Source organism: Protopterus annectens, chromosome 2.part2 (assembly GCF_019279795.1).
Source record: "Protopterus annectens isolate FY-2018-M chromosome 2.part2, PAN1.0, whole genome shotgun sequence".
Lineage (NCBI taxonomy): Eukaryota > Metazoa > Chordata > Ceratodontiformes > Protopteridae > Protopterus > Protopterus annectens.
The window spans coordinates 906118129-906190217 of record NC_056730.1 but is presented as its reverse complement, the minus strand read 5'-3'; positions in this window follow the sequence as shown (position 1 = coordinate 906190217).

The following is a 72089-nucleotide window of genomic DNA, read 5'->3' as shown; positions in this document are numbered from 1 at the left end:
TACATTTTATACCCATTTCATTAGTCATACAGCCAAATCTACTGTATATATACTTGTCCTAATACTTTATCTAGCTAATTTAAATAAATCCCCTTTTCTAACTCTTTAACTATTTTACTTCCCTTGTTTTTTCACTACCATATTTTTTCTTTACACTTTTCTTCTACATATTGTACTGCACTATTCACAATCTTTTCTTGAGTTCTTTCTATTTTTCCTTTCACATGTTTTATTTCTCTCATTACACTACCATCTTCCTTTACTAATATGCTTAGGTAACTCTATACTTCTTCTCATTTTCCATGTAAAAATATTGTTGCTTATATAACAATTCTTGTGTTTTTTCTTGATTTCTTTCATATAATTATTTTTCTTTGTCAAAGTACTTTCTGCCATTATGAGCTAAATCTTCCTATGCATCATTATATGTTCTTGCATATTTTTCTTTCTTTCTCTACTTTTTTTTCACAATATATTGCCACTATAAAACTTTTTTTTGTATTTTTCTTTAATATCATCCAGTTTTCAGACTAATTTTTATAAAATGTTTTCATAGTAATGATCTTTCCATAACTGTGCTATTAATCTTTTTCGTTCTTCATTCCATGCTTTCTCATTTATCCTTTTTATTCCTTTAACTGATTTTATATATTCTTTATTTTCTTTTATCTCTCTTTATCTCTAACCATATTGCAAGATGAACAAAAAAATCCTGTTTCAACCACCTCTACTTCTCCTATAGCTAAACCTTCTGATACTATAAAATAATATATTTCAATTTTATACATATCTCTTTTGCAAGTCCAAAAAATTTTGTTCCAACATTCTGACTTACTACATCTTAATAACTTCTAACATTCTTCTTATAGCATTTCCTTTTTTTATGATTGCCTCTTAAATCACAATTAATTTCTCTTATTATAATATTCATATTTATCACTACATAGTCTAAAATCTGATGAAATAAGTTTTCCTTTTCTTTACAATTAGTATAAAAATATAATGTTACAATTACATATACTTATTCTTTACATTTTAAATCTACAATGGTCACTCTTCTCATTGTTGTTAAAGTTACATCTTTACTGTATTTCTACAGAATATGGCTATTCCAGAATATCTCATTTCCCAAATTCCAGATTATCTTTTTTCCCCATAGTTTCTCTGTTTGTAATCTTTCTTCATTCGTTAAAAATCTTGTGTTTTCTAATATCATTACATCTATAACACATGTATTATACCAACTCCAAAATTCCTATTAGTCTTACTATATTCTTAATACTATTAACATGTACAGAAAGCATTCTAAATGTTTTATTTTCCCTGATATTCATGGTTTCATAAGTTCAGAACTAATTCATAGAATAGCTTTCTTAACAGTCATTCTAAGTCTGGCCACTTTCCTTCCTAAAGATGAGAATCAAACACTGTACCTTGCGTTGGTGAGTCAAACACCTTAACCGTTATACCAACACCCAATAATATACTTTCTCTTTCATTCATTCCCTTTCTTTTTTCTTTTGTACTTATCCCTTTAAATTTTCTTTTTCTTTCTTTTACCCTTTTACCAGCAGAATTATTCTCAATTCCTGACTTCTTCATCACTTATTTCAGAACCTTCTTCTATAGTCTTTATTAATTTTTCTCATCTATTCTTCTATTCCTACTACTTCTAAAATTTATTCTTTTTGTTTATTTTCTTCTCTTTCTCTTTCTTTTTCCTTACTCTTATTTTCATTTTTTGCAATGAAACCATAAATGTCTAATTTGTTACATTTATAACATTTCAAATTCACATTTTTTTGCATCATCTCCCCTTTCCCCACAAACATAGCATTTTCTTTGGTCACAGTTACTTATCAAATGTCCTTCTTTTCCGCAAAAAAAAAAATCATTAATCCCAGTTTACATCAGAAAGCTGAAACCCAGTATTTTGTAGATCCATATCAAAGCCACCTATGTCAAAAAGAATAGGTAGTCATGACATTTTGTTGTGCTGAATTCACTTTTGCAGTTGATCTTTCAGTGTTTTACCATTTTAGTTCCTGTAGAAGGGCCATAGAAAATAGAAATTTAAAATATATAGAAAAAATGTTTAAAAAAACGACTAAAGCAGTCTGCCTTCCTTTTATTTGTTGGAGGTGGCCTTCTACCCTTTAGAGTGCTCAATACTTTCAATGGAAGCTTACCATACCATTAATTCTAAGTGGCTCATGAACATGATTGCTATCATTTTAGGTACATGTCAATAAAAGGCATTTTACAGTTGTGTTGAAAATTGCCTCCAAAGTACACAAATATTTTTATTGTACTTCTTCAGGGCATGGGACACTATAAAGTACCAGTTAACAAAATGCGACAAGAACACTGCAGCAAAATTTGTGAAATTTCATAGAATGTCACAACTTAAGCTCATAACTTCTACATTTTTCAGCATCTGACCTGTTGCTTACAAAATGCTATTTCCTTTAGACAAATTCAGCAATCTGTTAGCAGTTATAGTCAGTGGCTGTCCAGACAGATCTGGGATTGTCACCATTATATCTACATACATAGCTCTTAACCTGTCTGTGCCAGATTAGGGGCAAAACCTAAAATTTTCAAGGACAAAGAAGAAAAATCAGGGGCACTGTTTTAAATATTAGTACCATAGATTTGGATAGCTGACAAAATAAGAACTTACAAACATTACAAATTTTCTGAAGTAAAAGAAATCTATAATGAATGCTATTATTTGTTGATTGTAACCCACCACCTTTTTCTTCATAGTATCACTGATCTTTTTTTTTCAAACATCTTTATATAATTATCACTTGTGACACAGACACATTTGCATTCACATATCTTAGGAGGTCAGAGCAATATTATGAGCCTAAACCAGGGATGTCCTTTTAACTCAAGGACAGTTGATTGGTATTTATATGTAGGGTGAGATCCACATAGCTGAACTTTTTGTCATTAGTTATTAGGGGATATATTTTCCAATACTTATGATTTTTCTTACTCTAAAGAGACAACAATTAGGCTGGTTTTGTGGCATAGAAAAATGTACCTCTAACTACAACTCAGAACTGCTTCGGTTAGTAGTTCAGACCGTGAAGGAGCAAAGAGAGAGCGAGAGAGAGAGAGAGAGAGATAACACTGAAGAGGCATTGCCTGGTTGCCTTTTTCAGGGGAGAGGTATAGGACTGTGTTATGGGGACATATCACTCACTTTTATATCTCTGGTGGAGACTAAACACTATCAGGAGTCATCCTTTCAAATGGTGGTGGTGTTACCTGGGGGCTACATCACTTCTGGAAATGAGTGACAGCTCAACAGTACACCCATTGCACTCCCAGTTCTGGAATGGTTAAGCAGTATGCAAGAGTAGTGTGTGTGTGTGTGTGTGTGTGTGTGTGTGTGTGGTTAAGGCATGTAGGACAATTTCCCCTGATGACTGCCCTGTCTGAGTGCCACAGCACAATCAATTGGGAATGAATGGGCAGAGTTGCAGTAGTCTGACAGATGTCAAGTAGGCATGGGAGACTCAGAAGAAAGGTGATTAAATCTAAGTATCCTATGAGATGAACTACTATTGTGTAGAAATTCCATATTTGTGACTTGTGGCTCACAACAGCCAGCACTAGCAGTTGTTGGACTTTGTGTACTTGTGTGCATCCATTTTTGTAACAGTGAACTTTTTCCTTTAATACAAAAACGTGTGATTGTCTTCTACTTTCCCAACCAAAGGTGCATCTTTTTAACTGTATTCCTAAACTCACATTGCATATATAGTGCACATATTTATGCTATTTAAATTATACCTTGTAAATGTAAAAATGCACTACCTGAAATTATTCAAGCATACCTCTCAAACTCTTAGCACAAGGCATCTGGAAAAAAAACAAAAATAAATATAAATTTGCTAGAATAACAGATTTTGTTAGCATGCATTTTCTGAAGGGTATGAAGCATAAATCTCAAATATCTGCCATTATTTAGTGACTTCAGTTTCCAGTGATTTGCCAGTAAACCACAAATTTTATGAGAAACAGACCAAAAATAACAGGCAAAAATCTGGACATTCTGTGAAAAGCTGGACAGTTGAGAGGCATGCTGTTCCACATAATTCATGTAGCTTTCCTTCATTATAGATACATATTCATCTTACAGATGATTAACTATACATTCTGCAATCAGACTTTTGAAATAGACATATGCATTATTTTCTTCCATCCATTCGTTTTCCTAACCAAGTGTCTTGGTGCGGGTCAAAATGCTCGCAAACTAAGCAGTGTAGACCAGACTACCCTACCAGCAATCTCCAGCTCTGTGATCTTCTCATACTGTGGAGAGCTTTACTCTATCATGAAAAATGAACTAGGTTACCAAACAAAGCAATCATATTTCTGCTAGTTTGTATCTACTCTGCCACTAACAAAAGTTCATAACTACAGATGTTAATGGTGACATAGATTGACTGGTAAACTGCAAGCATTTCTTGTATGACTGTGCTGCTAATTCATCATCACATCACATTACAGTGCAGTTCTTGGAATATCAACACCACTGCACCCATCCATGGTTAATTTCCCTATCCCCACTACCTTTACTCACAAACAAGACCCCAAGATACTTAAACTCCTCCAAATGAGTTAGATGATATCCCCTTAATTGCAGAGGGTAATCCACTCTTTACAGAGAAAGTATCATAAACTGTGATTTGGCAGTACAGATTTTCATTCCAGGCACTTCACCTTCTGCAGCCATGCCGGATATGGTCCTGCCCTTTATGGACGGTCTGCCAATGAGGCTTAAGAAGGTTGCAGGACACAGAAAGAAAAAATATTTCTCTGAACAACTCACAGTTGTGAATCACCAAGTTTATAGCATACCAGAATCTACAGACTGACAGACAAACAAGGGCTGGTACTATCTAGACATGATTAGTTATAGTATGACAGTGCTATCAAATGCACCAGCACAAAATAAAGGCTCTGAGTGACAATGGATGATCTGTACAGGAGGAGGCAGAAGCCATCACACATTTGCACACTTAAGAAACATCCACATTTAAGAGACTGGAAGATTGTACCACTGGAAAATGCTGTGCATTAGCATCCTTACAATGCTATTGGGTGAGATTACATAGTTAGCACAAAATACACCAACTTCAAATTGTAATTACAAGAAAAGACCAACAAAGCAGCTGTGTTTCATCTTATAACTCAAATAACACTCATTATGGGTATAAAAAGCAGGCACTACCTGGTCTAAATGTAAGTAGAGTTTCTACTGCATGCATTGCCAGATGATATGTGATACAGAAGAGTGCATGATAACTGTACGCATGACACAGCTGTAAAGCAGGCATGACGCCTCCATTTTGCAAGTCAGCAGGCTTGACTGTATATTCAGGCAAGAAGATGTCCCACAGTCAGATGACTGGTAAATGAAATGTTTGCCCAGGATGTGACAGTGACATGTCCACATAAACACTGTTACAGAGGCACTGAATTAAACACTTTGGCTGGGGAGATGCACATAAGTAGTGGCATCACTTTATCACTAAATCACTGACATCTGGCATGTGACAGCTGTGCATAAATACATGCCTACCAATGTGGCATAGAGGACAATGAGTAAAATGCACACGACAGTTATGTGTCACATAGATGTGAAGGATCTGTTACAGCCAGAACCAGTCTTGTAGGTGCAGCATAAGAGAAATGTATAAACCATGTCTGTCTGGGGCTAGCATGCAGAAAGAACCACAGGTAGAACTGAAAATGCAGAATAAACAAGTGGCAACTTAGGCATGTGTGAAGGACTCCAAGATGGATCACAATGTTAACCAGATGACGATGTGCAGGACAAGGGACAGGTAGGTCTGTTTAGTGCAAACAAAACTGGGTTGAAATAGCAGAGGAAGACATTTACTATACAAAGAGACGAGTTTAGCATTGTTTGTATTCTGATACGATTGTAATGTTGGTATACATACTCTATTCATGGTTTGTAGTATCTATAAAGCATCAGAATACAGAAACCAAATAATTTTATGTAGCCGAATGTGTATTTAGTAGACGTTGCCAGTTTGATTCTCAGTTAGAGCGTCTTCTGTGTGGCGACATGCGTGAATGGGCATTCCTTCGTTGAAGGTTGTGTGTTAGGCCCGGCAAGCCAGCACATAAAAATCTACTGCCAATCATTAGCAGACCGGAGTTCCGCTGTGGCGACCCCTAACCGGGAAAAGCCGAAAGACACAACAATAACAACAAGATCATTATCTTACTTAGATGCATCTGGCTATACATTGCAATATAGGATTTGAAAGACATGAGAGAAAGTGGAATATTTTGGCCTTTTCTGTTCCACATCAAACCCAGAACACATTGAATATTTGCAGATATCAGGGGAAATGACAAAGTTGAGGTGATGGATCAAGGTAATGAAGGAAACACACAATACTAGAAACAAGAAGTAGAAATTTTTTAGCAAATATATGGGTGGGAATGTTACTGCCTACTGGAGGTAGATGGGCATAGGACATAGAAGGCGACCCATGTGATAAAACCAGCCCAGAAGTCTGCTGGCAAGGACACATCAGTTCTGCAATGGGATCTTTATTGCCACCTTTGGATATGAGCATGTGCAAATTTTAATGACATATTACTGCATAACTCAGAAAAAATAACACAATGGATGAGTAGACAAATGGTCAATATAACAACAACGAAAAGTAAAGAAAGTGAGAAGGGGAGATAGGGAGAGTGCATGCATGCTCACACACACACACACACACACACACACACACACACACACACACACACACACACACACACACACACACACACACACACATGCACAGACACACACACACACACACAGACACACACACACACACATGCACACACACACTCAGACACACACACACACACACACACACACACACACACACACACACACACACACACACACACACACACACACACACACACACACACACACACTTTCATGACAGCAGTTGTACTCAGCATGCTACTGTCACATAGAGAAAGGGAAAATCTATTGCAACAGAACAGACCCACAGTAATTCATAAGTGTATCCATAGAAAGTGGCACACACATGCATGTCAGGGCATGTTACAGGCAGGTCTAAGCTGATTGATCGAAATTACAAAACTTCAAACTCATATGGTCGAGACCATATGATCAAAGTTTTGTAATCTCAAACATTTCAAAAAGAAAAAAAAAACAAATTAAAATGCATATATGCAGGGGGCAATCTCCCCTGCACCCCCACACCCCCACTATTAAAATATACCAACTCTGAGATTGCACTACAGCGAGGAAAGGGGAATATTCCCATTCCGCACTGTACGGAGATCTACGTTTAAATGTTTGAAGTTTTAGTACTTTGATCATATGGTTTCAGTCATATGAAATTCGAAGTTCTGAACTTCGATCATTTAACTAGGACCCATTACAGGCCTATCTAAGCTATTGATCACCACAGCATGCTGTGTGCCATAATACTCTGGCACTGACTTTACTGGCAAAATTCTGGCTTTCCATTCCAAAACTGAAGTCAGCAGGCTTATGTGCAATGCGTAAAGCAGCTGTATTCCAAAGAGTAGTGCATATACACAATCCTTTTGCAGTGATCCAGTCTACATTAACAGCATGACACCCTATGGAACTATGTGATATTCCCATACTATACGATGGAGTTCAATGGATGTTTATGTTGTACCCTAAATGCACTACCAGATTATCCTACCAATTCTTAGCCTGCACATGATGTACTGTTGTGAACTGCAATGCTGCTAGGATCACCAGCCCTCAGCTGTATATATATATATATATATATATATATATATATATATATATATATATATATATATATATATATTTTCATGCTGAAGTGACAGTGCTTTCTTTCGAGTTGTTAACCTTTATTGCACACACTATTTTAGTAGGTCTAAAATGTAGATCAAATGCCTGTTATTAGGCTTTTGACAACTTAGTTGCCTACCAAATAGCATGGTTTAATGTCACGGTATCTTGTCACTTGGTGTGTTCTGCAGAAAAAGAAGGCTATGTTCAAAGTGCATCATTTGCAAATTAAGACCACTTATGAATGGATAATGGTCAGCTCTATCATGCAGGAGCCTGCTGTAGACTTTCTCTTCTACAATGGATACATCCAAGACTAGAGCTAGATGTCTTTATGCTCTGGTTGTTGCGTATGTCTCATTATTGACATACTTCTGGATTCTGCCCTCCACTTCCTCTAGCCTGCTAGGTAATAGTAATAGGCTTCAACTGGTGTGCTACCCTGTAAATTTAGGATATCCAGGTGTTAAGTGTAATATCAACTGCCACATCAGCATCTGAAACCTTACTGTGGTATGTAGTAAGACCACAATATCCAATGCCTAGCTTGAGATATGGTAATTAAGGTCATGATATGCACATGCAACCCCTCTTCATTGTTGAAACCTATCTGCATGGTAGAAAACGCACTGTCGCTTGCACACACACACACACACACACACACACACACACACACACACACACACACACACACACACACACACACACACACACACACACACACACACACACACACACACACACACACACACACACACACACACACACACACACACACACACACACACACACACACACACACACACACACACACACACACACACACACAAGGCCGGCCTTTGGTCAGCTGTTGCCCTAGGCAAAAGGGTACCACAGCACCCCCCCACACATCACCTGGTGTCCCCATCCTGGTCTACCTACACCATCGAGATTACTTTTTTCTTCCTTTTTTTCACAGTTTGTCTTACTCTTCAGTTTGTTTCCTGTGTTCATTCAACATATTTTAAAGAAACCATTTATTTATTACAAAAAACAAAAAACAAATAAATACTGCAAAAGTGCCCCTGCTAGAGCAGTGCCCTAGGTATGCGCCTAGTTGGCCTATGCCTAAGGCTGGCTATGTACACACCCATGCCCTGACACAGTACTAGTGGTTATGGTTTAAGTATCTGAGCAGGTTTAATTGTAACAGTACCATTGTCCATTAAACAGAGCACTTCATGACACAGACTATGCTGCATAATACAGAACCATGATAATTTCTTCACATCTCTAAAATAACCGTATTCCAGAAACAGGGGTGGAAAAAAAAGAGAGAAAAAAACATCATTGTCATACTATTATGAATGAAAAAATACACTAATGGCACTGTGTGTTGCATGTAGCTCTGATGCATGTATGGGTGTTTTATATGTGCTACAATTTTTTTTGTATTTCAGCAACAAACAGCTTTTCACAGCCACTCTGGCATCATACTTTTAGTCAGCAACTGACCATAACAGAAACTTAACTACACAAAAGCCTATTAAACAGAGCTGCATTGTCTAAAATATACTTGCTTCATTTTTTCACTGGGTAAGCTCATTAAACATAAGTGCTTCTTTTACAGGGTGATCTAGTCTAATTCTTGTTTTGGTAGTTAAGGTAAATTCTCATGTATAGGATGGAGAGCCTGTCAGTAGAATGAATGCAGTTTCCACTGAAAGCACTTTTGCCAATAGTGGAAAATTCTCTTTTTTTCACTGTTGGGTCACCTCAGAGGTGTTCCTCCACAATGAGGCTGCAGGATATTTTCCCCCTGCAAAAAAAGATTTACTTCGATTTTAATGAAAGTGCTTTTGGTGAGACATTTTCAGAGTTTTTGACTTCATATCTGAAGGTGTTGATATATTGACATGCTCCCCATAGGATGCAACCCTCATAATGCCTGTACCACATCTGCAGATGAAGTAGTATTATACCCATATTTACATGGCTGAAGCCCAGTGATGGCAATGCTATGCAAAGCTCAGAGCTAAGATGCCTAGCTCTGTGGCATGAGGTGATAACATTCTGCGTATGTCCAACACAACCTGAGCTTGATTAGCAGCTTGCACACTGGTGGTGTCAGACAGGGGATGCTGGGATGAGTGGCTGAAATCGTCTCACCCAACCTGGAGGGGGAGGGAGGTAGTCCAGCCTGCTGCAGTACTGACACACAGTGGGGAGAGATGTCCATTATATGTAGCACATGAACTGGGAACATACATTTCACATTATCAAGCTGCATTCATTCAATTGCCTTCATGGAACACATGCAAGAATATGCTTGCCAAGACTGGAAGGCATTGCAGACCTTTAATTAAGTAAACATGCATATCAACCAATGGGAAAGTAGTTAGGGCCATAAAATGGAAAAATGCTGACAGCTGCTAAGATGACAGCCTCTGCAATCATCACTTACCCCACTTAGGAACAAATGGACAGACTGAATATAGAGGGATGACAGTTGGCAGACAACAGGAAACAAAAACACCTAGGGAAAAAATCACAAAGCTAAATGGAACACTCTATTTGGCTGACTGACACTTTGTAGGTGTTGTGTCTAGAACTAATAATATGTTGACAAGCTATGATTTCTCTGATCTTTTATGCCTTGCTCCGTGTATTGGTTAACTACATGTGACACATCTTCCATCTAATCATGCCCATTTATATTCATGTCAGCCATGACCTACATCTGTATCCCAGCATGTGCCACTGTGTTCCCATAATGGCTGAACAACAGGGCATCATTAGTATGTGGTGCCTTTAAGATTGTACAAAAAATAATTGATTACTTGGTATATCAGCTGGCATTCTACAGTGCCTGCTGCATTGGGTAACTCTAGGATTTCCTTTTTTAAGGACCTTCTCACAGCACGCATTCTTATATTTTGTAGCTTTCACTCTCAGGGGTGCATGTGCCTCTCATTGGCAAATGCCATAAAATAATGTACCAGATCAAGGAGGGCATGCCCAGCTCCTCTCTTCCCCAGTACTGGTCCCACTAAAACTAAGCAAGCACACTTGTTAACAGGCAAATAAACAAAGATATAGGTAGGTTCATAGGTAAGAGATTATAAACTTGTCAAACGTACTGAATATTCATTTGCAAGGTAGGTGGAAGGGCTGTCCATGTATCGGGGGCAATAATAGAGGAGTAAGCCCCCCACAGACACATTCTTAGTGATCCACTTATATGATGAGTACTCATTCATCTGTCCCATCTTACTTTTAGAGGTCCTCTACAATTAAAATCAGCCAGAAAGAATGTAAAACAGTGTCAAATCATCTTCCAGGGAACTAGGAGATGAATTGCCAAAAAAAAAAAAAAAAAAAGAGAAGAAGAAATGCTCAGAAAGCCAAATCTTGAAAAACTGAAGACCTGGAAGGACCAGAGGATCAAAAGAAGCATCTAGCTTTGAAGGCAGAGATGGGTTTCACCCCAGCTAAGGGTAACTCCAGTTGCTTGTACTGGGTTGCAATCTTCCTGGATCAGGGACTTAAAAGACCAAAATCACAACTTTCTCAGCCATCACAGTGTGAGGAAGAGGTATTTTGATTTTTCTTCCCTGAATTAGGCTATCAGGTGTGGAATCAGGCAAAGCAGTCTAAAGGCATACAAGTGCATCCTGTGTTAGAGAAGAGAAGATGTCCACAGCCAACTTTTCTTTGGCCTAATATATTGAGCAGAATTGGGAGAGAAACACATAATAATCTTTGGAAAATAGGCATGTTTCTGTGGTGCCCACTCTTGGAAGATCTTCACTAAGCAGGCCTCCTTTAAACACACAATGTCTTCCTCTGGAATGTGAATCATTGGGATGGGGATTCCCCACTTGATGGTACATTGTCAGACCTGCACTATATGGTAATATCTCTTTATGAAAAGAGTGCCAATAATAATGGGATTTGTATCATATGGTTTCTCCTTCTTCATTTGGTAGTCACAGTGAAGTCCTCTGAGAGTCTGATAATGCATCCATGGTGTTTGTCTCATTTATATATGATTTGTAAGGGAGATCTATGCCTTGTCTTCTGATCCATTGATCCTGGATCTTTTGTATCTCCACAACTCAAATAGTCCCACAAATACTAGAACCATAGATCTAAATCTTCACCGGCAGATACATAAACAAACAGAGAGGCAGGTTAATTACACATCACTTTCACTACCTCTAAAATAGACTCCCACTGCAATTTAAACAGCAAGATACATTATCTTCCTTCAAATGGGAACTGGATGATTAGATGGCTATTCATAATTTCACCCCTGGCTTGACTGGCCTGGCTTTCCTTGAGAGAGGAGGTGCAGACTGAAGTCAGGTACTGGCAAGTTGCAAGTGGTCATAAGACCCAGCTGCCTTGTGTTTCATATGATCCTATGATCTTATAACAGCAGCCAGCAGGAATTATCTTACCTTGAGACAGTTTATCAGAAACTATTGTGGATCCTGGTGTTCAATTTGTTCCTCAATGAAAACAAAATAGCCAAGATGTCTGAATCTAAAAACTTACTAATTTTATATAGAAAAGTTTAATGGCCTTATAAATCAAAAGAAAGAACAACTACATAGGTTCATAGGTTCATAGATGTGTACTAGGCTAATGGCCCTGGAGCCTTTACAAGCCTAGCCCATAGAAGTGCCCTGGCATTGTGCCACCCAACGTCAGTTCCCATTGACTCTATCAAGTAGAGCCACTGGAGTGGTCCCTGGGTTGAACTTTCTATTTTCCATCCACTTATCAAACTTCCTCTTGAAGAGGGCCAGTGAGGTGCTCTGTTTGACATGTATGGGAAATCTATTCCAGAGCATGGGCAGTCTCTGGGTTATGAGCCTGTCCCTCCAGCATGTTCTGTTGATTGTGGTAATGAGGATGAGGTCTCTGCAGCGTGTGGTGTGGAGGGATTGGGATTTCTTTAGATGTAGCATTTCTAACAGAGCTGAGTCAGACATGGCTTTGTAAGTCAAGCAGAGATTGCCACTTAGTAGACAATATGAGACAGAGAATAGCTGGAGCTTTTTGTGTCTGTCCATGTAGGACATGTGTTTAAGGCCTAGGATCCTCTTTGTGAGATACTTCTATGGCCTCTCCAGCTGTTGCAGGTGTCTAGTGAGGTACATGCTAAATGGGGCATTATACTCTATGACTGGTCTAATGAGGGAAGAGAAGAGAGAAATGATGACCTCTTTCTTCCTGGATGTAAAACCCTTGGTAATAAGATACGCCACATCGAAGGACTTTCTGACCACAGTGGCAATGTGGTGATTGAAGAAGAGGTTGCTGTCAACCTGTGTCCCCAGATCTCTTATAACTCCTTCAGTGTTCAGTGGGCTCCCATCTATGTGGTAATTAGTGGGGACTGAGTTTTTTCCAAAGGGGATGATGATGCATTTTTTGGCATTAAGCTTAAGGCCATGGTTTCGACACCAGTCATTGGTCTCAGTGAGGCCTTTCTGTAGGATGTCTGCATCACTTGGGGAGTTAATAATGGCTTCCAGTTTGCAGTTGTCTGTGAATCTGGCCAGCCAGAGTCCCTCCATGTTGGCCTGGACTTCTGAGAAGTATATGCCAAACAGGAGAGAACCCAGGACCGATCTCTGTGGGACTCCACTCATGACTGGTTGGCAGTCTGACTTGGAGTCTGCTACTTTCACACTGTGGGTTCTATCTGTGAGCCAATTTGCAACCCACCTAACGATATAGGGGTTGATGCCTAGTTTGGTGAGTTTATCAATAATTCCTGAGTGAGGAATGGTATCAATGGTCTTGGCCAGATCGAGGTAGGCTGTATGAACTGCCTTACTCTCCTCCACAGCTCTGGTGACTGAATCAAAGAAGTCAACCAGGTTGAGCAGCTATGATCTACCTTTCACAAAACCAAACTGTGTGGGATCGACCATTCAGAAGGGACAAAGCCTGAGGTGAGGCTGTGTGAACAGGGCACACAGATGTGGTGATTCTGCCTTCATGGCTGGCTTTGGATGTTTTGATGAGGGATCTCAACTTTTGTTGTTTCCTCTATTGTGGATAAGAATGAGCTGTTCAGGCATTGGAACTGATGAATTTCCAGAAGCATTGGGCCAGTACATTGGTGCATAAAGTAGTTTTCCCAGTTGATGGAGATATTGATGAGTCTTGGGACATGGTTTGGGAACTATAGCAGTCCTACGCGGGTCGCCATCTTACCCAATGTTAGTTGTACCTGGGTTTTTCTCAGAGCATTATGCTGGTACTAGCTAGTCTGTGGTGTGCATATCCTTTATGAATATAGAGATACCACTGCCTTTGGTTTGGAGTGTGTTCTGATGCTGTGAGGTGTGGAGGTGGAATAAGGGATAGAGTGGGTGCTGGGGGTGCTTCTGCTGCTTTAAACCAGGTCTTAGTTACCAACATGTTGTGTTGTTGTTCTCCATGGAATTGACCCTCAGATTGCATTTATTTATAGCTGTTATGGTGATAATTTGGTCTTTGGAACACCACCTAAAAAAAGGCAACAAAGCATCAATGTCTGTCAATCATGTCATCTCAAGCAGATGGATACTGGATCCCCTTAGAATGACACCAGAAACTTAGCCAATTGTTGAAGTCAATCATCTTCTGTTTGTACTCTTGGTGTATCATTCGGCGATGTTAGGATGCTGGAGTCATACTGGGTGGGATACATCATCAGAGTCTCTCCATGTCTCTTTCATGTAGTAGTCCAGGGTGCATCAATTCTCTGGCACCTGATAGACAGCTGACTGTTACCTTCTCCTTATTCGACCTAGTGAGTGGGACATCAGTGTGCCTCACTATTGAGTCACCTATTATTGTATTGGGCAAGCTGTTTTGCCTTAGGGGCTTAAATTGAGGGATGCACTGTGTATGTGAGCTGTATGTCTTGTGGTTTGGTTTGCACTGTGTTGTGGTGGTTGAATGCATTTTTGCCTTGGAGGTCTCTCTCTTTCTTGTGTGTTTTTTCTTTGAGACCCTCTGCGAAAGGGTGGGTTTGTGTTTTGTTTTTTATTTTGTGGAGTGAGTGAGGTGTGGGTGTTCTGGAGGTGTATGTGTGTGTTGTGGTGTGATGGTGTTGACCTTCTCCTCTTGACCAGATATTCATTGGCTCCCTGCAAATACAGGCTAACAAGTTATTTCCTGAGTCAGAGACATCTCTTAAATTCCTGCAGAATTAAATTACAGGCTTTAAACCTATTTTATTTATATAACATAGAAGAAAAATATAATTATCCTGTCTAAGAAGACATTTTTACAGATGCATCACAGTGACTGTTGCAGTAGCATTGTGCAAAATGTTCAATCTGAAAGGTCCCTTCTTAGTGTCTGTTGCAGTAGCATTATGTAAATATTTCTGTCCAAAAAGTCCCTTCTCACTTACACACTGCTGCAGTAGTGTAGAAACCTAAATAGCTGTTCCAGAATTATTCCTGAAGGCTCAGTCAGCAATCTGTCAGTGGGGAGGGACTTTAAAGACTCAAGATGTTGCACAATTTTATGACAAAGGTCTGTCAGGGAAGTACTTTTCAGACATATACAATAAAAAATACTACACTACTACATCTTTGTCAGCTTCAGTGAAGCTTTGGACAAATGGTTTGGGGCAACAGTATATATAGTATATGTTTTTTTGTCATTTTTTGTTGAGCTTATGAGATACAATACACACAATACATCATGAGTGGCCATTTTGTTTGTAAAGACTCTTATCCTAATCTGTAACAGCCCATTAAATACCATAAAGGATTTATGAGAATTATATGCTACTTGGTTATCTTGTTCCTTTTTTTTTAGCAGGAGCAAAATTAATGGAACTATTTACTATTCACTTGACAATAGCTTGGAAAAAGTAGTATTTGCTGCACATATTACATTGTTTGTTTGACAGAAGAAAGGCACAATCAGATAATTTAATCTAGTCCTTATTTATTTAAGACAATGTCATTTACTGTACATCAAGCATACTACACAAAACAGGTTACATTATGTGCCAGTTAAAGATTGGTGAGAGTAAAAAAATATATAGTAAGATTCACTTTCACTAGATCAGAGGGCAGTTTGGGCAGTTAATAGCAGTGTGGGTAGGTTATGGGATACAAGGACATAACCAGCTACTAAGAAGATGCGATTTGAGGGAGTTTTTGAATATGGATGTTGAGGGGGCAGTGGACATGGATAGGGGAAGAGAGTTCCACTTTCTGGCAACATTGTGGGAGTAGAGTGCTTTCCCTGCATTGTTGTTAGCCTTGGTGATGGAGAGGAGAGATTTTTCACTAGATCTTAGGTGCCGGTTTGCAGTGTAGGCAGTAAGCAGGTTGGATAATGAGGGTTTTTTTTCAGGTATTTGAGAATATTGTAGGCTGTGCTCAGCTGGTGATAGTTAATTAACTGTGATAGCTCAAGCCATTTTAGTTCTTTTAGTGCAGTACAGTGATGGGTTATATAGGTTGAGTTAGTAGCAAACTTTGCTATTTTATTGTAGCATGATTCTACCTTGTCTAGGTCACCTTGTCTGATTTGGGTAAAGACTGGTGCTGAGTAATATAGCTGAGAGGAGGTGGGTTTGTGCAAGAGTGACTCTTGCTTTTTTGTGAGAGAAAGGACTTATGCCTGTATAGGGAGCCTAACTTTTTGTGTACTAGTTTTATGGTATGTGAGATGTGGACATCAAAGTGGAGATTGTTGTCTATTTCAATGCCCAGAAGTTTGGTGTGGTTAGAAGGGGAGATGGTGGTGTCGTCCTTAGATGTTATGGTAAAGGAGAGTTTTTTTTTATCTATTAGGGGTAAATAGTAACAGTTTTGTCTTTTTAGGATTTAAAATCAGTTGGATACCTGATATCCATTTTTCTACTGAGTTAAAGGTATCTTGAGTGAGTGTATGTAGGGTGGTGGGGGATGAGGCGGAGCAGATCAGGGTTGAATCATCTGCATATTGTATGAGTGTGGCATGTTGTGTAGAGCTATTGAGGTTATTTATGGAAATAGGGAACAATAGTGGGCTCAGTATAGAGCCCTGTGGGACTCCTATGGTGGTTGGAAGTTGTGGAGATAGAGTTCCTTTCCACTGGACTGATTGTTGCTTGTCAGATAGGTAGCTTCTGAACCAGGTTATAGTAGAGGAGGTGAAGGATAGTGATGTTAGAGAGTCTAGTAGAATGGAGTGGGAGACCATATCAAATGCTTTTGAGAGGTCGAGGAAAATGGCTCATACATATTTATCATTCCTGTGAAGGTTTATTTGATTAGTGAAGGATAGAAGGGCTGTGGTAGGGCTGTGATGTGGGCAGAAACTGTATTGTGTAGTAGATAGTAGATTGTATGTGTTGAGAAATGTCATCACTTACAAGTGTATGCATTTCTCAAGAATTATGGATAGGGGGCAAAGGATGGCAATAGGTCGGTAGTTGGAGAATTTGTAGGAGTTACCTCCTTTATGAAGAGGGATGATTTGAGACACTTTCCAGAGTTTGGGTATATAGGATTCTAGTATCGAGCGGTTGATTAGGATGGAGACAGGATATGATAGGGAGTCACTAGCCATTTTTAGGTTTGCAGCAGGTATGTTATCAGCTGCGAAGGTGGTTGGCTTTAGTTTTTGGAGGAGTGTTTTGATAGTTGAGGTGGGCACTGTTGATAGGCTGAAAGAGGGGATGATGTGGGGTGGTTTGGGTTGAGATTGAGGCAGATTGATTTATGTTATTTGACTGGACAGGGCTAAGATGGACTCAGTAAAATGGCTATTAAATTGAGAAGCTATGTCTAGGGTATTGTTAGTAGAGCTGGGTGCTGGAGTAGTGGTTTTGCTTGGCTTTAGTAGGGAGTTCAAGCTCCTTTCTATTTCTCTTCCCCACCATCATTTCTCCATCTGTCCTTTACTGTTTTAGATGCTTGCATGGGTTTCCTGTCCCCCACTCTTTCTGTATTTGTGCAGAATGAGGGTGTATTTGCTCTTTACAATTTGCTGCTCTGTCACCTACTTTTACTTATCCTTCCTCTTCAGAGTGACCAGGAATAATTTTACACATGTGTATCTTGCTCCTGTTTTCTCTGGACTCTAGGAAGATGTGATCTGGCTGCTGCCCTCATCTCTGCTCATATCTCTTCCCTACATACTACACATCCATCTGTTCTCCTTCCAGTACCCAGATTGCCCTTTCCTTATATGGCTCCCAGAACTGTGAATAGTGCTAAGCTTTTGGCCTGACCAGGGCCCATTATAACAGGAGTATTATTTATCTCCTGGAATATATTCATGAGAGAATACACAGCATCGGTCTGTTCAGTGGTACTACAAAGCCCTCTCACATTGTTCCTGGTGATCTAGCCCATGTGTGATATACATGTCCTTCTCCTGATCTGTCATCATCAGTCTCACTCTCCAGATAATACGCCACATCAGTGTTGCTGTTGCCAAACTGCAGTACTTTGCCTTTGTTTGCATTGGACCTCAGCTACTATTTATTTCTGCCCAGTTGGTTGGCCTTTCCCAGTCTTTCCTTAGTTTCTTTGTCATGATCCACCTCTGTGCCTAAATGTTTGTGTGATTAGTAAAAATTTTGATCCTGTTCTTATACCATACCTCACATTCCTTGGTTTCTGAAACTGTCCTCACCACAGCACTGTGTGCCATGAACATCAACCAAGCTGCAGCCAGTTGTTCAATCTTATTCAACTCTGCCCATTGCAGTTTTCTTAGCAGATGCTTATGTTTGACCAAGTTAAAGACCTTGGGGTTCCAATTAAACCAAATCAGCCAGTACTCCTCTGTCAAAATCCTCAGTACTAACTAGATCAGGTTTGACCGAAGACTCTTTCTGGCCATGAATCCACATTTGTTTTGCTTATAAGACTGTTATCCCTTAGGAAAGCAATCAAGTTTTCTCTTGGGATTCTTTCTATGGCTTTTCCTGCTCATCACTCTTAGGCTAATGAGCCTGTAGTTCCTATGATTTTTTCAGCTCCCATCTCATACAAGGGTATCCTTCTCAGCATAGAATACCATCCTTAACATCGTCTAGTCTTTAGGAACATCTGCAGTGCTCAGTACTATGCAGAAGATCTCTGTCTGAGAATTCATCAACACACCTGCCACATTCCTGAGGTTCCTAAGATGCAGCCTTAGGGCATGCAGTTCCTGCTCCACATCCTTCCTCTCTAGTTTGATGTTTGTCTACTGCTGTCCCCACTTTACCCCACCACTTACCATCATGGAACCCTGCATTCCATTTCCTTCATGAAGATCAGCATGAAACATTCATGTACCTCTCTGTGATCTTCCTCTCATCCTTAATTATCCAGGCCAGGTCTTTCCTCACTTTATTCCTGTTGTGCTGTAAACCTAAAAAGGACTTGGTTCCCCCTCTCTACCCCTTTGACCAGCTCTTGTTTGACCTGTGCCTTTGTTGCCCAGGTTGAAAAATTAATTCCCCTAAAAGTGTTTCACTACAGAATCCATCCATCCATCCACATCCTCTTTTTTCCATTTTTTGCACATGTGATTGTGATGTCACTTTAACAATGACAATCATCTAGAGCCAAGGTTAACAGTGCTAGGTGGTTAGCCCTGCCATGGTAGTTCTTCTGCACCACACATTTGCACACACAGTCATGTCTATGGCCAATTTAGAGTGTTTAATCCACCTACTATATGTCTTTGGACTGTAGGAGGAAACTGGAGCACCTAGAGGAAACCCATGTGAACACAGGGAGGACATGCAGACACTGCAAAAAAGCTACTGCAGCTGAGAATCAAACCAGGGAACCTCTTGCTATGAGGCAACAATACTATCTGCTAAGCCACTATGCCACCCCCACTGCAGAATATATAGTAGTTTTTGTCCACCCTACTTATTTATTTCAACTTGGAGGTTATACATCCTTGAAGTGCTGTTCCTAATTTTCCAAAGTGTGGACAACTTGCTGTTAGAATAAAGTGGTGGGATGTGGGAGGTACTGTCCTTATAATGCACAGCAAATTCTTTAACATTAGTCACATAGACAGTCTTCTCTTCATTCAGGGATGGCTGGCATTCCAGAATACTCTACATTAATTCACTCTTCAGCTCATTGAAGACTAATCATATCATCCTATGCATTAACAACTATGTTGACTGTGAATTGGATTGTTCACCTAAATCCATCTGCAAGTCACTTTATTTTGATCAACTGTGATAGACTTGTGAGCAGAAGAAGGCCCTGACTCTGATGAAGACATCCCATGTTCTGTTAAGGGCACTGGAGGGGTTGGGACAAGGTGGATTGGACTGAACCGTGAAGCTAGCTCACTCCTGCTGGGGAGAGGGAAAAGGTTTAATTCACTGCATTAGGGATGCCTACCCAAAGGTAGACAGTTGCTAGCAGAAACAGTCAAGCAGGCTAGTGCTGCACAGGTGGTGTGCTACTGGGGAAGAATTTATTTTATTTATTTTACATTTGTTGACCGGGCTAGTCTAGCTGGATATATGTCCATTTTCAGTAGAGGCCCGGGGAGAAAAGCTCCACAAGGATCAGACAAGATTAAAAATATTTAAAATTACAAAATGTTAAGATTAAAAATACAATAACAGTTGCAAAACATTAAAGTTCAGTTACAGATACATTAAAGTTCAGTTAACATGAAATACAAAACAAAACATTACAGTTCAGTTACAGATACATTAAAGTTCAGTTAAGATAAAATACAGATAAAATACCCCTTCCCCTATTTTCACTATTAATGTTTTTTTTTTTACACTGTGGGAAAGTAATAGAAGGAATAGGGAGATTCCCAGAACAACAAAGTCATTAGTAAGGAATGGGAAAAGAGACTAGTTATAGAAGAGAAGAAAATCAGGAATGGGAGAGAGTAGTAAAGGGGAAGTTACCCCTCAAGCAGAAGCAGGTAGGATGTCTGTTAAGTCTATCTTGGGTGTGCTAAGTCCCACTTAGAGGTAGTAACCTTAGAAGTGACAATAATATAAGGTGGAATAGCTTAGGAAAAATTATTGATGTTGAAAACAGGAGGAGAAAGTATTAGTCAGGGTTGGTACAGGGACAGAGCCAGTGGCTAGTAAGATAAAATTTGTTTCTTTTTGAAAAGTAAAGTAGAGGAGATACAAGTGAGGTCACCAGGCAGTAGGTTCCAGCTTTTACCCACAGTATTAGAGAAAAGGGAAACTCCTGCTTTATTATTGGGTTTATGTGTGGATACTAGTAGGTTATCAGCTGAGCGTAGACTGGAAAGATTTTTGTATGGACTGATAAGATTTGTAAGAATTGGTGTTTTCTCTGGATAATAAAGGATTTTATGGGAAATAATTAGTTGCTGAAATAAGAACTGATTGTGTAGTTCCAGCCAATTGAGTTGGTTTAAATTTAGGCAGTGATGAGTTCTAAATGGGAAGCCAGTAGCAAATCTGGCTATACTGTTGTAGGAGATTGACAGCTTGTTGAGGTTAGTTTTTGATAGATTTGTGTATATAGGAGAGGCATAGAAGAGAGTGGAGATGAGGTGGGTGTGGGCAATAGTAGTTCTGGCTGTAGGAGTGAGGAAGGGCTTAATTTTGTAGAGGGAGCCTAGCTTTCAGTTTACTGATTTTATTGTGGTATTGATATGAGTATCATAGTTAAGGTTGTGGTCAGTAGTAACCCCTAAGAGTTTGGTTGTTGTGTCTGGAGATATGACTGTGCCGTTTTTGGATTTTATAGAGAAATGAAATGGGGTGGACTTTTGTGTAGGAGTAAATAGCAGTAGTTTAGTCTTTTTAGGGTTGAGGAGGAGACAGCGCTGTAAAAAACAATCTTCTACAAGCTCAAAGACACTTTGGGTGAGGGCATGGAGTTCAGATAGAGTTGTAGCTGAAGAGATTAAAGTGGAATCATCAGCGTATTGTATGGTTACAGCTTGGGGAATACTAATAGCCAGATCATTGATAAAGATGGAGAAAAGAAGAGGGCCTAAGATAGATCATTGGGGTACACCAAGAGAGACAGGAAGCGGGATAGATAGAGTGTTTTCCTAGAGCACTGCCTGTTGACTATTATCTAAGTAGGACTTGAACCACTGTAGTGCTTGAGTGTCAAGTGAGAGGGATTTCAGAAGATTCAAAAGTATTTGATGATTAACCATGTCAAATGCTTTTGAAAGATCAATGGAGATAGCGGAGGACAGGATATTATTGTTACAGTTTTTGTTGATGTGGTCAGTAAATGAAAGGAGGGCAGTAGTAGTGCTATGGAAGGGTTGAAAGCCATGCTGAGAGCTAGCTAATAGGCCATTTTGACGAAGATGGTCAAGTAGTTGGCGGTGGATGCATTTTTCCATGATTTTAGCTAAGGGAGAGAGTAGGGCAATTGGACAAATGTTGGAAAGTTCTGTAGAGTTCCCACCCTTATGAAGGGGGATAATATGTGAAATTTTCCAGATGGTTGGGATGGTACCTTCTTTTATGGTTCTGTTAATTAGGCTTGAGATAGGGTAAGCAATAACTTTGGCTGCAATTTGAAGATACTTAGCAGGTAGTAGGTCTGCTGAGGGGGTAGAGGGTTTGAGTTTTTGTAGTAGGGTACAGATGAGGGAAGTAGGGACAGGTTGGAGTTGGAAAGTGGGTGGAGAGGTAAAGAAGAAGGGGGCAGATTCGTGGATACAGGAGGTAGTGAACTGGCAAAAGACTGGATAGCTTCAGTAAAGAAGTTGTTGAAGGAGTCAGCAATTTGATTGGGAGTGACTTGGGTTATTCCAGAGGGGGTGGGTGTCTTAGTGCTGCCTGGATGAAGGAGTCTATTGACCCCTGACCAGAATTTCTGTGGGCTTTGTTGGTTAGTTTGCTGGAGTTGAAAGAAGAAGTTTTTTTTGTATAATAGAATAGATGTTTTAGTAGAGTTTCTAAGTTGTTTAAATTTTATGTGATCAGATGGGTCCTTTGAAGAACGCCATCTAGACCAAAATTTGTTTCTCAGCAAGATTTTTTGTTTGGTTTCTTTTGTAAGCCATGGTGCAGTTTTGGTTCGATTTCTAAGGGTACAGGAAAGGGCGTGGAAGTTGAGGATTTCAAGGAACTTAGAATTGAAGTAAGCCACTGCTTTCTCTAGTTGGAGGTGTTTCAAGGGTGACCAGTTGCATAGGCTCAGTTCATTTTGGAAACATTCAGGGTTAAAGTGTTTATTGGAGCGAGAAGCTCTGTAGGTTATAGGACAGGGTGTATTGGTCTTATGTCGAATTAAATAAGTTAAAGAGTGATAACTCATGTCATTGGGGAGGATGCCTACCATGTAGATTGGGGACTGAGTATTTATAAGAATCCAATCAAGGACTGATTCTTTGTTGGTGGGTTTATGGAATTGAGTGGGTGAGGTGACAATTTGAGAGAAGCCATGAAGATTTATGTGGTTAGAAGGGATATCATTATTACAGGTATTCCAGTCAATATTAAAGAAGTCTAGGACAATGGTTTCTTGAGGATAGTTAGTGGACAACCAACTGAGGAGGTTTTCAAGGGAGTTGATGTTGTTATCTGGAGGAAGATATGAGCATAAAATATAGATGGACTTACAAGTATTTAGTTATAGCTTGGTGAAAAGAATTTCGGAATTGGTATTAGCTGGAGGACAAGTGTCTAGTAGTGTAAGTTGGAGCCCTGTTTTATATATTAAGGCCACGCCCCCTCCCTTCTTGTTAGGGCGATCAATTCTTAAAATACTATATCCTGGAGGAGTGATTTTGTAGTCCTGGGTAGATGGTTTTAGCCATGTCTCAGTTAAACATAGAATGTCAAAGTTGTGTACCTCAAGTAGGGCATGAAGGTGAGTTATTTTATTGTTAATACTATGTATATTTAAGTGACCTAATAAGAGGGAGCTAGGAGGCTTTGTAGGGTTGTGTATGGAAGCAGAAGAAGGACTGATTGTGTTGGTAGGGGTGTTATTGGTAGGGCCAGGGTTGGGATGAATGTCATCATCTATAAGGAGGTGAAGGTGTAATCTGTAGGTGTGAATAAGAGTAAGATTCAATAAGTTATATGCTCTCTTGACTTGGTAGTGTTTGTAGGAAATATGGGTAGCTCTGTGATACACTGGGAGGAAATAGTTGGTTGTGCATGTTATGTTTATGTGTTTCAGGGTGGTTGATAGAGCAGGACGGGATGTTTGTTTTGAGGGCTGGTGGATGTGTGTCTACCCCCTGAGTGTGAGTCTACAAGCTGCCTATGGGGAAGGGCTTAAGAGGGATGGGAGAGGAGCTCTGCGGAATCAGCAGACTGGCCTACTTCACTCTCTCCTCCCAGGGGAAGGAAATGGATGATAAGGCTGTCTGGATGTGTATCAAATGGGCTTTATGGTTCTTTCCCTGTCCTTGCATGCCTGGCTCTTTTACATCGGGGGGAACAAATGAGTTGATGGGACACATGAAAGGGGAGCCACTGGGTGAATCTCACAGAGAGGGCAAAATGCAATGATCTTTGGAACTGACAGGCACCTTAGTTTATGCAAAGATGATGAGAATATTGCATGCCCAGATAGTGGCCCTCTGAAAGTCTTTCATATTCCTGGGTGTTTGACATGGCCCTGCCCTTATCTTCTTTGCCCACATCCATAGTGTGATGAATAAAGTATTGGATATGATATATACTTGCAATAGCATAAGCAACCTGTTGACCTGGCAAGTTAAGCTTGCAGCTCATAAATAGGTTCTTCACACTTCCAGGCATTGGTTCCACCTCTTTGAAAACCTCCAAAGATCAGAAAACTGCATTTGCCACCTTATTAGTGGTGCTGGCACTGCTTCAGCATTAAACAGGTAGGATGGCTTTCTATTAATTTCAGAATCACCATATTTGTTAGAAACTTAATATTTAAGCTTCTTATCATGCAACAAAGTGTGTCCCTATGCCACCTCATTTCTGTGAGGCAGCATCACCCAAGTTTTCTGTGTCCATAGCCACCGTCCCTACCATCTTTCACTACTCCTTCTGTTGCACTGAAACTGTTATCTCCTACTTGAGGCCATTAGTGTTTAAAATGCTCCCAAGCATAACTCAGCAGCTGGCTGTTTTCACCAGTCACCTAAAATTACAAGTGCATAACCAGAGAGAGTAAACGTAAACTGGCTTCATCATCTACTCCTTCTTCCTGGTACCTCATTCTTTGCTAATGATACTTTTGCCCATGCTGGAGTTATTCTTTGGCACACCTACTCTTATGTGAGCAGTACTAAATATCCTGATGTCATATGGTTTCTGGTAAGACTTGCCCTTTTAGTGCTGTTCTGTATCTGACTTGTAGGCCTCTGTGTAGTGTATGCAGCAGTGTTTTTGTTTTCTGCTGCGATGGTGCAGCGGTTAGCATTGCTGCCTCACAGCAACAGGTTTTCCGGTTTTATCCTCGGCTGGGGTGTCTTCTATATGGAGTCTGCATGTCCTCCCTGTGGTTGGGTGGGTTTCCTCTGGGTGCTCTGGTTTCCTCCCACATCCCAAAGACATGCTATAGGTGGACTGGGCATTCGAAAATGGCCCTAGATGTGAGTGCATGCTTGTGTGTGCCTTCGGTAGAAGGTTGGGTGCTGGGCTGGCAACTCGACACCGTAAAAACTCCACTGCCAATCATGAGCATACCAGTGATCCACCGTGGTGACCCCTAACCGGGAAAAGAAGAAGAAGAAGATTTAACAAAGTTCATGACTGAAAAGTAGCCCTAGTGGTCCACTTCCTCTACCTATTAATAAATATAACAATCTTTCCACTCTTATCCTTGTAACCATCTTATCCAGTTTATACCACATGGGTTCTTATGTCTTCCTGGCTGTAATAGTTGCTCTATGTGTGTTAGATCAGCTGCCTCTGCTATAGCTTTTTTAAATGCTGTTCTGTCTGTGGATTTGATCTTCCCTTTGTGTAAGCAAACTGTTGGGGTAATTCCCTCTGTATCTGCACTACTCTTGATGGAGAATGCTCACAGTACATTTTTATTAGTTTTTCTAAAGTACTTATTAAGGCAATAGAGCTATAGTCAGTTTTTCATAACTGTTAACTTTTCCTTATGGTTATTATTTCCTATCAAATGTGTTTTACGAAATGGTTGTATTCAATATTTTTGCTAAACATTCATCCATCATAGATATACCAATTTGTTATCAGACTGATGCCTGTCTACAGTTTAGTTTAATTGGTGATTTGTTCTCAGACTGTTTCTGCTGATCTTTTTGGGGGAGGGGTATGACAAGTAGAAGGATCATGTCTATTCAATTTATTGTAAAAAAAACAATCATAGGATTCAGAAAGATTTTCGCCATCAGTGCTAATTGGGCAATGTGAAATTGCTCGGTAGTGTAGCAGCAATAATCTGTGATTCAGAGACACAGTAAGGCTGCAACAAGCAACACCTCATTAGCAGCAAATTACCATGTCTCTGACTTGAATACTGCTCTACAGTGGTGGCTGGTGACTTCAAATCAAAGGGGGGCTGCAGGAGACAGTTGAATGGGTGGGGCCAACAGGAAGGGGTGTGACCAACTAGAAAGGGGCAGAGTTAGGCTCAAAACCAAAAAAACTGTGACTTTAATTAAATACGCTGCCCTGGGTGCCAAACTGTCATTATGAGAGGCCAATCAAGACCAAATGAAGTGTAGAAGAAAAAAATATTTCAATGCATTGGCTACATGACAGCTTACTTAATATCTAGATGGAAACAAAAAGGTTGTGAGGCATGAAAAATTAAATTACTTTTTAAATACATTACTGGAATGCCAGTCAAAACCAAGTATAAAAAAGTAAGCAGCACTCAACTCAAACCACTTCTCCTTGCACTGCAGTTCTAATTATAATTTATATGCAGCTTTATAAAAGTACCAAGTAACATGTTGAAAGTAACAATCTCTGTGATACCCCAACTTGTAAAAATGTTTCTTATCCAAAAACGACCTGTTGCCTGACAACAACTACCTACCTGTTTCATGGGGAAAACATGATCAAAGTAAAAAATGAACAACAAACAAAAAACAAGCTCAAGATAAATTGCTTAAAGGATTACTGCACAGTTTATGGACCACACATGATAGATTGGCATTCTGTTTAGTTTATGGGTAAAGCCTGCAAAGATGACTGCAAGTCTCCAACAAATGTAATGAGCTTCTTTACTGTAATCATGTCCTTTATTACAAATAGTGTCATATGCATTTCAATACCTAAGGCTTATATGTTATCTAGCTATGTAAATATTCTCTGCATGGCAACAACAAAAAGATTTTCAATGTTGGTAATTCTTTAACAGTATGCTTAAACTTACTTGCATTTTACAATCTCAGACAAGCTTACCTCATGGTCATTAAAGCATTGCTACTTAAACACAGAGCAAGAGACACTGCGACAACATGCATTTTCTGAATAATAACAAGCATAAATCAACAGTATAAAAATGACAGAAAAGCAGAACATTCTGCAAAATCAAAGACAGATGAAAAGCCACTATAGTACTTGTGTCTACCTTGGATGGGGAGATACTCTGCACAATTACACTGCATAACTGTTCCTTGCCTTGCTTTGACACATCTTGAGTCACTACATGGGGGAGTGGGGTGGAACAAGTATGTCACAATTTGAAATGTCTCTGGCTGGCAATGATGTCCCTGACACAGTTGTCATACCTCTTAATCTCAGAGCAAGAAATCTGGACAAAGGCCCAAAAATAAGGACAATTTTTAAATATTGCTCCTACAAACTTAGAAAGATAATCGAATTAGTAGGTCTTGCATTAGTATGAATTTTTTGAAGGGTATGAAATCTGAAACTGAAATGTCTGTCATTATTTTCCAACTTCAGTCTTTAATGATTTGCCACTGATTTGCCAGAAAAGCACAATTTTATGAAAAATGGACCAGAAATGTGATACAAAAATATAAAATAGCCACACAATACAGCTGGAAACCTGTCAAAAAAGGGACACATTTTTAAATATTAGTACTGTTAACTTGAGCAGCTGACAAAATAAGAGAATCTACATACATTTCTGAAATAAAAGTAATTTATAACTCTGTTCATTACGGTTATTTAGTAATTGTAAACTCTCCACATTTTCTTCCAAAATTGCCATTTTGTGGAGGGATTATTAGAGGGAGAGCAACATTTTGAGCCAAAGTCGGGGACAGTTGAGAGGTTTGTATATACCTAATTCTATAAAGCGATTTATTTGTGCGCACCTCTCAACCTCTTAATGCAGGATATCTGGACAAAGCCAAATATATTGTGGGAACATACAGACCGTAATAAAATTTGGTCTTGTATAAACAGTTGATAGAATAACAAGTTTTGCTTTAGTCTGTATTTTTCTGAAAGGTATGAAGTCTGAAACTCAATGTGTCATTATTTATTGACTTCATTCCTAAATGATTTGCCAGAAATCCACAAATTATATGAGGAGCAAACCAAAAATAAGAAGCAAAAATGTAGTCATGCTTCAAAAATCTGGACAGTTGAGAGGTACAGTTCAGCCAGGGCTGTCTTTGAGTTTGCCGTTCTTCCCACCTTACAAAATCATGGTCAAATGAAGCCTCCCCCCTGCAGCCATTCCAATGTCCCATTACTTGGCTATTTTGCCCTATTTACCATAAACACTGTAATGTGCATACTGTTTTACTTCTGTGATTATTTGGATTTCATTTGAAAGTTTTATTTTGCATTTTACTGCACAAACACTAATAGACAATCTGCTAAACAAAGCAATGCAGTTTCACAATGAAAATACTTAGTATTAAAACCTATCTGCCCTTGAAACTCACATTCATTGAAACAGTATTGAAAACCACATTCAAAGAAAATATATTTTGCCAGTGGCAGATAAAGATTAACTTTGGGCCGTTTTCATATCATAGGCCCCTTGCACATGAAACTTACATGTGTTCTTTGATACATCTTCCTGATTGTATTAAATAATATTCCTTGTATAATACAGTACAGTTGCTAGACTGCATTTTAATTTATTGTTTTGAACATTTTTCTAGTAAACAATGAAACAAAATGCATGCACCAATAATGACAAAACTGCCCAATTCAGAACATTTCCATCATAAAAGTCTGCTCAAACTTCTACAATCCATCAGTATCAGTAAATGTGCACAATCTCTGAAGAAGTCAAAGTCATCTAAATGATTCCACATTAAAGAGATATGTAACTAATGAGGTTGCTGCTAGCAAACAACTTTATATTTCATTGTTTCATCTACAAATAAAGTACCTGTTGCCCTTGAGGAATAAATTACTTTTGTTAAATTAAAAAAAAAGATAAGCTTGTAATATTGCAATAGGGGATGGATGGCAAACTGATAACAGGTTCATAATTACTAGGTATCTTTGCCAAAAAGGACTGCAGCATCCACCCCCTTTACAACACAATACAGTATCAGCAATACATCTACATACTGTGGGAGTAGAACCCACAGCCTTCTGCATCAAAACAAAGTACACTACCTGCTATGCTATTAACAATGCAAGCAGGCTTAGCATAAGCAGCACTGAACTTCTCTTCCCTGCAGCTCTCACCTCCTTGTAAAATCTACTAGACACACAGCTGTATCTCTCACCTTTGCAGCACAAGAAATCTAGAAAAAGACAAAATTTATGGGGGGGGGGGCAAAAACCCCAAAACAAGGGACACATTTTAAACATTGCTTGTATAATCTTGGAAATTTGCTAGAATAAAATACTGTGTTACCACCATACATTTCACTGCCACATCTTGAATCTAGGACCTCAGGCAAAACAGTCAAAGCAACATACCACTATGCCAAATCAGGTGTTTTCTTAAAGAGAGGAAGACTGAAACTTAAATGGCTACTATTTAGTGAATTCAGTTCTCACCATAGCTGTCAACCTCTTAGCACAAAACACCTGAACAAAGCCAATAATGGGGGAATACAGCCCCCAAATATATTCAGTGAATACAGTTTTCACCACAGTTGTCAACCTCTTAGCACAAAACATCTGAACAAAGCCAATTATGGTGGAATATAGCCCCCACACATACTCATTGAATTCAGTTCTCATTATAGCTATCAACCTTAGCACAAAAAACCTGGATGAAGCCAATAATGGGGGTATACAGTCCCAAAAATAGGGACAATTTTCAAATATTCATCTTATAAACTTAGAAAATTGGTAAAATAAAGGTTTTGTGTTACCATGTACCTTATGAAGAATATAAAGTCTGAAATTCAAGTGCCTGTCATTATTTATTTAACATTTGTTAATCAGGAAAGTTTTACTTGGAACAAAAGGCAATTTTCAGCAGAGGCCCAGGAAGAAACACTCCATACATCTGTCTTTGTAACATGGGAGGACACCAGAGTACACCCATACAAACACAGGGAAAACATGCAGACTCCACACAGAAGGCACCCCAGGCAAGAATCAAACCAGAGAAACTGTAGCTGTGAGGCAACAATACTACCACTACACCATCAACAACTGCAACTACTAATTGAATGAAACATCCATTCCAGAAAGAAACCACAGATTTTTAATGAGGAACACAAGAAAAATATGAGGGGAAAAATCTGCAGAGTTTTCACAGATGGTGGTGGGTAGGGAATTCAGGCTCTTGGTACCTGACCCTAAGGTACAGGGCTCAAGTCTGAGGTATTCTCTACCCACCATCAGATATGAACTGGGCCATTTTACACACACTTGTGATAAACTCTGCAAATTGCTAAATACTTTGTGTTCATTAATGGCATGGGATCGCTAACTCTGCACACGCTTCACTTATCAGCATTAACTAAATGGTCACTATCTCTGCAGCATTAGATTGTGCTAACTAAACTCTGCAAATTGCCAAATACTTACCTTACTGGTGTTAAACTCTGCATTAGATCGCGCTAACTCTGCAAACACATCCAAAGCTGCTTCGTCTGTGTTCAAGCTGCAATGAAGCTTTACCGGCATTGTCCGTGCTGGCACTTGATAATCCCAAGTCTTGGCTGGTCTGTAAATACACTTAATCTCTGCTGCTAACTCTGCAAAATAAGTCCAAAGCTGCTTCTTGTCTATGTTCATGGCTTTTGTGCTGGAATGCACACTTCCGGTTTCCAGTTTGCGAACATTCCAAGTACCAAGACTGCTGACCTTGCAGTCCGATCCCCTTCCAGTCTATGCGGTGCTAACCACATAGACTGCTGGGGCATTAGCAGTCTGCTGCCTTCTTCCTGAATCCGGACTGGTAAGGCAGCAGTCTGGATTCACTTTCTATTGAGAAGTTATTGGATTGCTGGATTGTACCATTGTGGTTCACAGCTGGGGGGCTGCAGTCCTGCAGCCCGATATCACAAGCCGCCACTGCTGCTCTATCAGACCTCATCAAGACACACATGCTCACACAAACACGCGCGCAGGCACACACATGCACACACACACGCACACCCACACACACACACACACACACACACACACACACACACACACACACACACACATATATCCAGGCACTTATATGTATCCTCCCAGAGATGCACAGACCCATCCACACACAGACAAACAGATGATCACACACACACACACACACACACACACACACACACACACACACACACACACACACACACACACACACACACACACACACACACACACGGCTAGCTTCACAATACCTACCTGTAGTCCTCTTATGAATCCTGGTCCATCCATAAGAGTGAATAGATGCATGCTATAAAAACATGGCATATACTTTTTCCTCCTTGTGACAGACACAATGTGATCAAGAATCTCAGTATCAGCAGCATTTGCAGGGGAGAGCATGTGGCTAATTAGCAATAGTCTTTCTCTTGGACTGTGACATTTCATGTGGCTTTGCCATCAACACTGCTGTCCATGCCATGGCATAAGCATGCATAACGCTGTACTGGGAGAGCAGTCTATGAATCACTTGGGCTTATTGTATAGTAAAAATCTGCCAAGTAAAGGCTTCTGCAGAGTGGCATGCTTTTCTAAATGTCAGGGAGGAAAATCAGAAATTCATTAAAACATTTTCGATTCACACTACTTTTGCAGGGAAGAAATGTATGCATGGACTAATTAAAAATTCCTTTTAAATAGCATATTGTTTTCTTTAAAAATGTTATAAGTTAAGAAAAATGTGTTCTCACAGTTTTAAATTTTAGTACATTTTTGTTTAATGCATTTATATTTATGCATGATGTCTGTAAAGGATGCTACAAAGATAATCAGCCTTGCAAATCCCACTGTCGCTTGAGCTCCTGGAATAAAAATGGCTGTACCTGGCTCAAAGTGTTGGGGAGAGACAAGACTGTCTGGTACTGCTGAAGGTGTGATGGTTTGAGAATGCTGAACCAGCCCCAGCTGGTTCAGGGATCTACAGAGGTCACCAGATACCTAGTAATGGCTCTGCTTGAGACTACACTGAATGGGCAAAATTATTCATAGCCTGTGGTTGAGTGATATCTGAGGACTCAGGACAACAATAATTTGTGATTGTGTGGAAAAACCGCAGTATAAGACTGCATGTAGCAGAGGCATGTGATTTATAAGAATCTTATGTTTTCATAAGGGCATCTCTATATTATATAGCAAGAAAAATAGATTTTTCCAGTTTATAGAAACAGTGACTCTTGACTCTCAAAGTCAAACCTCGCCTCAGCACTATTTGTCTATCACATGGATCTCAGGTATGAAAGTTATATCCCACCTAGTGTTCTGCATTATGTATAAACAGAACAGCAAGGGGAAAGTAGGGGCATGATATACACTGTGTAACTGGAACCTGTTACCCCACCTCCCTGCCCTGTAGTCCTACCTAAGTCATTACCTTTACTGATAGAGGTTACTGACAAATTGTTTACTATGCTAGCATTCCAGTATTGTTGGAGTAGCAAGGTTTTTTCAGTTATTTACAAAGCATGCCTTCATTCCACTATGCTGTCAATATAAATGTGTGTGTATGTATATGTTGTTGTTTGTCTTTCGGCTTTTCCCTGTAAGGAGTCGCCACAGCAGAACTCCAGTCCGCTAATGATTGGCAGTAGATTTTTACGAAACGCCAAGGTGCCAGCTCGACGCCCAACATTCAACGAAGGCACGCCCAGTTACACATGCATGTCTTTGAGCGCTCCCAACCACGGGAGGACATGCAGACTCCACACAGAAGGCACTCCCAAGCCACGCCGAGAATCGAATGGGAGAACCTCTTGCTGTGAGGTAACAATGCTACAGCCGTACCACCATGGCTTGTGTGTATATATATATATGTATATATATATATATATATATATATATATATATATGTATATATATATAGAGAGAGAGAGATAATATTTAAAGTGTAACCATTGTATAAATCTTTAATCTATACAAGGTGGTGCTTTGCATAAATGACAAAAACATTTATCATTTTGTGTGCTTTATCACTGGAGGAGAAATTTATGCTCATTCTTATATTAATGTCAAGAACATGACTACTATGCAGATGAAAGATTTCAGGACATAAATAAATAAATAAATAAATATATATATATATATATATATATATATATATATATATATATATATATACATATATTAAAAAAAACTTCCTGGTACTGAACTGAAAGGGTAAAAAATGATAATCAGGATGCAAAAACAGAGCTGCACAGGTGACATTGGCAGTGAGTACTGTTACAGAAAAAGAGTACCCTGGACTGCATGGGGGAAGCTAGGACTGGGTACTATTACAGAAAAGGTGGGCTAGGGACTACATGGGGGAAGGTGGCATAATGTACTGTTACAGAAAAGGAGAGCCAGAGACTGCATGGGGAAGTTGGCACAGAGTATTTTTACAGAAAATTGGCACCTGGACTGAAATGTATGGGGAGAAACTGGCACAGGGTACCGTTATAGAAAAGGAGTACCAGATACTGAACTGCATGCAGAGTAGTTGGCAGAGGATGCTGTTACAGAAAAAGAGTAACAGGGACAGAACTGCATGAGGAAAAGTTAGCACAGGTTACTGTTGCAGAAAAGGAGCACCAGATACTGAACTGCATGGGGTGAAGTTGGCCCTGGGTACTGTTACAGAAAAGTAGTACCAGGGACCGAACTGCATGGGTTGAAGCTGGCACAAGGTGCTGTTACAGAAAAGGATTATCAGGGATTAAACTGCATGGGGTGAAGTTGGCATAGGGTACTATTACCGAAAAGGAGTACTAAGGACTGCATGGGGGAAGTTTGTATGGGGACTGTTACAGAAAAAGCGTACCAGGGACTAAACTGCATGAGAAAAAGTTGGCACAGGGTATTGTTACAGAAAAAGTGTACCAGGGGCTGAACTGCAGTTGAGTGTGTAAACAGAAAGGGCATATTTTACAGAAATACAGTGCCTCGGACTAAAATGAAAAAGGGGGTAAAGGAAGCTTCTTTTGTTAAAAAAGAGATCCCACAGAAGTGAAAGCTCTACACACTAAAGTTACATCTATATGTATTATTTCCATCCCAATCCTGTTTTTCCTCTCAACCCAAACCTCTTATCACTTTCATCACCCCTATCTAACACTACATTCAACAACCACCTACAACTCTGTAAACCTAGGTTCATAGGTTCATACTAGGCTATCTGCCCTAGGGCATTTATAAGCCTAGCCAGAATGTGTTTGGCTTTCGCCACCCATTTTAAATTAATTTTGCTATGCCCTTTTTCGAGGTTAGTATACTGTGCCTCTGTCTAACAGTGACACAGAAGTGATACCCGGGGTAAACCTACGATCTCCCATCCACTCATCAAGATTCCTCTTGAAGAGAGTCAATGAGTGACTCTGCCTAACCTGGACTGGGATTTTATTCCAGAGTGAAGGGAGCCTCTGGGTTATGAATCTGTCCCTCCAGCATGTCCTATTTATTTCAGTGCTGAGGTTCAATTCTCTCAAGCGCGTAACTCGATGGGATTTGGATTTTCTGAGGTGCAGCATGTCCATTAATTCCGGGTTGGACATGGCTTTATACATCAGGCACAGATCACCTCTGAACAGGTGGTATGCCACTGAGTAGAGCTGGAGTTTCTTTAACCGGGCAGCATATGGCATCTGTTTGAACCCTTTGATCCTCTTGGTGAGGTACTTTTGGGGTCTTTCCAGTTGCTGCAGGTGTCTGGTAAGGTACATCCCAAAAGGGGCACTGTACTTAATTATGGGCCTGATGAGGGATGAGTAAAGAGGCACAATGACCTCCCTTAATCTAGATGTGAATCCCTTCATGATTAGGTGGGCTATATAAAATGTTTTTCTAACCACTTTGGCCACGTGGTTGTCAAATGAGAGATTGCTATCAACTTGGGTCCCCAGGTCCCTAATTACTTCTTCTGTACTTAATGGATTACCACCTATGTGGTAATTTGTGGCACTGTTTTGCCAAAGGGATGACTATACACTTTTGGCATTTAGCTTGAGGCCATGGCTCTGGCACCAGTTGTCTGTTTCTATGAGGCCCTTTTGGAGGATGCTTGTGTTGGCTGAAGAGTCGATTATGGTGCCCAGTTTGCAGTCATCTGCGAACTTGGTCAGCCACAGTCCTTCTGTGTTGGCCTGTACCTCCGAGAAATATATACCGAACAAGAGAGGTCCCAGGACTGAGCCTTGTGGGATGCCACTTGTAACTGGTTTGGAGTCTGACATGGCTCCAGCAATTCTAACCATGTGGGTTCTGTCCTTGAGCCAGTTTGCAACCCATCTAGTGACATAGGGGTTTATATTTAAGCTGGTGAGCTTATCTATAATGCCTGAGTGGGGTATTGTATCGAAGGCTTTTGTGAGGTCCAGGTAAGCTGTGTGGACCACCTTCCCCTCGTCAATGGCCTTGGTGACTGTTTCAAAGAAATCAACCAGGTTTAAGAGGCAGGATCTGCCCTTAACAAAGCTGAACTGGGTAGGATCCAGTGTCTGTAAGTCCCCAATATCTTTATTTATGAGGTCCATGATGATCCTTTCCATAGCTTTGCAGACCAAGCTAGTCAGGCTTATGGGGCGATAGTTTCCAGGATCCGTTGAGGCAACACCTTTGTGGAGAGGGACCACTGTTGCTGTACGCCACTCTTTGGGTACATATCCTGTAGTAAGGCTGAGACTGAACAGTAGTTTTATGTTTGGGTTTAGCTCTTCACAACATTCTCCTTCTGCTACATTTCTCCTGCCTTATTCAGCCTCCCTAGCACATGTATACACAAACTACCCCACTTGCGCACACTCCCTCCTAACTATAACTCTAAAACCAAACTCTACAAACTACAGTCACACTTTCCTCTACTCTCACTACCCACTACTAGCACACTTTTATCAGGAGATATACACCCCAACCCTGGTCCAACCTCCCCCCTCCCAGCCACCCACATCCCTCATCCTCCAACCCCCCTCCTTCACCAAATAATTTTCAACCTCCCCAGTCCAATAAAACTGAATAATCACCCTCCAAGCACCTTGCCATATACTCCTAAACATTCAAAGCTTATCCAATAAAATCACTGACTTCCATGCCTGGATAACCCATACAACCCCTCACATCCTCACACTATCTGAAACCTGGCTTAAACCACACATCTCCAATAATAAAATTCTCCCACCAGGTTATAATATATATCACTCAGATAGATACCCAAAAAAAGGTGGTGGAGTCACCATCCTCCATTCAAACAGCCTCAATCTATCACCACTCCCCAGAACAGTCCTCAACTTTCACCCAGCAGAACTTATAATACTCAACTGCCACCTCAACCCTCACAAGAAAATAGCTATTGCTTCCATCTATATCCCTCCTGGAAATAATTTAAACACTCTTGAAAACATACTGTCCTGGATTTCCCATAACATAACTTATGAAACCCTCATCTTAGGAGATGTTAACTTAGAATGGGCCAAACTGAAAACTGACTCTCCCCAAAATAGTATTAACTTACATGGCTTCCATCAACTCATATCTTCCCCCACCCAACTCCATAGAAATACATCTTCTAGCTCCATAATAGAATGGATACTTACCAACTCCCCCCACCTTTACCACAATCCTACTTCTCTGCCAGATCAACTTAGTGATCACCTCCCCACCTCTATCCTCAGATTCACCACCCCAACCCCCCAAACCTCATCTATATTGGGACTGCTGTACACTCACCAATTCTGATCTAACACAATTCAATTCAAATCTATCTTCCATTGACTGGTCCTTCCTAAAAATATCCCACTAGAAGATGCAGTTAGCAGTTTTAATAACATCTTCCTGAATACAATTCCCTTGCTCCTTCTAGAAGGATTTGAATAAAATCCAGTCATGCCCCATGGCTCTCCAAACAAACTAAGTCCCTCATGCTAAACAGAGATAAAGCCTGGAAAGCCTGGACCAAAACCAAAGAATTATCCCTCTTTCACCACTATAAGCACCTCAGAAACCTTACTAAGAAACAAGCCAATGCAGATAAAAAGTCCTTCTACAACTCTGGCCAACTTACAAATCCAACCCTCAGAAATTCTGGACTACAATTAATAGAATTTTGTCCCCAGGCCGTCCCTCAACACCAAGCCCCTTCCCCAACACAAGCCTTCTAGAGACAGCTACCCTTCTTAACAATCACTTTATCAATTTGCTCATCCCATCAAACAGTAAGACTACTCCCTGTCTACCCCACCCAACCTACCTGACAATCCTCCTTTCTCCCTACATCCTGTCTCCACCTCCTATATAAGATCTCTTCTTCATAAACTCAAACCCTTCTCTTCCTCCACAGATAATCTACCACTGACCTTCCTTAAACTAGCTGCAGACACCATAGCCTACCCATTGTCCATATTAATAAACAGATCTATAGAAGAATCCACTTTCCCCACTCTCTGGAAATCCTTTTCACCATTACTCTGCACAAAGGTGGCAATTTTACTGACCCTTCTATCTACCGACCCATAGCCATCCTATCCCCCTTCTCTAAGATTCTTGAAAAATGTGTCCACTCTCAACTACTCAACTACCTGCTCCAAAATAATCTCCTCACCCCCACCCAACACAGCTTTCTTCCCCACCACAGCATGACTACTGCCCTACTATCCTTTACCCATACCATTGCAGAGGCCCTGGACAAAAGTAAACTCCTATCCTGTCTCTTCCTCGACCTCTGAAAAGCCTTTGATACAGTCTCCCACCCCCTACTACTGTCTAAACTTGCTAATCTTAACCTATCTACCTCCACCCTTGCCTGGTTCTTTAGCTACTTAACTTGTAGGAAACAATCAGTAAGATGGCTCTCTTCCACTTCTCCTTTTATACCTGTTCCAACAGGAGTTCCCCAGGGCTCCATCTTAGAACCCCTCCTCTTTAACATCTTTACTAATGACCTCCACACATCTTGTAAACAATCATCCCTCATCCAATATGCTGATGATTCTACCCTCATCTGTATCTCTGACAGCATCTCCGAACTTCATACTCTTACCCAACAGACCTTCCTCTCTACTGAACAGTGGCTAACCAATAACCTACTGATCCTCAACCCCAAAAAGACCAAACTGTTACTTTTTCTTCCCCAATCTCTCTCTTACCACAAATCCATGCCAAGCCCCAACCTGATAATTTTCCCCATTCCCTATGTCATTTACCCCCATTTTTTCAACTGATTTGTCCAAATCGTGCCAGTCATTTTTCTCCCCAAATCTCTGATACCTGCACTGACAAATCAAACCAGTAATGTAAATATGTAAATATGTAATTACACTGCTACCCTGTAATATAATACAGACATACTGCCTTTTAAATTTCTTCATTTGTTTTGTTTAACATATCTATTGTTAAATTACTTTTGATCATATTCAGCACTGTATAAATTTTCTTTAAGTAATATCATCTGTTATTGTAAACTGTGCGTTTAAAAGACCTACTTAGTAATTGTATAATTTCTATTGTAAATTGCTGTGTTTCATGGAGCTTTCCTCCTCGGGTCTCCACTGAATATGGGTCCCAAGCCCAGTTGGACTAACCCGGTTAACAAATGTCAATAAATAAATAAATAAACAAACAAATAAATAAATAAATATAACAACACAGCAGTTAAGTGGCACAGAATTCAAGTGTTATGAAGAGATTGGAATGATGAAGGGACTTGAGGTTTTGTACACTCAAGAGATGTTGGGGACATCACAGCAAATGGATGTGGGTAGAAATGTATGTGTCACTCATGCAACTGTGCACCTACAAGGGTTCACTGCATGTTGTGTTGCAGAGTGAAGTGTCTGTTGTTCCACCAGGAAAAAATGTTAATTTAGTGGCCTTTCACTATGTGCCATAGTACTTGTAGGATCCAGGGTTTATAGCACTAACCTTTATGAATCCAGTCTTGGATACCTTTTAAATGCATAGCAGGAAAAGCTTTACTTACTTGTTCATTAATCCATAAGTGAACTAACCTTTAGCAGACTCTTCTCAAGCTGGGCCTCAAGTGCAAGGCTGAATGTAATATTTAACATTAAATTAATGAATTACATTTAAATTAATTAACATTTAAATGTAATATTTGATACTCTATTGAGGGAAGCTTTACATATCAAAAAATTAGTACAAACTACTAGAGTTCCTTCTGGTCTTTTAGCACATTTATTTTTTTCTTCAGGCAGTCCTTTTTATTTCACCAACTGGATGATCTTCAGATGGGTCCCTAGAGTTTCTTTGAATAACAGTGGCTAAAACTGAGACTCTAGTGCACTAGATTATCTTCTCCAATTTTTGAATTTTGGCTTAATTCTAAAGTGTTTTATAGAGCCATTTAACAATGCAATTTTTGTTTGACTCTAAGGCTGGTTATAAATAACATGCAAAATAAGACAATCAATGGATAAAAATATAATGCCGTGCATGGAGCTCACTTACTTTTCTTCAATATTTGGAAAAAGGCAAAATAATGAAATGCTAGAGTGGGTTGAGACCCAGCCTTAACAAATGTTAAGCAGGGAAGGTAGTAAAATTTGCCTGCTATCTATCAGTAATGTGTACCTGACTTGAATAACAAAATGTGTATTCACTTGATTTTCTGAAGAATACAAAGTCTGAAACCTAAATGTATGCCATTATTTACTGTCTTCAGTCATCCATAATTTGTCTGAAAACAATAGACTTTATGAGGAACACACCTCACATATGAGTCAAAAATCTAGACATTCTATGAAAATCTTGACAGTTGAGGGCATGGAAGATGTGTATAAACACAAGGGATTGTGTTACACTATCTTTCTGAAAGTGCTTGCTAAGCGTTTTATGGCTTTGAAAGTCATTAAACAATTAGCGTGTTTTTTCCTTTTTCATTTTTACTGGAACTTGTTGTACATGGAGCAGATAAAGCTCTATGCACTGCAAAGAATTACGAGCAGTTCATCAATTTCAACTTGGATGCCAAGATTCATCTCTTGAGGTTTGCTTTCAAGGTGAATGGCTTGGCATTAATATCTCAAACACATAAAAACTTGGTTAGCACTGGCAAACCACTCATAATCCTCTATATAAAAAAGTCACAGCACTATTTTTGCATTTTCACTCACAGCTAGAGCTGTCTTTTAGGCAAAAGGATTCTACTTTCTGAAGTGAAATATGGACTACCTATCTCTTCTTCTGTCTTATAAAAGAACCTTTACTTTCTACAGTCGACACCAGATAATATATATGGGTTGATAACACTCGCACCAAAACAGAGCATCACTATACCATTCAAGCAAAAGGGTTACCCATACCACAAAGGACTATCCTTTTTCTTGGAAATCTGTTCTTCAAACATACCATGGAAGAAAGTTTCTCCTTTTTTTGTGCAAAGACTACCAGAGAGACCTCTTCCTTCATATAATTTAAGATCCCTCACTTTTTCCACTGACATATCTTAAAAGGCACCAAACTCACACTATGTATACTTCCTCCTAAAATATGTGAAGGCATGCCAGAAAAAATAAAATCCATACTATCATTCAGGAAATTTCAGCTGGAATTTGCAATCTACCTCTTCATGTAGACTCAGTATAAATACTTATCAAATGATTCCATCACTTCTGCATGATAACACACTGAATAATAGCATAAGACCTGTCCTTTTCACATTCAGTATGCTCATGTGGTCTTTATCAGTCTCTGCTAAACACTTCCATTCCACCTCTTCTCTCTCCAAGGCTACCTGCCTACTCCTACCCTTGTTCCATCTCCTCATTTCTCACCTAATCCAATATCATGTTTATCATTTTTATAGCCACAATATGCATTTCTTGTGGTGGGCTGTGGGAGGATTTGATTGAATTCATTGAGTTAAAATCACTTGAATCCTTTTCTACCTTCTGGTCTTAATGACACTATGTCTATTATTATTGTATTCAAATTGCAGTCTTATTTAGTATAACCATGATCATTTATTAATTAATTAATTTATTAATGGAAACAGTTTTTGATATTTACACAATGACTTGCTGCAAGTTTTTTTATATGTTTATTTGCTTATTGGTTAATTAAGGTCATGTGATGGGGTGAGGGACTTTTAAATAGCTTGTTTTTTTAATTTTTGAATTCTGAAGAAGTCTTGTTGACACATACAGATGAAAGTGCTCAATTTTATTAAACACTTTCGGCTAACAACTGTGTACCTTCTGTTTTTTCCACCTCCATTGTTTGGATTTTTTCATTGGTTCTTGCTTTTTGGAGTAATGTCGTGTCCTGTGGTGGGAAGTTCTGATGGCCATGGTGTGTTGGCTGATACTTTGGACCCACCAGGCTGTATTGGACTGCTTAGTTAGCTTGTACAACAAATGTCCCAACAAATGTTACCTACAAATGGTGATAGCAACAGTATTCCTTGTCCTGTCTGTACTAGTATTCAACCAAGACAAGGTTCACCTGTAGTTTTGAACTGTCAAAATAAAGAAATACAGGTTAACAATAGTAATGGGTGTTTCAATGGTGAGTCAGTGAAAACTGTTGGTGTTTCAGTCGTGGACTGGCTTAACAAAAGCATTTCTTTCTCTGGTGTGACCTCCAACACCGATCACTCTGTTAATCAGTCTTTGAAACAGTTAGAAAATATTCTCACTAAGTATAGGAAACTGCAGATTGAGAACTGTTATTTCAAAGAATGCCTAAAAGACAAGGTTGTGCCAAAGGGCTTAAGATGTTGGAAGTTTCCCCAATGGTCTTGTCTCTGGTTCTCCTTTACACCTTGAGCTTGCTGAGTTTTTTGACAACCAGGGTTATGTCCTAATGGACGATTGAACAACTTACAGCCACAGCCACTGATTTGGACAATGTACTTAAACAGGGCCTTGCTTTTTCATGTAACATTGTGGATTACCAGAAAATTTTCTGAATGTGGATAAAGTGGCTGAGGAGGTCCGATGCTGAAAAGAAAAGACATTAGAGAGGGATTGTTTGGCTTATATGCATGGAACGGCATACCCTAACCCAAAGGACTCTGAGACCCAGGGGAATCCTAAAACAATTTAAATGCCTCTGTTCCCTCAACTCAAACTGTGGTAATGAAAAGTTTTGCCCTTTAGGAACACTCCAGATATTCAGAAAGGATAATAAACAAGCAGAATCACTAGGGAATGAGGCAGGAACAATATTGGAACAACCCTGATTGGGAGAATCACTGGAATTATTACATACATGGTCGGAGCAAGAGAAAGAACTGACCTCAGGATTCAGGAAGCCATATTTTCCATGCAGAAACAGTGTAGTAGATCCTGCACTGAAAATGGCCGCTGAGCAATTCAGGATAGTGCCGTTTTCATGTGCATGAGCGGCCCTACACTGTTCTAGCACGGAAAACCAGCAAATATGCAAATCACCTCATTTGCTGGTGAAAACCATGCAAATGAGGTGATTTAGTGATTCAACAAGCTGCCCGTCTCAGTGCTAGAACAGCATCAGTGCAGAAATGTATTCAGAAAATAACTGAGTACATTTCTGCAACTGACAAAACAGAGGCATGACAGCTTGTTAAAAAGAATGTATTATGTACATTTGACATGCCAATGGCCAAATATAAGGCCATTGGCATTAAAAAGTGATTAATAATTATGAAAATTAAACTTTTTTTTGGCCGATTTCAGCCATTTAAGCATAGAGCAGGAGTGTGCAAATGGGATCATGTCGAAAATAATAAAAAAAATGGGAAAACTCAATTTTAAGTTAAATCTGCATTTTGCCATTATAGTCTATGGCATGCAGAATGTAAACAACACCAGGGAGCACTGGTTGTCAAGGGGAAAGGGTCTGTTTTAGTGCAGTAACTAATGACCTACACACTGGGGTATGCAAATGAGGGGAGTTATACTGAATCACATATTTCTTCAAAGTGTCAGCTTGTACCTAACCGTGTAGGTGCAGCAATACAACAGTGCAAGTCTAAGAACTGGATGACTTCATAAGGTGGTGTGTTATGCTTGCTGTAAGCTCACTGGAGCTCTGTGGCCCATGTTTGCCCTTAGCTAAGCACAGCTAAGGAGGGGTTGTGTCAGATGTGCCTGAACGCTGTGTACATAGCCTAAACAGGTGTGCGCTGTGCACTGGGTTTTAAACATAAACAGAAAAAAAAAAAGAGGAAATGGCAGCACCATTTATATTTCAGCACTGGTTATGCACGGCACACCTCGGGGCTTAAATAGGGAGGAACTGGGAAGGGGAAACAGCAGTAGGAAGTCAATCAAGGAGAACTAGCATAGCTGCTAGGTGGAATGTATCAGAATCAGCCAATTACACATGCTGCAGCCCAACACAATACTATAAACTATGCAAACACCTTTCAGACTGGCTTTTCCCACAAAATCTACACCACCTTTGTACACAGATGGGGGATTTTTAACTGGCAAAACTAACTAAACATGTTAGAGGCTGCTGCTAATTTAATCCATCCATATGTGTTAGAGACTGAGGGTGGTGAGGTGGAGAATGCTGAGAACCGACACAGTGAGGAGGAGAAGAAGAGTATACAGACCCAGGGTAACCTACCAGGGCCTACATGAGCTGGAGATAGTGGAGCGTTATACGGTGGACAGGGAAATTCTACAGCAAATCATCAAGCTGTGCCAGCCATGCCTTACACACAGAACTAAGAGAGGGGAACCCTTCCCAGTGGATACCAAGGTATGTGAAAGCTTAAGAATACTAGCCACAGGTACCTTCCAAAGACCAACTGGGGATATCATAGGGGTCTCACAGGCATTAGCATCCAGGGTACTCCACCAGTTTCTGGATGCCATGTCAGCACATATCAGTGAGCACATATATTTCCCCAGCAGCCGTGAGGGATTGACCAGAAGTATGCATCTCTTCCACTATATAGCAGAATACTCTTAGGTAGTTGGTGCTATAGACTGCACATGCATACACATCAAAGCACTGCTTGGTGAGCGGGGTAGGGTCTATATAAACCGCAAGGGCTTCCCCTCCATCAACTGCCAGGTCATGTGCAATGCCCAGGGCATTATCATGAATGTGTGTGCTGGCAGCCCTGGAAGCTATCATGACTCCCACATTTGGCATTGCTCTCAGCTGTATCAGGGGTTTGCCAGAGGGACATTCCATATGGCCATCTAGTGGGGGATGCTAGCTCTGCACTAGAGCCGTGACTGATGACACCCATCAGAAATGCACACACACCCTAATAAGAACATAATAATGAGGCACATGCACAAATCAGGATCATTGTAGAGCATGTGTTTGGGATGCTCAAGTCACGGTTTTGCTGCCTTGACATATCCGGTGGAGCTTTGCAGTACTCTCCAGCTACATGCATACAAATGTTAATAGTATGTGCCATGCTACATGATATGATCCTGTGGAAACAGCTGCAGCAGGAACAGCATGGGGCAGGGCCACACAGCCCTCCACCATTGCCAAGACCAGCACAGGCACAGAGGGACTCGGAGGATGAACTTCCTGAGCCTGCCCCTGTAGGCAGGAAGGAGGCATGTCCAGTATGCCCAGGCCTTGGCAAAGAGGCAACACATAGCACACACACTGACACTGTAGGGACCCAAGGACTGATACCTGTCTCCGACTTGCACATACAGGAAAAGGGATGCCAGACATGACACTACCTGTGCTTTACCATGTATAGGGAGTGTACTACATGCATCTGACATAGTCAGCCCTCCAGCACCGTCCTCACTACTGGCCTAGCAGCAAGGTAAGTCACTCTTCCTATCAATTACTAAATGGAGTAGCATGTTCTGATAGTTGTATGTATGGTATGGATGCAAGCATGCAAGGGAATTGGGTGGCTGAATGGGATAGCAGCATACAGTTATATGGGACAGCAGGAAATTCATAACAAATACTGGTGTCAACATACTAGGCAGCACAACACAAGGTGACATCCCCCACCTCAGTACATGTGATGTCCCAAAGAACTGTGGGTGTCAATAGGTCACACACATGGATGTCAATGAGGGTCACATACCCACCACCAGCCTCCCCCCAGCAGGACAGGTGTAGATGACCATAAAGAAAGGCCAGGCTAAGGCCCCCAAATGATGGCAATGGTGAACAGCCCCCCACCAGACCTACACAGACATACTACAACAGGTCTGGCAGTTGCATTTTAGTTCTGAAGGGTAAGAATTTTGAAACTGACATTTATGTCATTAAAATCTAACATGCGTACTCTACTGATATGCCTTTTTTCTGCATGATAGGTCACAATACTATATGAAATGGAAGCCTTAACTGAGTATCTGAAATACCAGTACAGTCATTGCAAATGTTTAAAGTCCTCAGGTGTGCACCCCCCTCACAATCCTAGGTAGAAATGCAGTAACATGTAAGTTTGAGGAGTAATATCACTGGAGCACAGATTGCCAGAGCTGTCCCAATCCATATTGTTGCATGTGTGCAATATGCAGGGGTCAGTGTGGTAAGTTTGTTGTGTGTTTAATATTGCCTGGAAATGGTCAGCATGTGGGCCTGGATGGTTGTGTCTCAGTGGCCTAGGTACAGTACGTTGATCGACAGGGCCATGTTCCAACAACTGCAGTGCCAACCACACTGCTTCTCAGCTACACCCATGTCAGCAGCTGTACATACTCACTGTCCAGATGTCAATATCTGTCACCATTGGAAAGATGAACATGCCATGAATGGGGGCCCATACATAGAAACAGTACACAGGTGGTAAATACCTACACCATGCACATAAAATAACTGTCAACTGCACACAACTTTGGAATTATACATAGACGTTAGCATCACATTAGTTGTCCCTCTAGTATGGAATACTGGTAGTCTGGCCAATCACTGGCATACCACAAAAGGTACAGTTATAAAGTAATGACATGCTACCCATGTCCACACACAAGGCAGCATAAGGGGAATGTCCCAGTATATCTGTGAATCAGGTGCCAGTAGCTTCCATATCACACATGCACTCAGCTCACCCCACCATCAGCCACAGGTTTATCACTGGTTATATCCTTGCTGTAGGGAATGAGTACAGCATGAACCCATCTCTGTATGGGAATACATATATGATGCTGCATGCTGAATAGGTGTCCCATGCAGGTGTGTCCCTAGCTGTAAGCAGCAACCTGACCACATCCAGACTTGTGGATCAGTATGAACAGGAAGGATTGAAAGGAACACTTCAACCACTCACCACTGTCATCCCAGGCTAATCCACTAGCTTGCAGCCTGGGAATGTATGAGTGACAGAATGCACTGGCCTGCTACAGATGGCCTGCAGCACTCTCAAATGGCCTACAGTCCTCTGGCAAAGACCCATGCCTCACCCATAGTGCCAATATAGGGAATGTCAGGGGGTCCTAACTAACAACCTAACACAGTAAACAGAAAACAAATGCAAGGCCATGCTGACAAATGCCAGTAGCATGCCTCTCCATGTCCTACTGAAAGAACTGTGGACCAGGCTATAACTACTACTGGAATAAAGGCCCAACTATAGGGATACCTTTGAGATATTGCTTTCATAATGCTAGGAAGAGGAGATAATAACAGAGGGGGGTTGGTGTAGAAGCATGGGTGTCATGGAGTGTGTGAAGTCTGAAACTCTAATGTCTGCCCATACTACCCCCTGACTACAAACCCATGAATGAATAGCCACAAAACTGCTTGTAAACCACAATGCAAAGGTAAACTGACCAGATATGAGTCCTGCCTCTGGATAACCTGGGTATATCTGTATAGCCGAGAGGTATGGCCACAGTAGGATATGGCCATTCTGTTAAGTGGAGGAAAGCACATGAAGGGGATCCCCAGCCAGCATACTACCAAGATGCTGGACCATTTACACAGAACCAGCAGTCTATTGTCTGTAGCTACCCCTCCACAATGGCAGGAGTGGGCCAAAATGTGTAGTCTATATGCCTCGGAATACTGGTCTCTGCTTCATTCATCTTATATTTCACTGGTAAATAATTGTGAGCAAAGAATATCTGTTAGTAGTTGATGACATGATACATCACACTGTAAAACAGTACATATGTCAGAAAATCTATGCTACAACCAACCATGTTACACAAGCAGCACAGACAGCAATAGTTACAGTATCCCCCGTATGTTATGCCCATTGTGTCTCCATATTGGCAACCTATCTACAGATATCCTGCAGAAATAGGTTGCTAGGTGTAGCTGTAGCACACAAAACTCTGAACTGGAATCCAACTCTCCCCGGAATGGATGCACGCACTCAATATAGAAGGTCATACTGGGCATGCTCCTACACTTACAGAAATGAAGCCCATTTCTGACAACTCAGTGGACTCTGCCCTTCTGAGCTGGGAATTTCTGGTTAAAGGCTTATAGTGCCTGCATATTTAAACTGTTTCTTACTGAAATTGGTGTGCCTTGTTTGCTGTAGCATAGACTAGATCCAGGCCTGCTGAATCTAGCTTTGTTTGCATAATTTGAGCATTAATCCAGGCCTTCTTAAAAGTATTCAATTGTATTTATTACTGCTTGGTAGTAACCTGATTAAAGTGTAGCTATCATTCTAAGCCTTTTGGTTTAAGCACTTGGGCTTCAGACCAGTTGTTTTACATTAACAAGGTTTGTGGTCTGCATTGTTGTGGCAGGACAGGTAGCTTGCATCCTACTAAGTTGGGAACTACTGATTGAAGGCTCAGTCTCTGTTATTCTAAAAGTGTATTAGTTCTGGTTTAAGCACTTGGGCTTCAGGCCAGTTATTTTACATTTAGAAAGTTCGTGGTCTGCATTCTTGTGGGAGGAGAGGCTGGAATTACTGAAATTAGTGCGCCTTGTTTGCTGAAGCATAGACTAGATCCAGGCCTGCTGAATCTAGCTTTGTTTGTATAAATTGAACACTAATCCAGGCCTTCTTTTTTGGAGAAGGTTCCCCTGCACCCCAGTGGCAGGAGTGTGCAGTCAGAACTTGTCTGAAGACTACAGGAACAAGGCTCAGTTTTGAGAATTTTTTACTGGTTAATTGGGTAATTTGTTTAAAAGCCTTTTCTGATTGATTGTAGTCATTTAAAGCTGTTTTAAGTGTATTTTTTACTGTTTGTAGTCGTTTAAAGCTGTTTTAAGTGTATTTTTTACAGTTTTTGCCTTATCTTTAAAAAAAATTTTTCCTTGTTTCCCACCTTTCTAAGCTAGTACAGTCCAGTTTTCAGGCTAGTGCTGAATTCAGGGCTGTGTTGCAATTTCCTGAGTTGCCCATACCTTACTTGGATAGAGAGAGGTTTCTCTGTTCACCTGTGAGAGAGGGAGCTTTGAGCAGTCATCTATCCCTGGAGGAGTGGTTCCAGCCCAGAAGTTAGTAGTTTATAGGCCATTTTGGGCTAATTTCTATTTCTTTCATTTTCCTGCTGTAAAAACCACGTTTGCACGGTTTTGCACGTCCGGGCAGCGCTTGTTAGCTAGGGCTAAATTTGTCCTAGCTCCACCAAGTCTCCTCTTCAGTTTTTCCCTTGAAAGTAGTCTAACTCTCAACTAAGCACTTAAAAAGCATCCTACAGTTCAGCATTTGCTCAGACCTAATAGCAAGCACTAATATACCCCGACACTTGATTTCCCAGCAGGGCAAGGCTCATTATTCACCCCTCACCAATCAAGCGACTAAGCAGCTCACCCTACTATTCAGGCATGACCAAAGGGCAATTTCAGGTGTACTCTCCAGTACAGTTGGTGAATCTGGGCATCCTGAGGCAATGTTACAACTGCCTCATGTACACAGACAACCCTCTCCTCCTGCCACAAAACACTAACATATGTGAGAGATGCAATTATATAGCTAAATTGGAGGCTAAGCTCTCTCCACCCAAGACTGGAACAGGCAGTCATGAGGAGAAGGTTAACAATTGCACCACACCTCCAGCCTCACATAGACATACTAAACCAGCACTGGCAAAAAATACACATAAATACACAACATCATACTCTGAGGCTCTAAATAAAAACCTGCAAAAGCATCACAGACCTCCAAAGCAGACACCCAAAAAACCTGCACCTCCCGTCACAAACCAGACAACACATAAAACACAAAATCAGTGTGCGCACAATCACAGCCCTTAAGGTGAAATAACATACCTAACACACTAGTAACAGGAGACTCTATAGTCAGGCACACTGATGTCCCACTCACTAGCCTGGACAGGGAGAAAGTTACTGTTAGCTGCCTGTCGGAAGCCAGAATCTGCCACTTAACACAAGCACTCAGGTCACTCCAGAACAAGTACAAATATGACTCTGTCATTGTTCATGTTGGTGTGAATGACCTGAGATGTATCTCCCTGGACTACATGAATAGAGACATGGAAGAGCTCTCTGATCATGTAGCCCAGGTGGGTATGACCCTGACCCTGAGTAGCATCCTGCCCTCACCAAGAATGATATCGCAGTATAAAGAAAAAATGATCAATTTCAACAATTAGCTAAGCTTCTGGTGTCATTCAAAGGGGATCCAGTGTCTATCAGCCTGGGACGACATGCTCGACAGGCCTCGTTGCTTCACAAGAGACGGCTTGAACCTATCACCCCTAGGTTTTCGAATACTGGCCAAGGCTCTTGCTGCCCCCATAGTGGCTTTTTTAGGCAAGGCTCAAAAGTCAAACCCATCTCCATAAACAGCACAAATAAAAAAATGAGGGTTATGTTACTCAATGCCAGGAATTTAAATCTCAAAATGCACGTGCTCAAAGCACTCCTCAGTATGGAGAATGTCAACATCTGTGCAGTAACTGAAACGTGGTTCAAGGCTCCACAGAGCACCCCAGCACTACCGGGCTACAACTCATACCACACATTTCGGCCACAGAAAATGGACCAAAACACAAAAGGAGGGGGTGTATCCATATTCATCAAGTATACCTACACCTCCAGGTTAGTGGCGCAGCATGATACCTTCAAGATCATCCATGTGCGACTAACATCAGGCAAATCTGCAATGCAAATTGTGGCCTGCTACAGATCACCCTCCATGACCCATGACCACCACTCCGCCTTTCTGGAGACACTGGAAAACATGAAGGTCCTACCAAACACCATGATATTGGGAGATTACAATTACCCTACCATTAGGAAAACTACTCAAGTACAAACTCCCAGGTCCAGCGCTTCCTGGAATTTATCAACTCAAATGCCCTGGATCAGCTGGTAAACTCCCCTACCAGAGGTGAAAACATATTGGACCTGGTCATCACCAACATGGGCGACAGGTGTTCCACACCAGAGGTCAACCCGTCAGTGGTTAGATCAGACCATAAACTAATCACTCTGGATGTCCACACCACACCACCACCTCCACCCAAGGAAACCACAGTGAAAAACTTTTCTATAGCAAACTTCACTTTACTTAAGTTAGAGGTGGTAAGTTTCACAGCCCCCACACTAAAGGATAACGGTTTCCAAGATGCAGGAACCTTTACAAATGCACTCTGTGAGCACCTGCAAGGAAGCATGGATCATGCATCCCTAGCAAAACCAAGACTCACTCCCCTAAGAAAAGGAAACCAGTCTGGTGGACTCCTGCCATAAACAGGCTATACAATAGAAGGAGGAAACTAGTTCAGAAAAAAGCAAATCCCAAGAAGGAAAGGCATCCCTGATCAGTATCAGTAAGAAACTAAGGTCCCTCATAAAATCCTCCAAGGCTAACTTTGAAAATAAAATAGCCAAGGATTCAAAAGATAACCACAAAGCCTTCTTTAGCTATGTCAGGAATCTAAGTGGCAACTCGCAGATATGCTCTGAGCTAGTGCAAAATAGCACAAAATATACTGAACCCACAAATATTGCCAACACCCTGGCAGATAGATTCACCCCCCCCCCCTCACCCCCTGGAAATCACAGATGCACAGGTGAAAACAGCCCTTTCAAAAGCCAAAAGCACAGTGTCATTGGGGCCAGATGGTGTCCCAGGTTGCATCTTGCATGAACTACAGAATGAACTAACCCCCCACCTAAACACACTGTTCAACCTCAGGCTCTCCACAGGCTACATGCCCATAGAATGGCGCACAGCAATGGTTATTCTGCTCCACAAAGGAGGGGCCACAACTGACCCTGGTTACTATTGCCCCATAAGCATGACTAGCCTGGTCTGCAAAGCTATGGAGCACATCATCATGGAACTCATTAACAAAGAAATTGGGAACCTTCAAACACTTGACCCGACCCAGTTCAGATTTGTTAAGGGCAGATCATGCCTACTAAACCTGGTTGACTTCTTTGAGACAGCCACCAAGGCCATAGATGAGGGGAAGGTAGTTCACACAGCCCACCTTGACCTCACCAAGGCTTTTGACACCATTCCCCACTCGAGAATTATAGAAAAATTCACCAGCCTGAACATAAACCCCTACGTCATGAGATGGGTTGCCAACTGGCTTACAGACAGAACTCAAACGGTAAGAATAGCGGGCTCCAGGTCTGACTCTAAACTAGTCACAAGTGGTGTCCCACAAGGCTCAGTCCTGGGACCCTCTACTAGGAGCCATAATTGACTCGCCGGCTGACACAGACATTCTCCAAGAGGGCCACCTGGTGTCAAAGTCATGGTCTCAAGCTAAACGCCAAAAAATGCATAGTCATCCCATTTGGGAAAAACAAAACACCCATGAATTACCACATAGGTGGCAGCCCCCTTAATACAGAAGAGGTAATAAGAGATCTGGGGACCCAGGTAGATAGTAATCTCTCCTTTGACAATCATATTGCCAAAGTAGTTAGGAAATCTTTCTATGTAGCCCATCTAATTACTAAAGGGTTCGCATCTAGAAATAAAGAGGTTATAGTGCCCCTCTACTTGTCACCCATCAGACTCATCATAGAGTACAATGCCCCATTTGGGATGTACCTCACAAGACACTTCCAACAGCTGGAAAGACCACAAAAGTACCTCACCAAGAGGATTACTGGTCTCAAACATATGTCCTATGCAGCACGACTGGAAAAACTCCAGCTTTGCTCAGTGGCATATCGCTTAGTCAGAAGTGATCTCTGCCTGACTTACAAAGCCATGTCCAACTCAGAATTGATGGACATGCTACACCTAAAGAAATCCGAGTCACTGCGAGTCACCTGCTCTAGTGAGCTAAACCTCACCACAACAATAAATAGAACATGCTGGAGGGATAGATTCCTGTCACAGATACTCCCATGCTTTGGAACAAAATTCCTAACTACATTAGGCAGAGCCCCTCACTAACAATCTTCAAGAGAAATCTTGACGAGTGGATGGGTAACAGAAAATACACCCCTGGGATCACTTCATTGGCTCTTCTTGGCAGAGTCTCAGTTAATTAATCAATGGGTCAGCGAAAGCTGATACACTCTGGCTAGGCTTATAAATGTCCTCGGGCAGATAGCCTAGTACTTACCTATGAACCTATGAACCTATGAATCTATAGATATTTGTTATTCACAGAAGTCTTTGTACACACACCAAATTGTGCATCATTCATACTTCACACACACACTCACACATAAGGCCAACATAATATAATATGTTATATTATTTTAATATAATATGTCAAACATACACACACACAGACGTGGGGAAGAGAGAGACAGACAGCACCAGAGAGAATCCCATTATGAGGCCTTTCCCACCCAGTACTCATCCCATTGCCCTATATCACATGATGTGCTGATGTCATTCACTGTAGAAATTCTTTTTGTTAGCCCTCAGCTCTGTAGTCTCAGTGGTGCTTGTGATAACTGTGTAACACTGCAGTACAAATAAGTATTCATGTAGCATTTCTAATCTCAGTGCTGTCAAATGTAAAGTTGTGTGTGAGTGTGTGTGTGTGTGTGTGTTTCTAGATGAAAGATTTTGAGGCCATTCACACTCATTACACTTCCTTTACTCCTCCTTTAGCACTGCTGCTGATGTCACTAACCTCCAAAGAGACCTTTGAACAGCTCTCTAGTATATAAGCTCTGTGGCGCTTATGATAACTGTGTAATAATGGAGTTCTAATCCCGATCCTGGCAACTATGAAAATGTTTGTGTGAGAGAAAGTGTGTGTGTGTGTGTGTGTGTGTGTGTGTGTGTATGTGTGTGTGTGTGTGTGTCTTTGTAGAGACATACTTATGACGCCATTCACACTAACTACCCTTCCCTTACCCCTTCTTTAACACTGCTGCTAATGTCACTCACCTTCAAGAGACCTTTGGACAGCTCTCCAACATATAAGCTTTGTGGTGCTTGTGATAACTGTGTAATACTATAGCATAACAAACTAGTTAGGTAGGAGGTCTAATCCTGATCTTAGCAACTGTGCAAATGCGTGTGTTTATGTGAGAGAGTGTGTGTGTCTTTGTAGAGACATGATTTTGAGGCCATTCACACTCACTACCCTTCCCTTACCCCTCCTTTAGCACTGCTGCTGATGTCACTCACCTTCAAAGAGACCTTTGGACAACTCTCCATCATGTAAGCTCTGTGGCAATTGTGGTAACTGTGTAATACTATAAAACAGCAAACTAATTAGGTAGGAGTTCTAATCTCGGTCCTGGCAACTGTGAAAATGTGTATGTTTGTGTGAAAGAGTGTATGTGTCTTTGTAGAGACATGATTTTGAGGCCATTCACATTCACTACCCTTCCCTTACCCCTCCTTTAGCACTGCTGCTAATGTCACTCAACTGCAAAGATACTTTTGGACAGTTCTCCAACACATGATCTGTGTGGCTCATGTGATACTGTGGTATAAAACACTACTTAGATAGGAGTTCTAATCTCAGTACCAGCAAATGTAAAAGTGTCTGCAAAAACAACCACAAAAAACAGGTCTCTGAGTCCAAATAATGAAGAAAAAAACAAGTAACACAAAGGTAGAAATGGACCCTGGCAAGGCTTCAGGTTCCAGGATAAAAATGTGTTTAATAAAATCCACCAAAAACACAAGCGCTTTCACAGAATTGCTTCTTCAGTTGTATGAGATACAAAGTAATTGTCTTACTAATGTACTCCATAAAAAAGTCACATGTTACATCACTTATCACATGATCAGATCAAATAATTAATTAAAGGCAAAAAACACATAAACATAAAATCTTAAAGCCAGCCAAAAAAATTTAAAATAACAGAACAAAAAGGTCAACATATTGGGAATGAAAACTAGTACATAAACTATCATCTACGTAAAGGTCTGGACTTAAGCTTTAGTCTTACATGGACCTGCTCATTCAGGCCATGTCCTGCATCTCCCCTGAGCCTAATTATCCACTTAGCTTCTAATTCTTCAGTGGAATTATGTATATCATCCCCTCACCATTTGTACTGAGATTTTGCCTATGGCTAAAAATGTAAAGATGTGTGGGGCTAGTATTCATAATGTGCTTAGCCAATGAACTTATTTTATTTCTCTTATTAATATGATATACATGCTCATAAATTCTCTCTTTTAAAGTCCTATCTGTCTTCCCAATATAAAACCTCCGGCATTCTAAGCAATGTGCCAAGTAAACAATATGCTTACTCTCACAATTGGCACTGACCCTAAATTTATAGAACATAAGTTGATCAGGGTGATAAAATTCAGAAGTACTATCTATATACATACAATATGAGCACTTGCCACTTGGCTTTGTCCCCACCTCTCCTTGTATACTATGAGAATTTTTAGGGTAACACAGTCGACGCTTAAGAGACTTCATGTTTCTAAAAAGAACTTGGGTTCAGGATCTATCAGCTTAGTTACATTCTTGTCTGTTGTCAGTATACCCCAGTGTCTATGCATGATATCCATATACTCAGAGACATAATTGGGATAACATAGCGGTACTCTCAATTTATTAATACCCTTGACATTGTCCCTTTCATTCCACCTCAAATTCTTACTACGTCCTTCTGAGAAATAAGGCTTAGCCTTAGTATCTCTCATTCTCAAAACATCAGTCACATTACACTTTATGTCTTTCGCTCTATAACCCCTCTCCTTCAAGTCCACAGTAGCAGTCTCTACTTGTCTTTTGAAATCTTCTTCTCTTACATTCAATCTAGAAGCTCTAAAAATTTGATTACGTACATTTCTGAATATGTGAGGTGGATCCATACTATCCTTGCTTAACAAGTGGTTAACATGACATTCTTTCTTGTAAAGGGTAGTATATATACTGTCATTAGATTTATCTACTCTCACAGTTACATCCAAATAATTTATCTCCACACTGGAGCTAACTGAAGTAAATCTCAAAAATTGAGTGCTATTACCTAGATAATTTTCAAATTCATGAAATAATTCCAACGTACCTTCCCAAATTATAAAAAGATCGTCCACAAATATACAATAATAAAGTATATTATGCTGGAAAGGACCTTTCAATAACCATTTCATTTCCCAGGTCACTAAAACTGCATTGGTGTAGCTAATGGCACATGAAGTGCCCATGGCTATGCCATTGCACTGTTTATATATAGTATCTTCAAAAAAATACATTATGCTCCAATACAAGGGCCAGTAGCCTGTAGTGAATTCTATCCCCACTAAAGTCTGAGAACCTCCTCAAAAATTGCTACATATTACCTATACCTATGTGAGTAGGTAGGGTTCCTATTAGATGACCAAAGATGCATTCTATTGAATGCATCTTGGTCAAACTTAAAACAACAAAAAGGCAAAATAATGAAGCGGCTTTTAAGTGAATTCTTTCCCAGGGAAAAAATTTGCTTGGCCGCTTCCATTACTTTGCCATTTTCAGCACTGTACTGCGATCTCAGAGTTGGTATATTTAAGTGGGAGGTGTGGGGGTGAAGCCCCCCCACTTTATGTATTCCTTCAATTCTTTTTTCTTTTTTTAAAATTTTTTTTATTTTTTGGAACAGCGATTTTTTTTCAAATCACTGTTCTGAGCTTTCGAGATTGTAAGCTTTTGTTTACATGGGGTTGATTATTCATTGTTTGCTTTTTTAAGCGTTCGATGATATAATATAGACCCGATTAGGTATAATGGTAAATAAAGAAACCACATCCATCGTAACCAACAAAAAAATCTGTAGAAATATTGGTTACTGTGAAAGCATAGAAATCATTCAAAAAATGTTCTGTATCACGAAGGACATGCCCTATGGTATTTAAAATTGGCCTTAAGCACTTTTCCACATATATGGAAATTGGTTCCATACACCAATTCCTACCAGACACAATTGGTCTTAAAGGAGGTGTCATTGGATTCTTATGTAGCTTAGCAAACCCTGAACCACTGGTATAGTAGGGTGTGGTATCAAAAAATATTTAAATAATTCACTGTAAATCAAATTATTAATATACCAATCATGTAATGATGCACTTACATCATTAATCAAACATTTGACAGTATTTAATAAAACCTTATTATAAAAGAGAGCATCACTGAGCATCTCATACATCGCAATGTTATACCATGATATTATAGAATTGGATTATCGGCCCATGCTGCCAATTTCTACCAGCTTGAGGATGTAAAGTTTGTTAAGAGCAGTAGGTGAGAAGACTAATCCTTTGCTTGAAGAAGTATATGAAGATATACAAACTGAAGCACCTGCTGTTGATTTATTAGAACTGAAAAGTCAGATGTTTGCGCTAGGGAAAGAACTTTATAAGCTGAAGCGCAGTCAGTATTAAAAGTATCACTTGGAGGTATGTCTGAATGAGAATATTATTCCTCATGGTTTATACACCTTGAAGATGCCCTCCTATGTGAATTGTGATACAGAACTGTTAACCGAGTGGCAGTGGGTCAGTATTAATGCTAGCTTAATCTACTTAGGATTTTAGTAGCTTTGACAGAAAAATAAATGAATGTATTAACTGCCTCAGCTAGAAATAAATATGAAGTACTGCTTAAGCACTATGATTTAGCACTACTTGATAGGTACCTTACTGAAGTGATTGACTCTTTATGTGCTTATGAGTGAAAACTGATTAAAATTAAATCAAGAAGAATAGCAAGGGATCTACGAGATTTTAAATCTGGTAATGTGTTCACTTGGCCGAGGTTTGCTGCTACCACCAATGTAGAGACGACCAGTGAGAGTGCAGTTTTGCCTTCAACAACCTCCTCTTTTCAAGAGGTAGACAATAGATGTACATTATCTCCATTGGTAGGTGATGTAACGATGGAAGTTACATCACAATGCAAAGAGATGGACACAGAACTTGGGGCTAGAAAGAAAGTTATACATGTTACTGCACAAGTACACAACTCCTATGAACAAGAGAGTGTTTTCAATCATGAGTCGAATGCTACAATGAAAGGAAGTGTTTCCGCCCCTTTAGGCCAACTTACTTTTCTTTTGCAAGTGAAAGAACAGACCTCTCGACAGCAGAGAAATCAGCAGAGGGGATGGAGCCATAGCAGGGTGAAGTGGAAACACGAAGGTACTGTTACCAGCCCATACAACATAAAGAAAGCATTTATGAATGCTCAAAGACTTTAGTATGGAACTTGTCCAGTGTTGAGTTGACTGATAATGAGCTGAGTGTTTTACAAAAAGGTTTGTCTTTCATTCTGGCTGGTCATTCAGACTATACGGATGTAATTTTTGATATAAAGATGTTTACAAGGAATTTGAGGCTTAAATGTATTTATAAAGATTCTGTCAGTATGCAAGATGGTAGCATGAATATATGTAGGAAATCAAGCATTTATGTCCCTGTGATCAGTCCTTTAATCAATGCATTTGAGAAAATGTGTATAGAGGATGTATATAAATTGCAAGAGAATGGTGATCGGAAAATGAAGCTCTGCGAAGTTTAGAGAGTAGTAATAAGATTGCTATATGTCCTGCAGATAAGGGGGGGAACCAATAGTAGTATTAAATAGGGATTGGTATAATAATGCGATGTATGAGATGCACAGTGATGCTCTCTTTTATAATAAGATATGTTTAAATACTGTCAAAAATTTGATTAATGACGTTAGCTCCTTAACTGTAGTGGCTGATACTTTTTTCTGTTACACTTTCCTTACTCATGCCCCCCCTCCTCCTGTGATCCCTATACTTACAACCCGCCTCTACTTCTCCCAGTTCCTATCTCATCTCCTCTTTATATCTCCACCCCTATTGCCACCTTTCCCCCAGAGTTTACTTATTGTTGTCACTAACTGTGGTGCCATCTTTTAAACCCAACTCCTGTAGCATTCACATCTCCCTGATATCTGTCCTGCAGTCTGGCTGCTTAAATTCGCCTCTTGGTAGGTTAACTTTCTTTTTCATTAACATCTGACTATGTTACAAAATGCTCACAGTGTTACCAAACTAGCCTATAATTACAACCAGCTATGAATCTACGAGGATAAATTGTTTTACAACGTTGCCATCCTCGCAATGAAAATGATTTCAGCCTAGTTGTGTCTACTCTTAACAGCGGAAAGTGTGCACTAGAGATCCTTGACGCCAAAAACAGTTATTTGAGACAGATTTATCCTCTGTGCTATTTAACTATAAACTGTATTTCACATTAGTTAATATCCATAACCCCATATCAGCATTTCTACTATTTGAGCTCCTTTGGCTTTAAATAGTAAACAGGGTTTATAATGCACTACTTGGGACTCGTTTGCTGCCTCAGGATTTCTTGTTTGAGCTTGGACGATTCTGTTTGTTTTGGTCTTACTGTTTGTTAAGCGGTAAATCGCATCAAGCTTACTAGCTAAAGAGTGTTGCAAGCTATAGCGACAGGTTTCTTTTTTTCTAGTAGAGTATAAGAAGATGATGTTTTATTGAAGTACTGTGATTTCTTAAGCGGTAACTGAACGCACTAGACTAAGCATGCTGCAAACATAACAGATAGTGTTTTGTCCTTCTCAAATAGATTATTAGCTCCTTATCGCAATAACTGTAGCGATAGCGACTATTAATACCTCCTTACACTAGGTTCATAGGTTTGTACTAGGCTAACTGTGCACCTTGTGTTACCAAACATACTTATTGTTCTGTTCCATTTTTAAACAAACTACAACGTAATTGTCTTTTATTCCTCTCCTTGAACTACCTATAGTCATGTTTATAGCCTAGTTATAATGCTTCATTTTCTGTTTCATGCAGCTACTGTTAATATCAGGGATATGTAATCATTAGCACTGTTTTAGCCTCGTGGCATTGTAGTTGCACCAGAGATGAAGAGTGAATGTTTTATTGTCATACTTGCTTTTATCACTGCTTGATCAAGCCAACTTATATGCTGATTTACGGTTGTCTTAACCTATCTGTTCTATATTTACATACTAGCCCTGTCTCCTCATTAGTCCACTTGAACCTTTAGTGTGATTAAATTGAATTAGAAGTTTTTCCTATACTGCCATAACTCTGCCTGTACTACTACCTGAATCTCGTCCCCTTCTACTTCTACCCCTCTTATACTACCCTCCCAAACTATCTTACTTACCTGTATCACCTCTCTCCTCCTTGTTTATATTCATTACTCACTGCTCATTTCTGAATATTCCTCTCTCCTCTGACTTTAACCCAACTACTACCTTATTCCCCTACCTCATTACCTATAGCTCTTAATAATACAAAAGGGAAAACCTAACCCAGTGTGTCTTTGTCCTTTTACAGTATTCTACTCCGGGTGTTTTTCCTCCCAGTCAACATTATTAACTAAGACTACCGCCTATCTAACCCTGAGAAGTCACTGAATCTGCCTGATCAACCTGGTTACCAGAAAGCTACTCCTGAGTGGACTCCCCAACGTAAAGGTTTTTGTGGAATGTATGTACCTTAAGGAATTTACCAACAAACTAGTCATTATAAGTCATACGAAAATACCTAGAAATGCTGTTTTTCTGCCCTCCCGAAGTACGCTTTTAGCAGCCAACCGCAAACCGCCTGCTACTCCCCCCCCCCCAGCCACGAATCTAATATAATCCTAACTGCAACAAACTGGGGTCAGCTACTCTCTTCTACTTGCTATCCTTCCTCTTGCCACAAGGTGGCAGCATCTACCAATAAAAAAGAACCCCCTTCACTACTCCCCTGAGGATTTTTATCTATAACTCACTAATTTCTCAGTTCTAATCCTGAGGTAACAACTTTACCTCGGAGGTTTAACTATTTCTAGCTCGCTGCAACTATTTCTATCCTACTCCTATCTCCTTATCTGTTTCATATCTACTCACTCTCTGCATAAACCCAAACTTTGTCTCTTCTTTTCTAGCCTTTCCATTACATTTCCCACTTACCTTGGCTCCCTAACTACAGTTGTTGATACTTTTTTTCTGTTACACTCTCCTTACTTGCTCTATCCCGCTCCGCTCGCCCTGCCTTATAGTTAACCTTAAACTAAACAACTACTCTACTATTACTATAGTAGCCACCTATATTCCCGCAGGCAACAATATCCCAATACTAGAAAATATCCTCTCCTATCTATCCCTGAACATCCCAAATGAAACAATCCTCCTCGGTGACACAAACATCAACTGGCTAACATTAAATAACCCTACTTCCCCACAACATATTAACCTCTATGGATTTACTCAGCTAATTACCAAGCCAACCCACTGTAACCATACCCACACAACATATACCCTCATTGACTGGATACTAGTCTCAACACCAACCAAATACCAAAATCCTGATACCTCCCCGACTCCCTAAGTGACCACTCTCCTATAAAAGTGCTGAGATATACGTCACCTCCCCAATCCACATAAATACCTAACTAGGCATAATCCTTCCAACTTTAGTCCAGAAACCTTTAATACCCTCATATCAAGAGTTAGCTGGGACTTCCTCACCCATCTCCCCTTAGACAAAGCTGTCACTGCTTTCAACACTACCTTTCTTAACATCATTAACTTACTAGCCCCACCTCAGAAAATTAGGACAAAAGCTAAAATATCTCCTTGGCTCACTAAAAACACTAAAACACTCTGTTTATGGATTTAAGTACATTTATTCCTAACTAAAGCACCACGCTTCTATTTTGATTAAATATATTTTCTAAGCAGCATGTATGTAAATATATTTTCCTAAGCAGCATGTATAGATTTTTCTAACATTCTCCCCTTAATGCATTTAATGCTATTTGTCAATGTTGTTTTCACAAGCTTAAGTATGAACCATAATTGTGCACAACAACTAGTACCCTTGGTCTATGTTATATATAACATTTGTAAGATTATTTATGTACAGTTACTCCAACCAACCCTGAGTGTATTTTTTAACCTGCAGTGGGTGTTGCCAATAGTACCTGGTGGACCTTAGGGCCTTCCATTGTGGCACACAATATGCCTTTCAAACACTATCTCAAAAGGGGTCAAGCCCTTACATTTGGGACAGTCTACAAAATGTCACCTCCTCAGCTAGCTAAAGGACACTCATGAAGTCTAGAGATAAGTCCTGGAAAAAATGGCTACAGACAAAAAAAACCCATGATCGACAAAGATATAAAGAACAAAGGAACCTGGCCAAAAGACTAATCAACAAGGACAAAAAAGATTTTTACTACAACCCCCCTACCACACTAAAATCCAACCCTAAAAAATTCTGAAACACTATCAATCAATTACTCCATCCTGGAAACCATACCTCTCCCAACTCCATCCAAGAAAAGACACCAGAAGAAACTGCCAATATCTTCAACACTTACTTCGTTGAATCTATATCCAAACTCTTTAATTCAAACAGCCCCAATCATACTAACCCCACTAACCCAGTCCCCCCTACAGAAACCACTCATTCCAACTTTTTCTCCCTAAAGCCCATCCCCACTACATACATTTGTTCCCTTCTCTCCAAACTTAAACCATGCTCTGTATCTGTGGACAACATCCCGTCTTACTTTCTCCATTCAACTGCTCACTCACTTGCCTATCCTATCTCAATCTTAATTAACCGCTCCATCTCTGAATTCAAGGAACCTTCCATCTGGAAACACTTTTATACCATACCATACCAATACACAAAGGAGGTGACTCCACTGAAATTTCAAACTTTAGGCCTATTGCTATTCTCTCCCCCTGTCAAAAATCCTTGAAAAATGCATGCATACTGAAGTCATTGAACATCTCACTCAGGAAAATGTACTAACAGCTACTTAATACGGCTTTCGACCCAAGCATAGCACACACACAGCACTTTTATCCTTTCTCAAAACCATTTCAATGGCCAGAGATAACCAGAAATTTGTCTCCAGTCTTTTCCTCGACCTCTCAAAGGCATTTGACACAGTCTCCCACTCACTACTAATTAACAAGCTATCTAACCTCAACGTCTCCCCTGATACTGTGGTATGGTTTGAAAGCTATCTCAAAGACAGATTCCAGTCTGTTAGATGGGAAACTGCCTTATCCTCTCTACAAATACAAATGGGTGTCCCTCAAGGATCCATTTTAGGACCATTGCTATTCAATATCTTCACAAACTTACTCTACACCTACTGCCAACTGTCATCCATTATACAATATGCCAATGACTCTACTTTTTAGCTATAACTAACTCTCACTCAGAACGCATAACAGCAACCCAGTCATCACTAAACTCTGTAGAAACATGGCTCTCCAATAACCAACTCATACTTAACCTTAAAAAAAAACAAAACTCCTACTCTTCCTACCTAAATCAACAAATCAAACTAAGACCTCCTTTACCATCCATTCACTCAATAACACCCCAATCATACCTGAATCAAGCTCAAAAATGCTAGGCATCACTATTGATGACCAGCTAAAATTTGATCTCTACATAAATAACTGCATCAGGAAAACCCACCAGAAGCTAGGACTGCTTTACAGAAATAACAAATTCCTTACTTAGGAATCACAAATAGCCCTCACCCATGCCTATCTTCTTCCTTGCTTAACATACTGCTCCCAAATATTTACTAATTTAAACTCCACACTTACTGCTAGACTTCAGACTACATACCACAAAATAGCTAGATTTGCAACCCAACAACCCCACAGATCTCACCACTGTCTCTCACTAAAATACTTAAACTGGCTAGAACTGCCTCAACTCCTCCTTCTCTCTCAGCTCCAAACTATACATGCAATTTTAAATCAGCCATCCTTTTGTCCAGCCTTACACCCTATCATCTCCCATTATGCTCCCACAAGAAATCTCCGTGGCTCTTCTCAAGACCTTCTAAAAATCTATAAGCCTAAATCTAAAGCAGGTCAAAATGTATACAGCTACCACCCCTCAATGGAATGGAACAAGCTACCTCTTGAAATTCGAACACAGACTCATCCCAAACAGTTTAAGCTAGCACTAAAAGAACATCTTACCAAAAAGTGGATATGCCAATGCTCAAACCCTCCTTGAAAACTCTCCTTCTCCTCTTCTGACTCTCCTTCTATACTTTCCCTCTCGTTAAACTCCTCTCTGAATAGACATCTTCCTGTAAATATTCAGAAAATGTATTTGTTTTTGGCAATTTTACCTTTAATTATTTGTTAAACTACTATATTGTCACTTCTGCTTTATTTTAACCATACTAAACCAATTTGCTGTAACTCCACTTGTAAAAAATTTGTGATAATCTACCATTCTACTATGTATGTACTGAAGCTTTTTCACCACTTGTTTTTTTTTTTAAACCTGTAACTTGCACCATATGGTTATTAAGTATGTACTGGAGCTTTTCTCCCTGGGCCTCTGCTGAAAAAGGGATTCGGCTCAGCCAGACATTCCCGGTCAACAAATGTAAAATAAAAATAAATAAATAAATAAGTGCGTCATTACAGGATTTGTATATTAATAATTTGATTGACAGTGAATTATTTAAATATGTTTTGATACCACAACCTACTATACCAATAATTCAGGGTTTGCCCAAGCTACGTAAGAATCCAGTGACATCTCCTTTAAGGTCAATTGTATCTGGTAGGTATTGGTGTATGAAACCGATTTCCATATATGTGTAAAAGTGCTTAAGGCCAATTTTAAATACAATAGGGCATGTCCTTCGTGATACAGAACATTTTTTGAATGATTTATATGCTTTCACAGTAATACTTCTAGAGATTTTTTGTTGGTTACGATGGATGTGATTTCTTTATTTACCATTATACCTAATCACATAGGTATAGGTAATACGGAGCAATTTTTGAGGAGGTTCTCAGACTTTAGTGGGGATAAAATTACATTAATTAGCAGGCTACTGGCCCTTGAATTGGAGCATAATGTATTTTTGTTTGAAGATACTATATATAAACAGTGTAATGGCGTTGCCATGGGCACTTCGTGTGCCAATAGCTACGCCAATGAAGTTTTAGTGACATAGGAAATGTAATATTTATTGAAAGGTCTTTTCCAGCATAATATACTTTATTATTGTAGATTTGTGGACAATCTGTTTATGATTTGGGAAGGTACATTGGAATTATTTCATGAATTTGAAAATTATCTAGGTAATAGCACTCAGTTTTTGAGATTTACTTCAGTTAGCTCCAGTGTGGAGATAAATTATTTGGATGTAACTGTGAGAGCAGATAAATCTAATGACAGTATATATACTACCCTTTACAAGAAAGAATGTCATGTTAACCACTTGTTAAACAAGGATAATAAGCATCTGCTTCACATATTCATAAATGTTGTATGTAATCAATTTTTTAGAGCTTCTAGATTGAATGTGAGAGAAGAGGATTTCAAAAGACAAGTAGAGACTGCTACTGTGGACTTGAAGGAGATGGGTTATAGGGAGAAAGACATAAAGTGTAATGTGACTGATGTTTTGAGAACGAGAGATACTAAGGCTAAGCCATATTTCTCAGAAGGGTGTAGTAAGAACTTGACGCGGAATGAAAGGGACAATGTCAAGGGTATTAATAAATTGAGAGTACCACTATGTTATACCAATGATGTCTCTGAGTATATGGATATTATACATAGACACTGGGGTATATTGACAACAGACAAGGATGTAGCTAAGCTGATAGATCCTGAACCCAAGTTCTTTTTAGAAACATGCTGTCTCTTAAGCGACGACTGTGTTACCCTAAAAATTCTCATAGTATACAAGGAGAGGTAGGGACAAAGCCATGTGGCAAGTGCTCGTATTGTATGTATATAGATAGCACTTCTGAATTTTATTACCTTGATCAACTTAAAATGTATACATTTAGGGTCAGTGCCAATTGTGAGAGTAAGCATATTGTTTACTTGGCACATTGCTTAGAATTGTTGTGTCTTTTGGCTTTTCCCGGTTAGGGGTCGCCACAGCGGAACTCCGGTCTACTAATGATTGGCAGTAGATTTTTATGTACCGAGTTGCCAGCTCTGATGCACAACCTTCAACGAAGGTACGCCCATTCATGCATGTCTCCATACAGATGACGCTTTAGCTGAGAATCAAACGGGACAACTTCTTACTGTGAGGTGACAATGCTACCGCAGCACCACCACCGAATGCCAGAAGTTTTATATTGGGAACACAGATAGGACTTTAAAAGAGAGAATTCATGAGCATGTATATCATGTTAATAAGAGAAATAAAATAAGTGCATTGGCTAAGCACATTATGAATACTAGCCCCACACATGTCTTTAGATTTTTAGCCATAGGTAAAATCTCAGTACAAATGAGGGGGGTGATATACGTAATTCCACTGAGGAATTAGAAGCTAAGTGGATAGTTAGGCTCAGGGGAGATGCGGGACATGGCCTGAATGAGCAGGTCCCTCTAAGGCCAAAGCTTAAGTCCAGACCTTTATGTAGATGATAGTTTCTGTACTAGTTTTCATTCCCAATATGTTGAACTTTCTGCTCTGTTATTTTAAATTTTTTTGGCTGGTTTTAAGATTTTATGTTTATGTGTTTTTTGCCTTTAATTAATTGAGTATTTGATCTGATCATGTGATAAGTGATGCAACATGTGACTTTTTTGTGGAGTATATTAGTAGGACAATTACTTTGTATCTCATACACCTGAAGAAGCAATTCTGTGAAATTATAAAAGTGTATCTGATTGTGTGCGTGTGTGTGTATATCTGTAGGTTGAAGTATTTTGTGTCCATACACAGCCAGCACATTTCAAAGTGTAATACTTTACAATGGCTGCTGATGTCACTCACTTTAGAGGTATGTTTGGAGACTGTTCTACCTGTTAGCTCTGTGGCGTGTGTGATAAATGTATAACAATGTAGTAGCAATAACTCCATAGGTTGTGGTTTAAATCTCATTCCTGGCATGTGTGTGTGTGTGTGTGTGTGTGTGTGTGTGTGTGTGTGTGTGTGTGTGTGTGTGTGTGTGTGTGTGTACGTGTGTGTTCATACCTTAAAGAGTTTGGTCCCATTTACACCCAGTACACTTCTCAGTGCCCTACTTTAGCAGTCCTGCAGATATCATTCACCTTAGAAGTACCTGTTGGCAACCCAAAACCATGTCAGGTTAGTGGTGCATGTGTTAAATGCATAACATAAAGGTCTGCAAACATAGTTAGATAGAGATTCGAACCTCACTTCTGGCAAATGTAAATGTTATGTGTAGTGTAAACTATTTTATGAAATCTCTCACCCACTACATCACCCAATGCCAGTTTTTGCAAGGGCTGGTGAAGTTCCTCACCTTAGAAGTACCTTGGGACAACATCTATACTATAAGCTCCATGGTGCATGCGATAAGTGCATAATACTATAGTAACAATACATAGATAGGTAGGAGTTTGAAACTCAGTTCTGGTGTGTGTGTGTGTGTGTGTGTGTGTTGGGGGGTCTCTTTGTCTGTCATCAATATCCTGTATGGGTGGCTGTGTAATAACAGGATCCATTGGGGGGTGGGTTTTGCTAAATTATTATACTGATGGCCTAGTATATGTCCCAGTGTCCACATTACAAGGCCAACAGTTGTCAAACACTGTAGAGGTTGGTGTAGGCAATCCACAGCCCTAAATGTGTAGTGACATGTGAAATGACTATGTGACAGTATGGAATAGTTAACAATATAGGCAGCCCTTATAATACCCAGAGACCACCCTGCACCCAGGAATTGTACACAAACACACTTGGCTAGACATCAACCACTATATCAGTAGTTCTCCTGCAAACTGCCTCACAGATAGTACACATGGTGTGAATGCAGTGGACTCCATGTCTAACTGATGACCAGACATGACTGGTGTCACACAGGTTACGAACCCATGTCCTTGCATGTTTGGGATCTACCCTTCTGAGGTGCAGGAGAAAACAAAGGTACCCTGGCTGAAATGTTTGCATACAATAGTAAGGTGGGTGGTAGCATTCCCAATCCATGTGATGTTGACATCATGCACAAAGGTCACTTGACACCTATGACTGTTGTCAGAACCCCGGACATTACGTCAATGCCAAGAGATGTGCCACCATTACCTTTGGGAACATCATGGCTCACATGAAGTAATAAATTGGTTGTAGCCCACTGAGCAGTGATGCTGTTATAACAGAATGGGGGACACAGATTGACAGTCAGCTGCCTGTTGACCATAGCAGTGCCACTAACATCAGAAAATAATTTGATGTTTAACATCTCCTGTGTGTTATCCAGCAAGTAAAAGGACATGGTCACCCTGTACCATCCCCTCCATAGCCCAATCAATGTTTACAGTGTCCCTTTTGCCATGTTCCCCACTGGACACCTGCAACAACTGTAGAGTCTGCAAACATACCCCACAAAGGGAATACCATGCCTTATACACATGCCCTGTGTGGACAGACTCCAATAACTCCAATGAATCCCCGCATCATACTGTCTATGTAGGTGCAATCACTACCTCAGTTACACAGCCATGTCTCACCAAACTAGGTCAGGAATGTTATATCTGAAGATACCAATCTGTCCACACAACATGTTCCAGAGACCTCAGGCACACTTCCACACATCAAAGGACATGCATGTGAGACAGGTGCACAACCCAGACACTGTCCATGTTATGGAATATAAATCACATACATGTGAAGCAGTGCACATCACTGGCCACCCACAATAGAAATCTGGATGAGTGGATGGGGAATAGGATACCCACCCCTGGGGACCACTCCAGTGAGTATACTCCTGAGCCACAATGGGGACTATTGTCATGTGGCCTGAAGCCAGGGTATTCCCTTGGGCTAACCTTGTAGAGCCTTCAGGCCCATTTGCCTATTACACACCTATGAAGCAATGAACCTATGGATCTCAGTACTGGCAAATGTGTGTGTGTGTGTGTGTGTGTGTGTGTGTGTGTGTGTGTGTGTCTGTGTGTGTGTGTGTGTGTGTGTGTGTGTGAATAGCAATCTCAGTGTGTTGGGTTGATGAATATCCCCTGTGGCTGTGGCTATTAACAATCGGAGTTGTGTCCAAACCACAACACCTACCATTCTCCACTCTACAACAGATGTTGTAAAGCAACATATACCTATGCACAATCCTCAGCCCTATAATCTGTGAGGCATATGCAGTCACTGTGTTACAGACCTGGGAAATCAATGCAGATACAGCTGTACACTGCCTGAGACATGGTGGATGTGTTACCACACTGCCAGACCCCTTGATCTTGCTGCAGGACCACATCCTGGTGACACACAGATGTCTAGAACAGAAACAGGATACAGCATGTGAGAACACATTCACCCAGCACTCCACTTGCAGGGGGAGAGGGAGGTAAAGCTGGCACTGAATGTGTTGCCAAGACTGTGGCCAATATCTGTTGTCTCAGGATAGGTATTAGCATTGTGCAGTAACTCACAGCACTTGTGTTTAATACTGTGGAGGTTGCTGATGTACCTATCAAAGGCTGTTGTGATTGTCATCTTTGTCTGCTGCATGTCTGCCTTCATAGATGCCTGTAGGGGATTCCATGAGGGATCCCACATTGTGTTTGAGGCTAATAAGGGAGTTCAATCATCATGGGACACAACCTTTTTCTGCAGCAGTGTCCTCCTTCTGTTGTACACTTTAGTAATGGCAGGGGACCATCACATTGTCTCCCAGTGTTTGGAGGACAGTGTCTGGGTTCTGTTGGCTCTGGCTACTACCAAGCATTCATGTACCTGTTTGTACAGTGCATATGTGTATGATTCCACAGTCATGCAGCTATTTCCCATAGCCATGGTTGCAGTGAAGTCATCCACCCCTGGTTTCCTGGCTGCAAAGCCAGCTTTGGAGAGGTTTTGCAAGGTGGTTACACTTGTGGGGGGTGTGGTTGACATGTTGAGTTCCATGTTGATTACAGCCTGTGTGAATCTAACCATGCAGGGATTGACAACTGTGAATGAGTAACAGTCCCGTATTTAAGTAATCAACACAGGTCAAGGTTGTTGCATCCTCTACCGGGGGTCAATATGAGCCGGTCCAGGGCATTGGAAATGATGAATCCCAGGAAGTGTTGGGCCACTGTACTGGTGCTTGGCTACTTTTCTCAGGTGATGTAGGGGCAGTTGAAGTCTCATACTATGTCAGTGTTGTGTTGGACCATCATAGATGGCTGGGTGTTGAGGAATGTGCATTGACAGTCTAGGGACATAGTTGTGGACCCATAGCAGGCTATGGTCTGGATTGCACTATTACCCCAAAGCAGTTGTACTGGAAGTATCTCCAATGCATTATGCTTGGATACTAGTCTGGAGGTGTTCCTATCCATAATGAATATGGAGACAACACCACCTGTGGAGGTGTGGTGTGGTCCATGTTTGGGGGCTAACAACTGTGGAATACGTTATAGCCTGATACTGCAGGGCTGCTGTCTGCTGCTGTGAACACCTCTCCATTACAGCAGACTCATTAATGTCCTCCACTCCAATGAGTGCTTTGAGTGACTGCATCCTGACAGTTAGATGTCTACTGTTGAGCAGCATGACCCTCAGACTGCATGCATGTCTAGCTGTTATGCTGGTAATTACATTAGGAACACTGCCTAATAAGGCATTATAGGGGTGGCAAGACACTTAGCCAGTACCTGGAAACCCAGTGCTGACAAATGTAGGGCATCTGTGGCAAGCCATTGGGTTTTGTCAATCATTTCATCCCAAGCAGAGAGGTACTGGATTCCCTGAGAATGACACCAAACACTTTTGCCAATGTAGCAGTCAATCTGTTCATAGTACCGCAGCATCATTTTGGGTGACAGTGGTACACTGTCAGGGCTACTGTCGCACCTGCCTGGACCATGTAATCAGAGAATTCAACCATGTCTCTTATCACGTAGTCCAGGGAGGTGTATCTCAGGTCATTCACACCCACATGGATACAGAGTGATAACCATAGTTGTTGTGAAGTGCCATGACTAGTGGTGTCATGTGTTGGATGCTGGCATGTGACAGATATATGGCTGTTACCTGCTCCATATTCAACTTAGTGAGTGGGATATGTGTGTGCCTCAGTACTGAGTTACCCATGATCACTGTATTGTGCAAGGTGGTTAGACTTAGGAGCTTAGGTTGAGGGGCACACTGTGTAGGTTAAATATGTGTCCCTTGGCATGTGCCATGTTGTGGTGTATGAGTGGGTGTCGGTCTTGCTGGTCTGTGTTGTTTGGGTAAATGTCCATTGAGTGCCTCTGTGAAGGTGGGTGTGTTCTTTTCACTGTATGTCATGGTTGTCAAAGTGGGTGTCATGGTGAGCTATGTGTTCCACATGGTGTGGTGCAGGTGTTGATCTTATCCTCTTGACCTGCTAGTCCAGTCTTTTCTGGAGAGTGCATATGCCCAGATGCTTGCTTTGTTCAGGGGACTACCATCAATGTGGTAAATCATGGGAACAGGGTTTTCCACAAGGGGGATGACAACACATTTTCTGACATTGAGCTTAAGGCCATGGCTCTGATACCAGTCATTGGTCTCAGTGAGGCCTTTCAGTAGGATGCCAACATCACTTGGGTAGTTAATAATAGCTCCCAAGTTGCAATTGTCTGCAAACTTTGTTAGTCAGAGTCCCTTCATGTTGGCATGGACTTCAGAGAAGTTGATACCAAACATGATGAGAGGACCCAGGACAGAACTCTGGTGGACTCCACTTATGACTGCTCAGCAGTCTGACTTGGAGTCAGCTATTTCCACACTGTGAGTCCTATCTGAGACCCTGTTTGCAACCCACCTAGTAATATAGGGTTTGATGCCTAGCTTAATGAGTTTTTGCTTGATTCCTGAGTAGGGAATGTTATCAAAGGCTTTGGCCAAGTCAACAAAGGCTGTATATGCCACCTTGCCTTCATTCACAGCTCAGGTGACTGACGCCAAGACGTTGACAAGGTTGATTGAGCAGGTATGACCTACCCTTCACAAGAGTAAACTGTGTGGGATCCTGAGTCTGCAGATTCCCATATCCCTGTTTATTAGGGGCATGATGATGCATTCCATAGCTTTGTATAACAGAGTTGTCAGGCAGTTGGGGTGGTATTTCTACAGGGTCTGTAGTTGCACCACGTTTGTGGTGAGGGGTGACTGTAGCAGTGCACAATTCAGTAGGGACAATGCCTGAGGTGAGGTTGTGCTTGAACAGGGCACACAGGTGAGATGCCAGGTCACTCTGTAGTTCTTGTAGAACACAGCCAGGGATATTGTCAGGTTCCATAGAAGCTGTATTCTTGGCCTTGGACATTGGTGTTTTAACCTGTGCAGCAGAAATACTGGGTGCCTGGCAGTGTACTGGTATTGTGATTGGTCCTTTGGGGGGAGAGAGGGGTAAAGTTTGCCCTCAATACGTCAGCCAGTATACTAGTGTTGTTGCCTCACAGCAAGAGGTTCTCCCGTTCGATTCTCGGCTGGAGTGCGGGGAGTGCCTTCTGTGTGGAGTCTGCATGTCTTCCCCGTGGTTGGGTGGGTGTTCGAAAGACATGCGTAAATGGGCGTACCTTTGCTAAAGGTTGAACGTTGAGCTGGCACCTCAG